Source organism: Homo sapiens, chromosome 2 (assembly GCF_000001405.40).
Source record: "Homo sapiens chromosome 2, GRCh38.p14 Primary Assembly".
Lineage (NCBI taxonomy): Eukaryota > Metazoa > Chordata > Mammalia > Primates > Hominidae > Homo > Homo sapiens.
In genome coordinates, this window is record NC_000002.12 from 128,809,979 (window position 1) to 128,863,956 (window position 53,978).

Here is a 53,978-nt window from a genome sequence, read left to right on the forward strand (position 1 = left end):
GTCAACAGAACCCTAATTCTCTCACATGGCAATGTGCTCAGCCCCAGGGAATGACTGAAGACAGATCTAAGCCAATCATAGCAATCTCATTCACCTTTGTGAGTCACTGGTCTGGACATGATCATGTGACCCAGTTTTGGCCAATGAAACTTAAGGTGATGTGTGCTGGGGGTGACCGAGGTTAAACTGCCTCTGTCCTCTACTACTTCCTGCTCAAGATGCTGTTGTATGATAGTGCGATGCCTGGAGCAGTGGCAGCTGCTTTGTAGCTGTGAAAGAGAATGTGATCTACGCAGATGATGGCAGCTAGGATAACAGAAAAAGTTTGGCTCTTGAATCATATCATCGAGTTGCCGAATTAACTCATAATTCTTCTTAAATAAAAAGTAACTACTCTTGGAGTTTAATTCATATTCAATAGGATTTTCTACTTATTGCTATCCAAAGCATCCTAAGTCATACAGAGTGATATGGTTTGGCTGTGTCTCCACTCAAATCTCATCTTGAATTGTAGCTCTCATAATTCCCATATGTTGTGGGAGGGACCCAGTGGGAGCGGGCAAGTCTTTCCTGTGCTGTTCTCATGAGAGTGAATAAGTTTTATGAGATCTGATGGTTTTATAAAGGGGAGTTCCCCTGTACATGCTTTCTTGCTTGCCACCATGTAAGATGTGCCTTTCTCCTCCTTCACCTTCTGCCATGATTTCGAGGCCTCCTGGGCCATGTAAAACTGTGAGTCCATTAAACCTCTTTTTCTTTATAAATTACCTGGTCATGAGTATGTCTTTATTAGCAGCATGAGAACAGACTAATACACAGAGGCATACCTAATCTCTGGTCCACCTACCAACTGGGTCCCTTCCTACAGTGTTGTTACTTATTTGATGCAGAGCCCTTTTTTCCTGTCTCCCTATAACAGTTATCGGCTATTTGCAACATGGGATGAGTTATTACAGAGTGGTTTTATGCACCTTAACACAACTTTCAGTGGTTCATAAAGGCATACGTGTTAGAGCCTGAGGGTCCGGGAGACCATCTCCTCCCACACTGTTTCTTTACAGATGAGGAGTTGGGGCCCTTAGAAGGATGTGACCAGCCCAAGGTCAACCAGTAAAATGAAGTCAAGACAGGATGGGAACCCAAGCCTTGTCCATCCCAGGTAAAGTTCCTTCCTGTCCTCTGAGACATGGGCCATCTGACCATACCAGGTGTGCACTGAAGTTTGCATCCACAGAAGGACCCTTTTTTACCTACAATTTTGCTTGAAATCAAAGAAACAGATGAAGGGCTTCCTTCTGTACATTATCCTGGAACTCTGGGAAATGTCAGCTGTAAAGGAGGAAATAATCAGCCTGAACCTTTCTTTACAGCTAATGTGTTTGCCAGGAAACCAATCCAAGGGCCAGAAGCAGCAATGTTCAGCATCTTAGATTCTTACCAGGTCTTCTCAGCAGAAACCCAGGAATGCATGCTGGGCAGGAGCAGTGCCTGTGTCACTGGGGGAAAGGGAACAGCTTTACTTCTGGGGTGGAGCTGCTTGTCGGCTGTGGCCTGGCCTGGGAGTGATCCTTTCCCGAGAAGGCTTTTCTTCCAGGAAAGCCGATGTCCAGGAAGCCTATCTGGTCCTCACGGCACTGCTGAGAAGGAGGCATGACCAGTGTGGGGCCCATGTTGTTGGGGTTGGCCCCAGGGCTTCTGGCTCAGCATTGTGTATAAGCCCAGGGTATAGGCATTCTCCTGAGCTGAAGGCATCCGGGAGGGGACTTAGGTGACAGCACCTGGCAGTCCTCAGTCCTTGGGCTGCCAGAGAAAGGAGAGGCTGCCTTGCTGAATAGAGATATAGTCTTTGGGGGCCATCTAGGCCACTAAAAATGCCCAACCTGGCTGACCATCAGGATTGCCCAGCAGGTTTCTGAACATTCAGATGCCTGGGCCCCATTCCAGAACCCCCGAGTCAGAATCTCAGGGTAGCATGCAGGCATCTGCACTTTCCCATCCCAGATGTCCATTTTGGACCCATTCACTTAGGCAAGTGCCCTCTCTGTGCAATGCTGTCCTCAGCCACCTCTCTGAGAGACCAGGGGCCAGCTTCCGTGGAGAACCATTCAAGACTAGGAGCTCTCAGCTGTGGGGAGCCTGGTCCACCAGGGGAGACGCACTGAGAAAACAGGGGTCCAGACACCCACCTGCCCCAAAGCCCTGCTGGTAGGCTTTGTCTCAGCGCAGACCCAAGGACACAGTCGGACTGTCCTCATGGCATCTGTCCCACATGTCAGGTTTACACCAACCACCGGCTTCTGCAAGGGCTTCCCATCCATTTGCTCATCCCTTTCCTAAGCATGAAGTGCCACTGCCCCGACGGCACTGGACCTCATCTGCTGATCCTCTTTCCCTGGGGCCCATCAGTGCCATGCCTTCTCTCCGCCCCATCACCCATGGAGGAGGAAGGGCATGAGGATGGCAGTGTGAGGTAAAGCTGCCATCATGGCCTGGCTGTCTTCTGCCCAAAAGCCCAAATGCCCAGCAGGGTACCCCGTGACCCTTTGCAATGCCTGCAGCTCCCCATTGACCAAGGCATAGCCGCCTCATGCTTGGCTGGAGTCTGGCAGTGGGCTGGCTCTGTCACTCGATTGTGATGGGGTCACAGGACACATGCTTGTTGAGACAACCCTTGTCTGTAGGAAGAAGTGGCCTGGTCAGGAGACGGTGTGGTCAGCAGATTCTTCAGACAGAGACAGGGAGGGGCTGCGTGGGACTGGAAGTGAGAGCACACTGTGGCTAGGGGAAAGCCAGCAGGGGCCACAGGAAGGCTGGAGGGAGGCTCCTGACTTCTGCTACTCCCTGGCACCCCACACAGGGCCATCCTGCAGTGTGGCCAGGGATCCCTGCACCACCGGAGGTCCCCCAGCACGTGGGACTGAGAGGGCAGGCAGAGGTCTCCAGGCGCTGGAGTGTTTATGTTCTCATGCTGGGAAGGGGCAGACCCGGGCTGCAGAAACAGGGGTGCCTATGCTGAAAGAGGGGAGTCTGGCACTGAAGTCAGCAAGGTCACCTGCTGCTGCCAAATGGGGACAATGGGGTCTGACAACCAGACTGGCTCTGGGGCTGAGACCTTGGAGCTAGGGTCACAGAGGAGACCACGGTCCCAGAACAGTCAAGGACACCCAGGTGTGGGTTGGGCCATACACAAGGGCTCCAGCAGTCAGGGAGAGCTGCCCTCCCTCCCACCTCACCCCCAGCACCTCCCTCCTGCTTCCCTCCCAACTTCCTCCCCTCCTCCCTCCTCACTATTCCCCACTGCGTTTGCCCTACCTCCTCCCACCCCTGTCAGCGCCCCAGCCCCCAACCTACCTCCTGCCCATGACCCACCTTCTGCCTGTCTCTCTGCCTACCACCTGTCAGAGTTCCTGGGGATTTACATCTCCAGCTGGGTGACCCCAACCAAGCTTCTCAGTCTCCTCAGTGACTAGGCCTCTCTCTGCTCCAGCCACTCAGAGAGGTGCCACCCAAGCCCTGTTCCCATCCCAGCCAGAGACTGCAGGTCCCCACACCTTGCCCCAGCTCATCACCCTCTCCCCTGCCCATTCCCCTTGGCTCCTGACTCCAGCAATGTCAGCACCCCACCTGATACCAGCAACCCATTCATCCACTGCCTTTCTATGACCGCACCCTCCCCATGGCGGCACCTCTTCCTACCCAGCTGAGTGCAGTCACAATTTGCTCCCTCTCACTCATTCCCGTGTCCTGCCCCTCTCCCTGCATCACACTCATTTCACAAACCCCAGCCCCGGTTATGTCCAATGCTTTTGTCTCCCTGTCTTCCTGACCCGGCTGTGGCTGCCCTCCTCCCTTCTGGGGCAGCCCAGACGTGCCAGGCACCGCCTGCCTCAGGGCCTTTCACTCACTGGCCCCACTGCAGGGAGCACAACCCTGTGGACACACATCTGGTTCCCTTCTGAACATCCACTAAGTGCCCTATTGAATGCTGCCATGTCTGTTGGCTTGTCACATTCATAGTGCTGCCTTCCCTGGCCATTCTTCATACAATACACTTCCCCCCGCCCCCCAGGCAGACCCATTGCACCTGGTTTATTACATCCAGAATGACTTACCACTACCTCACATACATATTCTAATATTTTATTTCTTTTTAAATTTTTAATTGACAAGTAATAATTGTACATATTCATGGGGTACATAGCAATGTTTCAATACATAAAATGACCAATTTTCAACAAAGATGTGAAAAACAGAAGGATAGTCCTTTCAAGGAATGGTGCTGCAGCAGGTGGGCATTCACAGGCAAATGAATAAATAAGCTTCCCCCTAAACCTCACAGCTTAGACAAAAAGTAATGCAAAATGGCTAAGATACTCAAATGTAAAATTGAAAATTATGCAACTTTTACAAAAAAATAAGAAAATCTTTGGAACCAAGATAACACCAAAAGCATGACCCATAAAAGGAAAAATTGATAAATTGGACCTTATTAAAATTAAAACTTTCACTCTGTGAAAGATCCTGTTAAGAGAATGAAAGGCTACAAAGAGGGGGAAAATATCTGCCAACCACACAATCAACAAAAGACATTGGTTAGAATATATAAAGAACTCCTAAATCTCATCAGTTAATAAACAAGTCATGTGACTTGAAAGAGGCAAGACAGGAACAGACATTTCATCAAAGAAGATATACAGATGAGAAATAAGCTAACAAAAATATGTTCATTAGTTATTAGGGAAATGCAAATGAAAAGTGACAATACAATATCACTGTGCCCCTATCAGAATGGCTAAGATAAAAATGGTGATGGCACCAGTGCTGGAGAAGATGCTGAGAAATTGGCCACACATTGCTGTTGGAATGCAAAGGGGTAAACCTCCTTGGAAAGTAGTGTGGCAGTTTCTTATCATACTTAACATGCCACATCACTGAGCAATTGTACTCACACAAAACACCACTCATGCTCATAGTAACTGTATTCTTAATAGCCAAAATTGGATACAACTCACATATCCTTAAACTGGTGAATGGTTAAACAAACTGTGGTACAGTAGGCCCTTGATGGGTTTCCCATTCGTGGATTCAACCAACTGAGGATTGAGAATATCTGGAAAAACATTCCACCAAGTTTCAAAAGGCAAAACTTAAATTTGCCGGATGCCCAGCACTGCGTTGAATTCAGGAGAATGAAATGATGTGTAGGCATTGTGTTAGGTATTGTAAGTAATCTAGAGATGATTTAAAGTATACAGGAGGATGTGCACAGGGTATATGCAAATACTGCACTATTTTACACAAGGAACTGGAGCATCCCCAGATTTTATATCCCTGGATTTGGGTTTGAGGGGCCCTGGAACCAATCCTCCATAGAAACTGAGGGACAAAGGTATAGTACCGTCAAGTGTTGCATATGACGGTGGTCCCATGAGATGCTAATGGAGCTGAAAAATTCCTACTGCCCAGTGACATCATAGCCATCATAATGATGTAGTGGAAGCATTACTCGCTTGTTTGTGGTGAAGCTGGTGTAAAGGATCCAGGAGATCAGTCAGTATTATTTATTACAGCTGTTTAGCCATCTGCAATATCTCAAAATAAAATGGGTTTTTAAAATACAGTAAATGAGAAGTAAATTGGATAATTTCACATATGTGCTTAAAAAAGGTTACAGTAAGCTAAGTTTATTTTATTATTGAAGGAAGAAAAATATTTCCTATAAATTTAGTGTAGCCTAAATGTACAGTGTTTATAAAGTATACCGTGGTGCATAGCAATGTCCTAGACCTTCACATTCACTCGCCACTGACTCACTGACTCACTCAGAGCAACTTCCAGTCCTGCAAGCTCTATCCATGGTAAATGCCCTACGCAGGTGTGCAATTTTAAAAAATCTTTTATACCATATTTTTACTGTACTTTTTCTATGTTTATTTATATTTAGATACACAAATACCATTGTGTTCCTACAATATTCAGTACAGCAACATGCTGGACAGGTTTGTAGTCTACGAGCAATAGACTATCCTATATAGCATAGGTGTGTAGTAGGCTGTACCATCTAGGTTTGTGTAAGAATGCTCTATGATGTTCACACAATGACAAAATCACCCAATGATGCGTTTCTTAGAATGTATCCCTGCGGCCAGGGACGGTGGCTCACGTCTGTAATCCCAGCCCTTTGGGAGGCTGAGGTGGGTGGATCACGAGGTCAGGAGATCGAGACCATCTTGGCGAACATGGTGAAACCCCGTCTCCACTAAAAATGCAAAAAATTAGCCAGGCGTGGAGTTATGTGCCTGTAGTCCCAGCTATTCGGAGGCCGAGGCAAGAGAATCACTTGAACCCGGGAGGCAGAGGTTGCAGTGAGCCGAGATTGCGCCACTGCACTCCAGCCTGGGTGACAGTGCAAGACTCCATTTAAAAAAAAAATTTATATATATATATAAAATCTGTATGTGTATATATATACATATAAAATCTGTATTTTATATACATATAAAATCTGTATGTATATATATATAATCTGTATATATATATATATATATAATATGTATATATATATATATATATCTGTCATTAAGTGATGCATGATTGTGCTTGTATACCATGAATTACTGCTAAGAAACACAAAGGAAGAAATTATTGATATATGCAACAATTTGGGTGAATCTTAAAGGAATTATGTTGAGTGAAAAATGTGAATTCCAACAGCTTATGCATGACTTCATTTATATAAAATCCTTGAAATCATAGTATTATATTACTGGAGAGTAGATTGATGGTTTCCAAGAGTTAGGGATGGCATTGGAGGGACAATGGGTGGGCGGTGGGTGTGGGTATAAAAAGTCAACATCAGCACCTTTGTAGCTATGGAATTGCTTTGTGTCTTGACTGGTGGTGGGTGCATGAAACTACTCATGTGATAAAATCGCATGAACTAAATATGCACATGCACACAAATAAGTAAAAGTACAACTGGAGAATCTGAGTAAGCTTGGTGAATTGTATCAACATCAGTATCCTTCTTGTGATACTGGGCTACAGTTTTGCAAGATGTTACCATTGGAAGAACTGGGTAAAGGATCCAGGGGATCAGTCCGTAATATTTATTACAGCTATTTATCAATCCGCAATATCTCAAAACGGGTTTTTAAAATACAGCAAATGAGAAGTAAATTGGATATTTTCACGTGTGCGCTTTAAATTCTTCAGTGGTCAGCTATCTACGAAAGTGCAGTTCAGATCTCCCATTGAGCAGGCTTGCTGCAGGAAGTGCCATTGTCTGACGGCCTCCAGCTGTGGTATCTTCCTGCACTGCTTCAGTTATCCAGCTGGGACCACCTGCGTTCTAGCTGTTGCCTGCCAGTGACTGAATCCTGGGGTGCTGGGATGGCTCACCATTCCTGCCACAACAGGTTCCTCCATGGGTGATGTTTGTCCTGGCCCCTGGAGGCTGGCCCAGGCTTTCTCAGAGCTGAGCTTCAGTCTGAGGCTCTTTCTACCTCCTCTGCAGCCAGGTGCCTCCTAACTTTCTCACCCACAAGTAGATTATGCTCAATAAATAGTTTACACTTGAAATTCTGTCTGGTGCTTGCTTCCTGGAGGATGACCCCATGGACACAGATTTCTCCTAATTGCTCTCAGGCTGTGCTCACGGACCACCCAGAAAACATCTGGAAGGCCATGGTTGCAACCCATGACTGCTCCAGCTTCTAGAGCCCGGTTTCTTTCTCTATTTTCTGAACTTTCTCTTGGTCCCTTGAATTTAAGCCCTTTCCGTGGTTGGGCATGCACACTTGGCATTTCCTTCTCCTGGGAAGCTCTGCTTCTCTCCTGGTGCCTTCTGTTGCTCATTCACATGAGCTCAAATGTCCCTGGGCAGACTCCTCTTTCCTGATCCCTCAGACCAGATCAGGCTCTCTGCTTTTCTCCTCCACTGGCTGTGGGTTGTCTGTGTAATTACTTGATTCATGTCTGAGTTGCCCGGTGCACCAAAAACCAAGACATCGTCTGGCTGTTTTGTTGATTGTTGAGTCCCCACCACCCATCCCAGTGTCTGGCACGTGGCCGGGACTTGGTGATGTTTATTGAATGAATGGGCACGTTGAGTTAAGCAGAAGAGGAAGGCACTGTCTTTCTGACCTGTATTTTCTTAATTTCACAAATAATTTTGTGCAACGCCTTTTATTTAGGGAAATGCTTTTATTTAGGGAAACATGTAGGGCATTAGTACCTTTGCATTTCATGTACTTATACCTTTATAGGTCTTGTCTATGCTGTAAAATGCAGTTCACTCCCAGCATTACTTGAAGCGCCTCTGTATTCCCTGGGGTCCACTTACTGCAATATCTTCAGTCTGATGCTGATTTGCTAATCAAAGGCTTCACTTCTTCCTGTAACCCTCTCTTGAAATCAAAAGGGAAAGGTCATTCCAGAAAGTTGGTTTCTCATCCTTAACAAACAATTCTCATGAAATGCTAATTAAGTGATAAATCCAGCGGACAATCTGTAAGTGGCTGACTTGCTTTTTTTAAGCTAATGAGTATTTGTAGTTGTCTTGGTTATGGAGGCCTTAATGGATTTCCTGGTACAGTGTTTGACTGCTGGGCCATAAACCTCCCATCTCTGAGAGGGGCCATTGCTCAAGCTCCATGAAAATAAACCTAGGGGTGGAATCTACATGAAATACTTTATTCTTTGAGGCTCCCAGGAACTAAACCACATGGGAGCTAAATAATAAAAGCAAATGAATAACAAATACTACACACAAATATGCACACACACAAATTATACTAGAACTGTTTATGGACAACAGAAGTCTAATGCACTCCAATAAGTGCTCATCAACAATTGATAAGTCTAATTAGAGTCTTAGGCCCTCGTTGTCATGCTGGGGCAGTCATGACCACAGCCCCATGCCTTCCTGAGCCTCTTCATGGACCAGCGCTGTGCTGGTGCTTATATCAGCCCCTCCTCAGGGATGCCCTGTTGGCTAGGAACTCCATTTATCGATAACAGGACAGAGGATCAGAAAGGCTCCGGCGTTTGCTCATAATCACAGCACGGTTAAATAGCGGAAGTGGTCCATTCTTTCTGGCACCACAAACAGCCCACAGAAATTTCTCTCAGGAGCCCAGCCCAGCCTTCTTACCCTTATTTTCCAGCCCTCGCCTGCTCAGGCCCTTGGTCTTACTAATCTTTCTGCTGGAAGCACCTCTTCCACTTGGTCCTCCTGGGAGCACCTGTCCACTGCTTGCAGAAACTCAGTCAAAGGCCATCTCTGCTGGGAAGTGTCCCTCCATGCCAGGCTGCACAGGTGCCCCTCGACTTTGCACTGATGACAGGGGCTGCCTCCCTCTGTCACTCCACGAACTTGAGCCCTCATCTCAGAACTCCCTAGGCCAGGCATTGAGCAGACACCTTGAGAGGTGGATTAGGCCCTCCATCCCCGAGCTCAGCCCTGCTCATATCCTTCCCTCTACTGCTTCCAGCATTCCCCTGTGATGTGGCCACATAAATGCTTCATCATTAGCAGAAAAAGAATTAGCCTCTGGGTTGGCATATTTTACTGAGTTGTATACTTTTTCTTACTTTTTTTTTGTCACAAAGCTTGGTCTTCAAAACAGCATTGAGGGACCCCCTCTAAGTAAGACGGCTAGAAGCAGGGCTGCTCTGCTGGGCAGCCTGGAGGATCCCTGGGCCCCTGCAACAGCATCCCAGAACCCCACATTCCAGGACTAGGTGACCTTTAGATTCCCTGGCCCTTGAGTATCCTGTACACCAGGTGCCCTGGCTTTGTGGGATTTCTGGGGTTCTGAGATTCTGAAGCTCTCACTCATTAGTCCAGAGGGCTTTCCTCCATCCTTTCAAACAAGATTCAGAAAGACTGCCCCACACAGAGGGCTGGGAATCCTAGGCAGGGTCACGAGCATTCAGGAGCCAATGCCCAAATAGAACTGGGATTCCACCAAGATTAGGGGCTTCCTAGAGTTTGCTCATACCTTGGGTTCATGCTTGGAAATAGCTGTAGATGAGTGGAAGTGAAAGGTTACAAAAGGGTGTTGAACTAAAAGGGGTAAGAATGCTAAGAGTCACCTCCCCCTAAGCTGAGTGACTCTGGTGCCTCCTGCATATTGAGAAGCAAGGACTCAGGGAAGGATTCCGAAGAAGCCGCTTCCCCTCCGGCCCCACCCGCACCCAGACTGAAGGCAAGTCACAGCTTTCAAAGTGCTCTGAAGAGAGCTAAGCATCTACATGCTTGTCATCGGGAGGGAACTGGTGGCTGGAAATGCCCCCCACTAGCCCATGGAGGACGTTCTCATAAGGAAACACTCCCAGGAACTCAACCACGAGGAAGCTAAATAAAAGCAAATGAATAACAAATACTACACACATATATGCACACAAGCAAATTATACCAGGAGTGTTTATGGACAACAGAAATTTAGTCTCATCATCAACATGATGGCATGGTAAGGCCCACTCGGAGGCTCATTCTGTGATATTTGTGTGAGTGGTCAAGGAAGCACTTTGCCTGAAATAAGTGCGTGCATTTCAGTCTTTCCTTGCTAGCTTGTTTGGGGATCCCAGGGATGTGTCTGCTGGGATGACGCATCTTTTCTTTCCAGTGGCTCTGTCGGCCTGGTGCCCAGGCTTGGCTGGAGCCTCTGCCAGAGCACCTGGTGGGCCAAGCAGAGAGCCCCAGGCCAGCCAATGGATGGATCACTCCTGGCAGCTTTAAAATATTTCTCTTCTCTGCCTTAATTTCCATGAGGGAAAACTGAAGTCATTTTATCTTAAATATCTTTTTTTAATTAAAAAGCAAATTGGTTCACTTTCAGAAAGCAGGTTCTGGTTCTCCAAAGAGTGCAGAGATGGCTGGATGACCTGCAGCCCCTGGCTCAACTCTTGGGCCACCGTCTCCTGCTGTGAAGATGCAAGGAAGCCATCGGCCTCTGTCAGCCTCAATTTCCTGGTGTTGGATTAAAATGGCTGCAAAACCCATGCTGCCCCTCCCATTGAGGGATGGCATCATCCCCTGAATCTGAACTGGCCTGGGATGACTTTCCTGGCCCATAGATTGCAGTAGAAGGGAGGTTTTGCTACTACAGAAGACACATCATTTGAAGCCCTCCAGCTTCTGCCCCAGGCTCTTGGGAGCTGTGGAAGCCCTGAGCCTCTGTATGAGGAGGCAGTCAGCTGACGGGGCCACTCCTGTGGGCACTTGGGCCTCAGCCTCAGCTGAGCCCAGCTGGCAGTCATCCCAACCAAAGTCCCAGACAGACAAGGGTGTGAAGCCACCCTGGGCCCTCCAGCCCAGTCCATCTGCCAGCTGAGTGCAGCCATGGCCTCTGTGGATGGCTCCTGCTAGGGATGGAACCAGCACTGAGCCAGGACCTGCCTGAAATCCTGACCCACAGATCATGAGCTATAATCAAGTGGTGGCTGTTTTAAGCTTCTAAGTTTTGGGGTCCTTTATCACACAGCCATGGATAACCAGGTGTCTTACCTGAATGAGGGAGTTAAAAATAATTTCCTTGCAGGGTTGTTTAGAGGATCAGCAAAAATGAAAATGAGCCTTACCAGGTAAGTGATGAGTAAAGGTAGCTAATATTTTTGTTATTAAAGTGGCAATGGGGCAATGGTACCTCGGGCTTACAGGATGGTACTGATTACATTAACCAGGACAGGGATGGAAAAGTGATGCTTTTGGGGATGGGTGGGGTCATGGCAGCAGAGGAAAGGAGATGGGGTGGGCCCACTCACATCCTTCCCATTTCCAGGTCCCTCCCCTTTGAACGAAATTGGACCATCTATGGGCTGTGCCCACATTTGGTTTTACCTCGTCAAGAAACATGCTATGCCAGCTCAGGCCAGGTGCTGCTCCAGGTTTGGAATGTGAGCACTGCAGGGCAATCTCACCATTAATGTGGGTGGGAACTGGATGGGTTGGAAGGAGAAGATGTTAGAGAAGTTCCACAAGATGATTACGCTGAGGAAATGGCTCTGAGGGCTCTGAGGAAAATGCCAGCCTTATGAGCATGCCATGTAAGCATGGGCTAGCTGTGATTTGATTTAGTGAAATGGACCAGGGAAGCGGGAAACAGGCTGGAGACATACCTCGCAGTGTGTGGAACCAAAGCAAAGGTGTTCGATCTTCATCCAAAGAGCAGCAGGAAACCACGGTGCGTTTAGACGGGCAGTACATGAGCAGGTGCCACTTTAGGAAATGCCCTAGAGGAGACCAGAGAGGTGCATGGTGGGGCAGGAAGGAGAACAGAGCAGCGCAGCCACCAAGCCAAGCTCCAGCTACTGCACAGTGGGGTCTCTCCTCTGAGTCGGCCAGAGCCCCCTCCTGGTGCTGCCAGGGGCACCTTTCTTTGTTTCATTAGGTATTTTGATAAAGTGGAGAAAGTACCCCACACATACACACAAAGCAGCTCTTTCATAGAATGGTCTGTTCTCTCCCCTGGAGGTGGCTGGTTGTTGATGGTGGAGACAGGCTGTGACAATAGGAGCACCAATCACCCTGCTGCACCCACCTCGCCCCCGACCTGGTGGGAGAGGGCAGGTGCCTGCCACTTTCTCCTCTGACCCCTCTTCCCTGAGGATGCACCCCTTCCTGCGATGCAGATAGACATCTGCACAACCCACTCAACTGGCCCTTGAGACACACCGGGCACTTCCAAATCCATTTTCCGGTGGGTTTTTACTCTCAGGATGGACACATTTTCTCAGGGTGTGGACCTGAAGTGACAATGGATGCTTCAAGTACAGCCGACTAGACACTCTAGGCCACTCTTCCACAAACAGTGTGCAGACAGGAGGGGAAGAGCTTGAGGCAGGGTTTAAGTCACATGGAAGACAGAATGAGAATGAGAAAGCTGAACTGGAATTCCAGGGGCGGAAAGAAAAAGAGGAAAAAAAGCAGCCATAAATAATGGCTGAAAATATTCTAGAAGTGAAGAAAGACACAGATCCAATAAACCCAATATACACCAAAAAAGACAACAAATCCAAAGAAAAAACCAGAACTAGACACAGAACCTACCAAACCAAGAAGCCAGAAGAAAATCTTATAGTAGCCAGAGGGCAAAAATCTTCAACTTAGTAAAGAAACAGTGGGCTCAGGGCACACTTCTGAATAGCAATAATGAACGCTCAAGACATCAGATACCAAGAAACAGTGGCTGTCAACATAACACTTTGTCATCAGCAAAACCATCTTTAAATAATGAGAAAGACATAAAAATATCTTCATATAAACAAAAACTTGGAGGAGTAAACACCAATAAATATACTCACTGGAGGGACTTCTAAAGAGTGAATTTCAGGGAGAAAAAAATTGAGGAGAATGAGGGTTTTAAATGCCTTTAAATGACTTTAAAAAAATGGGAAAGAGGGTGCGACCTGGGCAAGATGGACAAATAGGAACAGCTCTGGTCTGCAGCTCCCACTGAGATCAATGCAGAAGGCAGGTGATTTCTACATTTCCAACTGAGGTACCCGGCTCATCTCACTGGGACTGGTTAGACAATGGGTGCAGCCCACAGAGGGTGAGCAGAAGCAGGGTGGGGTGTTGCCTCACCCAGGAAGCACAAGGGATCAGGGAACTCCCTCCCCTAGCCAAGGGAAGCCACGAGGGACTGTGCTGTGAGGAACAGTGCCTTCCGGCCCAGATACTATGCTTTTCCCACGGTCTTCACAACCCACAGACTAGGAGATTTCCTCGGGTGCCTACACCACCAGAGCCCTGGGTTTCAAGCACAAAACTAGGTGGCCATTTGGGCAGACACCAAGCTAGCTGCAGGAGTTTTTTCTCATACCCCAGTGGTGCCTGGAACGCCAGCTAGACAGACCGTTTACTCCTCTGGAAAGGAGGCTGAAGCCAGGGAGCCAAGTAGTCTAGCTCAGTGGATCCCACCCTGATGGAGTCCAGCAGGCTGAGATCTACTGGCTTGAAATTCTCGCTGCCAGCACAGCAGTCTGAAGTCAATCTGGGATGCCTGAGCTTGGTGGGGGAAGCGGTGTCCACCATTACTGAGGCTTGAGTAGGTGGTTTTCCCCTCACAGTGGAAACAGAGCTGCCGGGAAGTTCAAACTGGGCAGAGCCCACTGCAGCTCGGCAAAGCCTCTGTAGCCAGACAGCCTCTCTAGATTCCTCCTGTCTGGGCAGGGCATCTCTGAAAGAAAGGCAGCAACCCCAGTCAGGGGATTATAGATAAAACTCCTATCTCCCTGATACAGAGCACCTGGGGGATGGGGCGGCTGTGGGCACAGCTTCAGCAGAATTAAACATTCCAGCCTGCCAGCTCTGAAGAGAGCAGTGGATCTCCCAGCACAGCACTTGAGCTCTGCTAAGGGACAGACTGCCTCCTCAAGTGGGTCCCTGACTCCTGTGACTCCTGACTGGGAGACATCTCCCATCAGGGGTTGACAGACACCTCATACAGTAGAGCTCCGGCTGGCATCTGGCGGGTGTTCCTCTGGTAAGAAGCTTCCAGAGGAAGGAACAGGCAACAATCTTTGCTGTTCTGCAGCTTGCACTGGTAATACCCAGGCAAACAGGGTCTGGAGTGGACCTCCAGCAAACTCCAGCCAACCTGCAGCAGAGGGGCCTGACTGTTAAAAGGAAAACCAACAAACAGAAAGGAATAGCATCAACATCAGCAAAAAGGACACCCACACAAAAACCCCATCTGAAGGTCACCAACATCAAAGACCAAAGGTAGATAAAGCCATAAAGATGAGGAGAAACCAGGACAGAAAGGGTGAAAATTCCCAAAACCAAAATGTCTCTTCTCCTCCAAAGGGTCAAAACTCCTTGCCAGGAAGGGAACAAAACTAGACAGAGAGTGAGTTTGACGAATTGACAGAAGTAGGCTTCAGAGGTAATAACAAACTACTCCGAGCTAAAGGAGCATGTTATAACCCAATGCAAGGAAGCTAAGAATCTTGAGAAAAGGTTAGAGGAATTGCTGACTAGAATAACCACTTTAGAGAAGAACACAAATGACCCGATGGAGCTGAAAAACATAGCACGAGAACATCATGAAGCATACACAAATATCAATAGCCAAATTGATCAAGCAGAAGAAAGGATGTCAGAGATTAGAGATCAACTTGATGAAATAAAGTGTGAAGACAAGACTAGAGTAAAAAGAATGTAAAGGAATGAACAAAGCTTCCAAGAAATGTGGGACTATGTGAAAAGACCAACCTACATTTGATCAGTGTACATGAAAGTGATGGGGAGAATGGAACCAAGTTGGAAAACACTCTTCAGGACATTATCCAGGATAACTTCCCCAACCTAGCAAGACAGGCCCACATTCAAGTTCAGGAAATACAGAGAATACCACAAAGATACTCCTTGAGAAGAGCAACCCCAAGACACATAATCATCAGATAAGGTTGAAATGAAAAAAAATATTTATTTTATTTTATTTTATTATTATTATACTTTTATTATAGTTTTAGGGTACATGTGCACAACATGCAGGTTTGTTACATATGTATACATGTGCCATGTTGGTGTGCTGCACCCATTAACTCGTCATTTAGCATTAGGTATATCTCCTAATGCTATCCCTCCCGCATCCCCCCACCCCACAACAGTCCCTGGTGTGTGATGTTCCCCTTCCTGTGTCCATGTGTTCTCATTGCTCAATTCCCACCTATGAGTGAGAACACGCGGTGTTTGGTTTTCTGCCCTTGCGATAGTTTGCTGAGAATGATGGTTTCCAGCTTCATCCATGTCCCTACAAAGGACATGAACTCATCCTTTTTTATGGCTGCATAGTATTCCATGGTGTATATGTGCCACATTTTCTTAATCCAGTCTATCCTTGTTGGACATTTGGGTTGGTTCCACGTCTTTGCTATTGTGAATAGTGCCACAATAAACATACATGTGCATGTGTCTTTATAGCAGCATGACTTATAATCCTTTGGGTATATACCCAGTAATGGGATGGCTGGGTCAAATGGTATTTCTAGTTCTAGATCCCTGAGGAATCACCACACTGACTTCCACAATGGTTGAACTAGTTTACAGTCCCACCAACAGTGTAAAAGTGTTCCTATTTCTCCACATCCTCTCCAGCACCTGTTGTTTCCTGACTTTTTAATGATCGCCATTCTAACTGGTGTGAGATGGTATCTCATTGTGGTTTTGATTTGCATTTCTCTGATGGCCAGTGATGACGAGCATTTTTTCATGTGTTTTTTGGCTGCATAAATGTCTTCTTTTGAGAATTGTCTGTTCAAATCCTTTGCCCACTTTTTGATGGGGTTGTTTGTTTTTTTCTTATAAATTTGTTTGAGTTCATTGTAGATTCTGGGGATTAGCCCTTTGTCAGATGAGTAGGTTGCAAAAATTTTCTCCCATTCTGTAGGTTGCCTGTTCACTCTGATGGTAGTTTCTTTTGTTGTGGAAAAAAAATATTAAGGGTCACCAGAGGGAAAGGTGGGGTTACCCACAAAGGGAAGCCCATAAGACTAAGAGCAGATCTCTCTGCAGAAACCCTACAAGCCAGAAGAGAGTGGGGGCCAATATTCAACATTCTTAAGTAAAGAATTTTCAACCCAGAATTTCATATCCAGCCAAACTAAGCTTCATAAGTGAAGGAGAAATAAAATCCTTTACAGACAAGCAAATGCTGAGAGATTTTGTCACCACCAGGCCTGCCTTACAAGAGCTCCTGAAGGAAGCACTAAACATGGAAAGGAAAAACCGGTACCAGCCACTGCAAAAACACGCCAAATTGTAAAGACCATTGACACTATGAAGAAATGGCATCAACTAACGGGCAAAATAATCAGCTAGCATCGTAATGACAGGATCGAATTCACACATAACAATATTAACCTTAAATGTAAATGGGCTAAATGCTCCAATTAAAAGACACAGACTGGCAAATTGGATAAAATCAAGACCTATCCGTGTGCTGTATTCAGGAAATCCATCTCATGTACAGAGACACACATAGGCTCAAAATAAATTGATAGAGGAATATTTACCAAGCAAATGGAAAGAAAAAAAAAAGCAGGGGTTGCAATCCTAGTCTCTGATAAAGCAGACTTTAAACCAAAAAAGATAAAAAAAGACAAAGAAGGGCATTACATAATGGTAAAGGAATCAATGCAACAAGAAGAGCTAACAACCCTAAATATATATGCACCCAACACAGGAGCACCCAGATTCATAAAGCAAGTTCCTAGAGACCTACAAAGAGACTTAGACTCCCACACAATAATAGTGGGAGAATTTAACACCCCACTATCAATATTAGACAGATCAATGAGACAGAAAATTGACAAGGATATTCAGGACTTGAACTCAGCTCTGGAGCAAGCAGACCTAATAGACACCTACAGAACTCTCCACCCCAAATTGGCAGAATATGCATTCTTCTCAGCACCACATTGCACTTATTCTAATATTGACCACATATTTGGACGTAAAACACTCTTCAGCAAATACAAAAGAATGGAAATCATAACAAACAGTCTCTCAGATCACAGTGCAATCAAATGAGAACTCAGGATTAAGAAACTCACTCAAAACCGCACAACTACATGGAAACTGAACAACCTGCTCCTGAATGACTACTGGGCAAATAACAAAATTAAGGCAGAAATAAATAAGTTCGTTGAAACCAGTGAGAACAAAGACACAACATATCAGAATCTCTGGGACACAGCTAAAGCAGTGTTTAGACAGAAATTTATAGCACTAAATGCCCACAGGAGAAAGCAGAAAGGATCTAAAATCAACACCCAACATCACAATTAAAAGAACTAGAGAAGCAAGAGAAAACAAATTGAAATGCTAGGAGAAGACAAGAAATAACTAAGATCAGAGCAGAACTGAAGAAGATAGAGACAAAAAAAAAAAAACCCTTCAAAAAAGCAATGAATCCAGGAGCTGGTTTTTTGAAAAGATTAACAAAATAGATAGACTGCTAGCCAGACTAATAAAGAAGAAAAGAGAGAAGAATCAAATAGACACAATAAAAAAGTATAAAGTAGATATCACTACCGATCCCACAGAAATACAAACTACCATCAGAGAATACTATAAACACCTCTATGCAAATAAACTAGAAAATCTACAAGAAATGGATAAATTCCTGGACACATATACCCTCCCAAGACTAAACCAGGAAGAAGTCGAATCCCTGAATAGACCAATAACAAGTTCTGAAATTGAGGCAGTAATTAATAGCCTACCAACCAAAAAAAGCCCAGGACCAGACAGATTCACCACCAAATTCTACCAGAGGTACAAAGAAGAGCTAGTACCATTCCTTCTGAAACTATTCCAAACAATAGAAAAAGAGGGACTCCTTCCTAACTCATTCTATGAGGCCAGCATCATTCTGATACCAAAACCTGGCAGAAACACAACACAAAAAGAAATTTTCAGGCCAATATCCCTGATGAACATCAACGCAAAAATTCTCAATAAAATACTGTCAAACCGAATCCAGCAGCACGTCGAAAAGCTTATCCACCATGAGCAAGTTGACTTCATCCCTGGGATTCAAGTCTGGTTCAACATACGCAAATCAATAAACATAATCCATCACATAAACAGAACCAAAGAAAGAAACCACATGATTATCTCAACAGATACAGAAAAGGCCTTCAATAAAATTCAACAACCTTCATGCTAAAAACTCTCAATAAACTAGGTATTGATGGAACGTATCTCAAATAATAAAATCTATCTATGACAAACCCACAGCCAATATCATACTGAATAGGCAAAAGCTGGAAGCATTCCTTCTGACAACCGGCACAAGACAAGGATGCAGTCTCTCACCACTCCTATTCAACATAGTATTCGAGGTTTTGGCCAGGAAAATCAGGGAAGAGAAAGAAATAAAGGGTATTCATATAGGAATAGAGGAAGTCAGATTGTCTCCATTTGCAGATGACATGATTGTATATTTAGAAAACCCCATTGTCTCAGCCCAAAATCTCCTCAAGCTGATAAGCAACTTTAGCAAAGTCTTAGGATACAAAATCAATGTGCAAAAATCAAGCATTCCTATACACCAATAATAGACAAACAGAGAGCCAAATCATGAGTGAACTTCCATTCACAATTGCTACAAAGAGAATAAAATACCTAGGAATACAGCTTACAAGGGATGTGAAGGACCTCTTCAAGGGAAACTACAAACCACTGCTCAAGGAAATAAGAGAAGACACAAACAAACGGAAAAATATTCCATGCTCATAGATAGAAAGAATCAATATTGTGAAAATGGCCATAGTGCCCAAAGTAATTTATAGATTCAATGCTATCGCCATCAAGCTACCATTGACTTTCTTCACAGAATTGGAAAAAACTACTTTAAATTTCATATGAAACCAAAAAAGAGCCTGTGTAGCCAAGACAATCCTAAGCAAAAAGAACAAAACTTGAGGCATCACACTGACTTCAAACTACACTACAAGGCTACAGTAACCAAAACAGCATTGTACTGGTACCAAAACAGATATATAGACCAATGGAACAGAACAGAGGCCTCAGAAATAATGCTGCTTATCTACAACCATGTGATCTTTGACAAACCTGACAAAAACAAGCAATGGAGAAAGGATTTCCTATTTAATACATGGTGTTGGGAAAACTGGCTAGCCATATGCAGAAAACTGAAACTGGGCCCCCTTCCTTACACCTTATACAAAAGTTAACTCAAGATAGATTAAAGACTTAAATGTAAGACCTAAAACCATAAAAACCCTAGAAGAAAACCTAGGCGATACCATTCAGGACATAGGCATGGGCAAAGACTTCATGACTAAAACACCAAAAGCAATGGCAACAAAAGCCAAAATTGACAAATGGGATCTAATTAAACTAAAGAGCTTCTGCACAGGAAAGAAACTATCAGCAGAGTGAACAGGCAACCTAAAGAATGGGAGAAAATTTTTTCAATCTATCCATCTGACAAAGGGCTAATCCAGAATCTACTAAGAACTTAAACAAATTTACAATAAATAAACAACCCCATCAAAAAGTGGACAAAGGATATGAACAGACACTTCTCCAAAGAAGACATTTATGGGGCCAAGAAACATGAAAAAAAGCTCATCATCTCTGGTCATTAGAGAAATACAAATCAAAACCACAATGAGATACCATCCCATGCCAGTAAGAATGGCGATCATTAAAAAGTCAGGAAACAACAGATCCTGGAGAGGATATGAAGAAATAGGAACACTTTTACACTATTGGTGGGAGTGTAAATTAGTCCAACCATGTGGAAGACAGTGTGGCGATTCCTCGAGGATCTAGAACCAGAAATACCATTTGACTCAGCAATCCCATTACTGGGTATATACCCAGAGGATTATAAATCATTCTACTATAAAGACACACCCACACTTATGTTTATTGCAGCAGTATTCACAATAGCAAAGACTTGCAATCAACCCAAATGCACATCAATTGTAGACTGGATAAGGAAAATGTGGCACATATATGCCATGGAATACTATGCAGCCATAAAACAGGATGAGTTCATGTCCTTTGCAGGGACATGGATGAAGCTGGACACCATCATTTTCAGCAAACTAACACAGGAACAGAAAACCAAACACCATATGTTCTCACTCATAAGTGGGAGTTGAACAATGAGAACACATGGACACAGGAAGGGAAACATCACACAGTGGGGCCTTTCTGGGGGCAGGGGGGCTAGGGGAAGGATAGCATTAGGAGAAATACCTAATGTAGATGATGGGTTGACGGGTGCAGCAAACCACCATGGCACATCTATACTTATGTAACAAACCTGCCCGTTCTGCATATGTATTCCAGAACTTAAAGTATATATATATACGTATATATATACATATATATATATATGTATATATATACGTATATATATACGTATATATATACGTATATGTATATATAGACGTATATATATACGTATATATATATATAGAGAGAGAGAGAGAGAGAGAGAAGGTTATTAAACTGATTTAATAGATTTAAAGAATAAAAAAAGTGTGAAAGAAAATTATGAATAAAATGTAAATCTAAACAAACACCATGATAAGACCAAACACCATGGAAAACAATAATCAGAAACAATGATATCTAACTTGTGGGACAAACAAATAGGTGCGAACTAAACAATAGGCCCCAAATAGCATTAAGATAAGAGAGGGTTGATCAGTTATCAGAAATTTTAGATCTTTGTATTGTTAAAAAGGAAGATTAAGATATGTGGTAATTTGTTTTTTCAGATTGTGGTGAAATATACATAACATACAGTTGACTATCTTAACCATTTTAAAAGTGTAAGCATAGTAATATTAAGTACAGTGCAGACCGGGTGCGGTGGCTCATGCCTGTAATCCCAGCACTTTGGGAGGCCAGGACGGGTAGACCACATGAGGTCAGGAGTTCAAGGTCAGCCTGGCCAACATGGTGAAACCCCATTTCTACTAAAAATACAAAAATTATTCAGGCATGGTGGTGCATGCCTGTAATCCCAGCTACTTGGGAGGCAGAAGCATGAGAATCGCTTGAACCTGGGAGGTGGAGGTTGCAGTGAGCCAAGATTGATCCACTGCACTCCAGCCTGGGTGACAGAGGGAGACTGTTTCAAAAAAAAAAAAAAATGTATAATGCATTCACATTGTTGTACAACCAATCTCCAGAACTCTTTTCATCTTGCAAATCTGAAACCCCGTGCTCATTAAACAACTCCCCAGCACCCCTCCTGTCAGCCCCGGCAGCCCCTATTCTACTTTCTGTCTCTGTGGATTTCACTTCTCTAGGTGCCTGGTATAAGTGGAATCATCAGTATTTCTCTTTTTTGTGACTGGCTAGTTTTACTCAGTATAATGTCCTCAAGGCTGATCCACATTATAGCATGTGTTAGAATTTCTATGCTTTTCAAGGCTAATGAGATTCCATTCTGTATACACCGGATTTTGTTTCTTCATTGCTCTGTCAGTGGACACATGTGCTGCTTCCATCTCCCAGCAACTGGGAATAAAGCTGCTATGAACATCGGTGCACACTTACCTGTTTGAGACCCTGTTTTCAATTCTTCTGAATATGTGGAGGGCACAGAACTCCAGTGTAGACACCACAGGGCTGACGGAGCCCAGAGAAGAGGCTTAAGTGGACCACACTGGCAGCCTGGCTGTAAAGGTACGAAGAGCAGGTGTTGGCTGCCCTGCAGAGCGGAGTGTTTTTTAAGCACCTGTGATGTGGCACATGCTGTGCTAAGTTATTTTTACGTGGATTCTCACTGAAGCCTGTCAATTTATAATATGAAAGTTGTAGCTTAGTGACAAGCAAATTTCCTGACATCTCCCAGACATGGGGAATGGGCATTTTGGGCCAGTTCCATGCAATGATCATGCTTGTGATCTCTCCTTCTCTTCCTTCCTTCCTTCCTTCCTTCCTTCCTTCCTTCCTTCCTTCCTTCCTTCCTTCCTTCCTTCCTTCCTTCCTTCTGTCCTTCCTTCTTTCCCTCCCTCCCTCCTTTTCTTTTTTCTTTTCCTTTTCTTTTCTTTATCTCTCTTTCTCTCTCTCTCTCTTTTATTTTTTGAGACAGAGTCCGGGTCTGTCACCCAGGCTGGAGTGCACTGGCGCGACCTTGGTTCACTGGAACCTCCAACTCCTGGTTGCCTCCAACTCCACTTGCCCCAGTCTGCTAAATAGCTGGGATTACAGGCGTGCATCACCATGCTACCTAATTTTTTTTTTGTAGTTTTAGTAGAGACAGGGTTTTGTCATGTTGGCCAGACTGGTCTCGAACTCCTGACCTCAGGTGATTTGCCCACCTCGGGCTCCCAAAGTACTGGGATTACAGGCATAAGCCACTGCGCCTGGCTGATTTTTCTAGTGAACCACACTAAATGCTTGTAGAGGTGGTCTGTGTGCCTGTTAAATTTGGTCAACAGAGAACATAAGGACATTTTTGGCTTTAAACATTTCTTTGTCAGCAAGAGCAGTTGGCTTAGTTTTTTTCTCCTGCAGATCAGCTGGATAATAGCCTTACCTTTCCGCTCTATTTCACTCTAAATGTAAGTCACAATAGATAAGGTTTACTGAGAGACAGAGGAAAAGAAAAAAATGTTGTCCTGGCTTTGGCTCTGCCTATTATAAATGGCATAGGTGGGGCTTTCTGAGCCATGCTCTAGCATGAGGGAGGGAGCCTGGCAGCCTGCACTCCTGCACTCTGTCCTTGCTGGCTGGCTCATGAATCCTGCTGGCTATGAAGAAGACGAGAGCAGAAACAGGTGACACTCAGCTTCCCAGAAGCTGGGAACAGCAGATATTTGCCCAACACAGACACACATTCTTGCCCAGGTAGGTGGTCCCTGAGCAGCAGCACTGGGATACCTCCATCAGAACCTCGTGGACTTGGCCTTAGTAGAAATTAATGGGGAATCACTCCTGCTGAGAAGAGTCAGGAAGCAGCCCACTGGGGGCTGGGAATCATTAAGCTGATAGAGGATACGCTGGTCCAGACGCTCTGGGAAGAGCAGAGGAAGGCGTGGGAGGAGGGCAGTGTGCTCTGAGAGGGGCCGAGGCAAGGTTCTGGGCTGCATACATGCAGGAAGCATGGCCCAAGCTTGGATGATGGAGTTGAAAGGCAGTGGGCTTCGCTTCAGCATTCTATTGGTATATAACTCTACTCCTTTGTATTTCCCAAAGTAAAAGTAATGCACATGCATCCATTTTATAATAAAACAATAAAAAAGGCATTAATTGTTGTATGGACAAGGCAAGATCTGTCAGCAGGCACGTGATTTCTAACAACGCAGCGTGAATTGACAGGCACATGTTGACCACGTGCAGGTGAGAAGCCCTCACATGTGCTTGGCAAGCAGGGAAGGTACCTGCAGATGCGCTGCAGGGCACTTATTGTCAAAAATGCAAACACAGAGAATGTGGGTACCCATGGTAGAGTATTGCCTAAGGAAATGTTGGGAACCAGACCCCCAGAACAGGGAACTGTAGAAATTCCTCCTAGGTCCGGGGGCTGTATGGAGAAGGGAGGCCACCCAGGGCCAGAAGATGCCCGCAGCCTGTGGAGCTGTGGCCAACCTGGGCCATCTTTGTGTCCAGAGAGCACTTTACCCCACATGTCCCAACACTAGACTGTAAGAAACTCATGCTGTGATTTAAACCAGAAGAGAAAGCCTTTGTCTAGATTCTCTACTTTTGGTGTCACTGAAATAGATGAGAATCATTTTTTCTTCGATGTGTTTTAAGCTGAAATGTTCCTAGGAATCCTGGTTCACTTTAGTAGATTAAAAAAAAAAAAGCCACTTAGTGCCTAGCTGACATGAGATTAATTTCCTCTCCCTCTGTTTTTCAAATCCATGACCAGGAATAGTTTTCCTGTAATGCACAGCACTGACATCTCAAAGCCTGTGCTCCCCCGGTGCACAGAGGTCGGCTATGTGCGTCATTTATACAAGCACTTTCTTCCTAGAGACCGTTTCCAGGCTCAGCCTCCCCACAGCTCAGCCCTCTATTTATACCAGGTGCTGCTTTGAGACAACACAGTCAATGTTTCTCCAGGTGATGGGCCTGGGTCGCCTGGGGAGCAGAGGTGCCTGGGATGAGGCTGTGGCTCTGGTGAGCCTTATGCCCACCATCCCATGAGCAGCCGTGTGTGTGCCCTCAGTGTGGACCACTCTGCCTGAGCCACCATTGCTTGTGAGTTCCTTAATGCAGCCTGGTGTTCCCTGCCTCTCAGGGCAGGCAGGCTGCTCCCTGTCTCAGATACATTTTCCCATGAGATACTGTTTATAAAATACATCTTATTTCTCCTTCAAAACACAGCTCACAGGTGGTGCCTCCTCCCAGCTCAGGTGCCCTTTGCGTCTGCTCCTACAGGCCCCTTGATGTCTATTTTAATCACTGTTCATTGTCTATCTGCTCCCCTCTGGGTCCCTCACCTGGCTGCCCTGTGAGTGTCTGGTGCATCTGGATGGAACGTGCAGTATCCCATCCCCAGGTCCCTGGCCATCGGCGAGCTGAGTCATGATGCCCCCTGATGTGCTGACTCATGTGCACCTGCCTGCCCACTGCTACTGGGACCCCTGACCTTGCATGCAGCTGTTCTAGGTCAGAGCTCGCCATGGTCATCTCTCCTGTGCCCTCCTCCGGCGTTCTCTCTCTCAGGAAATGGAGCTGCCCCAGCTGAACCCCGGGCATTCATCCATCTAACTCCTTATCTCCCAAGTCCCTCCACAGGCCCTTGGGACAAAGAAGCACACTTTCATCCATCCCAACAGCTCCAGGAGCTGTGCCTGTCTCTCCATCCGTCCCCTGAACCCCGGTTTTGGCTATTTTCATCTCTCTGGACTAGCAGGACAGCTCTCACTGCTGTCCTCACCTCTTCCATCCCCTTCTTCAAGCTAGAGCCAGGAGCGGCACAGTGGATGCCTAGATCTCCAGAGCCCCTCTCCTGCTGCTGCTTGGCTCTGTCCTTACAGGGCAGGAAGTCCAGGACATCTGTCCAGCAGGACATGAGATCTGGGCCTGGGGGACCAGCTGAGTGCCTGTGAGCATGTGGGCCTTGTGAAGATGACTCTGCCCTGCTGCCCAGTGGCCTTGCACATAACCACAGAGGCCACGCAGCCAAAGGCCCACACCACAGCTAATCTGAGGCTTGACAAGACGCCCCGTGGTCCTCCCGGAGAACCAGAGGGTGAAGGCCTGTGAAGAGCTGCTCCGAGCCCTCTACCCCTTGGAGGCTGTCATGGGGCAGTTTCGCATCACCTCCAAGATTCTGGTGAACTGTGGAGCTTTCAGCCTGTAATCTTCGAGCAGAGCTGCAGCTGGCGAAGCCGCTCAGCTGCAGTCTGGAACAGGCTTCTCAGGAATGGGACGTCTCCTCCCGTGCTCAGTTTACCCACCCCTTCTGCTTCTCGGTCATCCTTTTTGGTGTGAGGGACAAAGACTGGGGGAGCTGGTACCTTTGGCCACTCTTCATTGCACCATCTATGTCAATGGTAACCTACCTGAACCTAAAGTGGCCCCCGTGTCCTCGCTGGCTGGGTGGGCAGTGCTTTGGTCTTAGCTGTGCCTTGGATGGGGCTTTCCTCTATGGAGAAGTGGCCACGTCCCTTTACAGAGGCAGGTGATGTCCAGGTGCAGCTGGCTTCAGGCAGGGCAGTTTGGAGGGAGGCAGCTCCAGGTACCTTCCTTCTTTATACTACGGTGGCCAACTTCCTGAGCCAACGATTCTTAAAACACGGGATCCTCATAAGTTCCTAGGCAGCCTGCAGATGGACAAGGCCACAGGACACAGAGAAAAGATCCCCAAAGCCAGAAAGAGGAGAAAGCTCAGCCTCCTGTCAGCATCAAGGGTTGAATAGGAGCTGCTCATCAGGAGCATGAGCTGGCCCTGCTCTGACCACTGATTTTTTCCAAATGAGTGCAGAGCCTGAGATCATGTAGGGAAAGTCCCAGATAGGATTTTAATGTAACTGTGGGGCACCACTGAGCTTAACCAGACTTGTTAGGTGCTTGCTAGGCTACCTCTACCACTACGGGTAGAAGGAGTTGGACACTTGTAAGAGAAGTGTCTGGTAGGAGCCCAGCATAGACCCTTGAACATTCCTCTGTGCTGGCTGATGGGCAGTGTCAGGCAATGGTAGTGTGACAATATCTACAGGGCCAAGCAATGCTGTTGTAGGCGGTGGTATGCAGCTCAGCCCGTGTGTTATCAGGGCAGCAGCATGCAGGACCCAGGCTTTTCCTGATGCTGGTGACTGAGGGTCATTGAGCCAACTATGACCTTCAGTTGCAGTCTCCTGGGCATGTTTATAAACAAAGACACCCAGGTCACACCCCCAGGCATCCTGATGTCATGGCTCTGCCATATGGTCTGGTGCTCCCCAGGATTCCAATGGTGGCAGGGGCTGAGAAACATGGCCTCTGGAGCCATCGGCCCCTGGGGCTGTCCCCTCCTCAGTTCTTCCCACATCTGCTTTCGGCTCCTCCTGGGAGCCAGAAGCAATGTTTCTTCCTGTGCTGGGACAGAACGCCTACACCAGCTTCAGTGCCCCTCTCCTCCATTACTTGCAGTAAAGTCCAGCTCATCATGCAGGACTCACTTACTCCAAGAAGCCTTCTCTTGACCAGCACCGCGTGTTTGGTTGTTTTATTATTGACATGGTTGGTGTTTTCTAAAAAGTAGCCTACTGTGTTTGGCCCTGGCCTTTTAATACAGAACAGAGGACCAAAAATGAATGCCTGAGAGTTTATGAATTGGCTAGAGCTTGTGCTGGGGCTTATGCAGGAATGTACTGAAACTTCACTAACATTTCTAGAAGAGAACACTCATACTAAATCCTAACCCTGTGCAGTTTTCTTTGTAAACATTTATACAAATGTGTCTCCTAACGAAGTGGCATAATTTGCTAACACGTTTGTCCTTCCTAATTAAAAGCCAGCAGATGCTTTATGGTAATAAGTAAAATATGAGACTTCATTAGGGATATTCTTGCTTTTGTGTGTGTGTGTGTGTGTGTGTGTGTGTTTCATTAAAGTCTACAGTGTACCTGTTGAAATGTTAGAAGGATTATTTTGTCTTCATTATCTAGTTTCATAGGATTTTTTTTTCAATCTTTCAACACACACTAACTTTATCCTTAATATTTACTACTAGTAGTATTATCACTTATTGGTCACCTACCATAGTGAAATCAGTGTATTTGTTTTTCTCTTAAGTTTCACAACAAACACTGCGAATAAATTGTTACTTCCATTTTACCAGTGAGGATACTTAGAATCAGCAAAGTTAACCAAACATTATTCAAGATTACAGAGTCCAACCTGAGGTATGGACCCAGACATGGCTGATTCCAAAGCCTTTCTCTTTCTATCACTCTGTTTTGCCTCTGAATTTTAATTACACTGATAATAATTAGCATTTATTGCTAGGTAAAAGCACAATGCGAGGTTCTAAAGACCTTATGAGAAAAACCAAAACATGCTTTAAAGTTTATGTGGAGAATTGGTTGTACTGTCCGCCCCCCTCCCCCACCTCCTAGGAAACAGACATGAGAAAAATACTACAGAGTACGAATAGTATTCATTTCTGGGGGACAGGTTAAGAGTGACTTTTATTTTCTTCTTTATCTCTTTTCCTACTTTCCAAAGTTTATAATATAGATGTGTATTGTTTTGGTCTGAGAAACAATAAATAAAATTTGATGCAAACATCCCTTAGAGAGGAAATGGGCATGGCGTGGTTCAGGGGTTCTCCAACAGTCCACAGTTGACAGTGTGTCGTGTGTCATAGGAGCTGGGAGAAACCCAAGGTGGGACTGCGGAGCTGGAGGACAGGTGTGTTCCTAGAGGAGGTCGGTGGGTGTGGAAGAATGCGGAGGGGCAGTTAGGAGGCAGAGGGGATGTGAGGAGACAGCCAGGCAGGGGCCTGAGGGGAGGGTGTCACAGGAGGAGGAAGACTAGTGGGGAGGGAGTTCCTCTGGCCCTGATGGCCAAGCCAGGGCCCCTCAAGGCTGTATCTTGCGATACATGAATAGCTGTGTGTGTCCTTGCTGGACTTGGGTGGTCTCCTACTTGATTTACTTAATTTATTTGTCAACATTTGCTTAGTCTTTTATATTTATGGTAAAGCATCAATTCCCAACATTTTCTAGAATAAGAACCCCTGCGTGTTGGTAGCACACTTCCCTGTGGTTAGCAAAGGAATGACTAAGTGGACACTTTAGCAAATGAGAAAGTGCACCTGGCTCCACAGAAGCACCTACCTTGTGCACATTAGCATTATTGTCAACACCAGGGCCTTGCTTCTTTCATGACACCAGTCTCTCAACGGAAGAAGCCTTGAGGCAAAACCCTTGACTAGCTAGACTCTTGAGTCTGGGAACGCTTGTCTCTGCCCTAGCCAGGAGCAGGGCTCGCCTGTGGGGCCCCAGCCTGCTTGAGGTTGCATTTGGTGCCTGGCATGAAGTTTGTCCACAGTCACCAGGGAGTAGTGAAGAGAAGGGTGCAGAACGCAGGACCCTCTTCAATCAGAGATCCTGAGGCCTCCTTGCTTGTCCTCTCACTGGCAGTCTGGCTGCCAGGCTCTGCCCCTCCTTCCCTACCTGGCTTTTTGGCACTTTCAACCTCTTCTTCAACCTGAAAAATCTCCTTGGCCTTGATAATTTCCTTGTCTGACATCTCAAGACTGCCTTCTCCCATCTATCTGTATCACATTCCTGTTCCTGGGGCCTCTGGGACAGGGCTGATCGATTCCTGATCGTGCTCCTGGATGTCTTTGGAAAGAGCAGCCAAGGAGGCAGTAGGGGCAGAGCTTTGTGCATTTTTGAGGCCATGGGCATAGTGGGTAGAAAAGGGAAGAATCAGGGCTGGAGATGGAGACAGGTGGAGCCCAGGTGATCCCAGAGCTTCTGGTGTTTGGATCAGCCAGCCACAGAGCTTGACAGTCCCCATCACTGGTAATGATATAGGGATGAGGCAGGAAGGACAGGATCAGCCTTCTTGTATATGAGTGCTTTATATACACCACTCCACTTCCACATGACTTCTGGAATTCCAGCAAGAAGCAATATCTGGACCTGGGCGTGGTGGCTCATGCCTATAATCCCAGCACTTCAGGAAGCCAGATGGGAGAAGGTAGGCTTGAGGTGTCAGATGCGGAAATTATCAAGGCCAAGGAGATTTTTCAGGTTGAAGAAGAGGTTGAAAGTGCCAAAAAGTCAGGTAGAGAAGAAGGGGCAGAGCCTGGCAGCCAGACTGCCAGTGAGAGGACAAGCAAGGGGACCTCAGGATCTCTGATTGAAGGGGAGGGTCCTGCATTCTGCACCCCTCTCTTCCATATGCCCTGGTGTCCGTGGACAAGCTTCATGCCAGGCATAAAGCCTGCCTCAAGAGTCTAGCTAGTTAAGGGTTTTGTTTCAAGGCTTTTTTTCAAGGCAGGAGGATCATTTGAGGTGATCCAGTTTGAGACCAGCCTGGGCAGCCTACCAAGTCCCTGCCTCTACAAAAAATTTAAAAAAATAGTGAGGTGTTGTGGTGCACACCTGTAGTCCCAGCTACTCGGGAGGCTGAGGCAGGAGGATCACTTGAACACAGGAGGTCAAGGCTACAGCGAGCTATGATCATGCATCCCTGCCTCTGGTGACAGAGTGAGATCCCCACCCCTATCAAAAACAAACAACAAACAACAACAACAACAACAACAAAAGCAACAGAAAAGAAGAAGAATCAATACTTGTGCATGGAAAAAGAGTAAAAATGATGCAGCAAAAGTGATGGAAACACTCAACAGAATATCAGCTCAAGGTTCATGCCATTGAAATACTTGTTTTTATGGGTAGGTTTTTGAGGGATGACACCTAAATTCACATTTTGTATCATACATGTTACTCTATAGGTAAATAATTATCTACCGAATGAGTTAATGAATGAATAAATGACTGAAGGAGTTGACAAGTTGGAGGACAGATTGGTTTGGTAGCATGACTCAGTGGAAATGGGAAGCAGAAACGTTGGGACTGTCTTCACAGACATCATCTTCTTCATTATCATCATCACCACTGTTTCCTAGTCCTCTGCCATTTCCCAAGGGCTCACCTTTGGCATCACTGAGTTGACAGAAGGGGCATGGCTAGAGATCTGGTGGGCCCCTTTCGTCACCCCCTGAGCCTCACCTCCCTCAATGAGAAAAGAAGATCATGTGTTCACAGTGGTTTTCACGAGACTTGGCCCATAAAGTTCTCAATAAATACTAAACTTAAGACACCATTTTATCATTCTGGCAATCTGCTTTTTTCTGCACTTCAGAACCCTTCCCCAGTAAGCTTTTTTGGGTTAAGTTTGTACATGACCTTGAGGAAGTTAGGAAAATATCTTCTCTGGAACCCTTGGTCAAAGCTAGTAACTGGGTAGAAAAATTATCTTCCATCTCAATGTATTAGGGAAAAATTCGAAACATCATTTGAAACATGAGAAGTCTTTTGCCTGTAAAGCTCTAGAATTCTAATAAGATGTTAAATCTATTTTAAAAGACAACATTAAACATTTAAGACAAAACTCATCCTTTATAATGAAGAATGAGCAGGGGAATTCAGTCAATTCAACTTGATTCAATTTACTCTGTATTTCATGAACTTCTACTGGGAGGAGGGTGGTTCAAGGGAAGTTAAAAAAAAAAAAAAAGAAGACCTTGTTTCCTAGGAGCTTCTGTGAAGAACTGGTGAGAGGGAGGGACTTCTGAGATGCGTTGGATTTAATTCCAGCAGCTGCTGCAGTGGATGGCCGGGTCACTCACCAGGGATGTAGCTCAATCGCCTCATTTTCTAAACCCCCAGGTCTCTGGGTAAACCACTAGAGTCCCCACACAGATTCCACGCAGCAACAGTACCCACCCCTGAGATTCTGAGTAGATAGAGAAAATATGGGAAGCAAGGTATGTGTGAGGCTCACTAAGACAGAATTCATTCTCCTTTAATCATTTATTGAACACCTTCTGTTTTCTAGGCACGGGTCTAGGGTTGATATCAGGACATACAGCAGTGGACAAAACAAATCATTGTTTTCGTGGAGTTTAGAATTTACTGGGGAAGACACATAAGTAAGTAAAATACATGCCATTTTCAATATCTAAAAATGCCAAAGAGCAAACAGGGAGTGTAGGAGGGACAGGAGGTGTTTGCAGGTGTCATGAAATTCTAGAAGGGCAGACAGGGAAGTGTGGTAGGCTGGGTAATGGTCCCCAAAGATGGCTGTGTCTTAATCCCTGGACCTGTGGGTGTGTCACTTCATGCGGCCAAAAGGACTCTGGAGATTTTGAGATGGGGGAATTATCCTGGATTATCAAGGTAGGAACTAAAAGCCATCAGCAGGGTCCTTTTGTATGAGTGAGGAAAGAGGGTTAATGGGGGCAAAGGCAGTGATGTGATGTTGGAAGCAGAGACTGGAGAGAGGTGGCTGCAGGCAAAAAATGCCAGCAGCCTGCAGACGCTGGAACAGCCTCCAGAAACAGCAGCCCAGCCAACACCTTGACTTTATTCCTTTAAAACCCTTTCAACTTCTAACTTCGTGGTTTTAAGCAACAAGAGCGAATAAATTTGTGGTTTTAAGCCACAACATTTGTAAGAATTTCTTACAATAGGAACAGAAAACTCACAGGAGGGCTCACTGAGAAGGTGCAATTTGAGTAACTATCTGATGAAGCAAAAACGTGAGCTGGATAGAGGCAAAGAGCCTGAGCAAAACCATGCCTGGCGGGTGGAGGAGCAGTCCAGGAGCCAGTGTGAGGAAAAGAAGTGAGCTTGGATCTCATAGCATTGCTTCTTTATTTGCATACGTTTAAGGGGTGCAGGTGCAGTTTTATTACATGGATCCACTGTGTTGTGGTGAAGTCTGGGCTTTCAGTGCAACTATCACCTGGACAGTGTACATTGTACCCACTCAGTAATTACTCATCTCCCTCACCTTTCCAGCCTCCAGTGTTTACTATTCCATACTCTAAGTCCATGTGTACACATTATTTAGCTCCCACTTATTTTTTTTTAATTTTTAATTTTTGTTTTTGAGATGGAGTTTCTCTCTTGCTGCCCAGGCTGGAGTGTGATGGCGTGATCTCGGCTCACTGCAATCTCCGCCTCTGAGGTGCAAGTGATTCTCCTGTCTCAGCCTCCCAAGTATCTCGGATTACAGGCATGCACCACCATGCCTGGCTAATTTTTTTGTGTGTTTAGTAGAGACGGGGCTTCACCATGTTGGCCAGGCTGGTCGCAAACTCCTGACCTCAGGTGATCCACCCGCCTTGGCATCCCACAGTGCTGGGATTACAGGTGTGCGTCTCACTTATAAGTGAGACATGTGATATTTGCTTTTCTGTTTCCAAGTTATTTCACTTAAGATAATGGCCTCCAGTTCCACTTGTGTTGCTGCAAAAAACATGATTTCATTTTTTTATGGCTGAATAGTATTCCATGGTGTCTATGTATCACATTTTCTTTATCCAATCATCCATTGATGGACACTTAGATTGACTGCACATCTTTGTTAGTGTTAATAGAGCTGCAATAAACATATTAGTACAAGTGTCTTTTTGATATAATGATTTCTTTTCTTTTGGGTAGATACCCAGTAATGGGACTGCTGGATCAAATGGTAGTTCTATTTTTAGTTCTTCGAGAAATCCTCATACGGTTTTCCAAAGAGGCTGTACTCATTTACATTCCCACCAACAATATGTAAGTGTTCCTTTTTCTCCGCATCCTTGACAACATCTATGATTTTTTGTCTTTTTAATAATAGTCATTTTGACTGGTGTAAGATGATACCTCATTGTGGCTTTAATTTGCATTTCTTTGATGATTAGTGATGCTGAGCACTTGTGCTTGTTGGCTGCCTGTATATCTTCTTTTGAAAAACATCTATTCATGTCCTTTGCCCACTTTTTAATGGGGTTATTTTATTTTCTATAGAGTTGTTTGAGTTCCTTATAAATTCTGGATATCAGTCCCCTGTTGGATGATGCATAGTTTGCAAATATTTTCTCCCATTCTGCTGGTTGTCTGTTCACTCTGTTGATTATTATTATTATTTTTTGCTTGCAGAAGCTTTTCAGTTTAATTAAGTCCCATTCGTCTATTTTTGTTTTTGTTGCTTGTGCTTTTGAGGTACAGGTCTATTGGGAATGTAACTGACATCCAATACACTGAACATATGTCAGGTGTACAATTTGATTTGTTTTGACCTATGCATGCACCAGTGAAACCTTCATTGCAATCAAGAGAATGAAAACATCCAATACCCATCCCCTCCACAAGTTCCCCTGTGATTCTTGGTAATCCCGTCCATCTCTCCATGCATCCCTCTCTCTAGGCAACCACTAATCTTTTTTCTGTCACTATTGATTAGTTTGCATTTTCGACACTTTTACGTAACAGGAATATATATCATGATATGCACTCTCTTTGCATCTGGCTTCTTTAACTCAGAATAATTACTTTGAGATTCATCTAAGTTGTTGCATGTATCGTTATTCATTCCTGTTTATTGCCAAGTGATATTTCACCATATGAGTACATCTCAGTTTCTTTATCCAGTCACCTGTTCATAGGCATTTCAGTTGTTTCTAAGTTTTGGTTATTACAAATAAAACATCCATGGCAATATGTTCATAAAGACATATTCTTCTTTTCTTGGTAAGAACCTATGGATGGAATAGCTGGATCATATAGTACGTGTATGGTTAACTAAGAAACTGACAAACTTTTTTTCTGAAGAGGTTGTAGCATTTTATAAAAGTGTTAAGAGAGTTGCTCCACCTCTTGCAATTTTTTTATCCTATTATTGTTACCCACAATTTTTCATTTTCCCAAAATGAAATCCTATAAGTATTCAATAATAACTCTACATTTCTCTCTCTTCCTGGCTCGTGGCAACCACACTTTTACTTTGTGTTTCCAAGAATTTGACTGTTCTAAGGACTTCATATAGGTAGAATCATACAGGATTTATCTTTTTGCCACGGGCTTATTTCACTTAGCTTAATGTCTTCAAGATTCATCCAGGCTGTCATAAGTGTCAGGATTTCCTTCTTTTCTAAAATGTTAATGATATTCTATTGTATGTCTACACCACATTTTGTTTCTCCATTCTTCTGTCTATAGATACTTGGGTTATTATAATATTTTGTTTATTGTAGATAATGCTACTGTGAACACTGGTGCCCACGTATCTGTTTGAGGCCCTATTTTAAATTCTTTTGGTTATATACCAAGAAATGAAATTGCTGGATCACATGGTAATTCTATGTTTCACTTTTTGAGGAGCCGCCAAACTGCTTTCCATAGTGGCTGCACCATTTACATTTTTCACCAGCAATACACAAGAGTTCCCATTTCTCCGCATCCTCACCGACACTTGTTATTTTCAGTTTTGTTTTTTTTTTAAATCATCATGGGCATCCTAATGGATGCAAAGTGATATCTCATTATGATTATGATTTGCATTTCTTTAATGGCCAGTGAGGATGAGCATCTGTTCATGTGCTTATTGGCCATTTGTACATCTACTTTGGAGAAATGTTTATTAAAGTCATTACTCATTTATGAATTGTTTGTTTTGTGTTTTCATTAAAGTTAAGGAGTTCTTTGTATATTGTGACTATTAATCCCTTATCAGATATATGATCTGCAAATACTTTCTTCCATGTGTGGGTTGCTTTTTCATTTTGTAGATAGTGTCCTTTTATGCATAAAAGTTTTAAATTTTGATAAGATCCAATTTATCTATTTATTGGTTTTGTTGCCTGTGCTTTTGGTGATGTATCTATGAAATCATTGCCAAATCCAATGTCATGTAGACTTCCCCTGTTTTAGCTCTTACATTTAGGTCTTTGATCTAATTTTAGTTAAATTTCATATGTGGTACAAGGTAAGTGTCCACCTTCATTTTTTTCCATGTGGATATTCAGTTTTCTCAACACCATTTGTTGAAAAGACTGTCCTTTCCCCCATTGAATGGTCTTGTTAGAAAATTATTTGAATATATGCAAATAATTCAAAATATTGAATACATGCAAGGGTTTATTTCTGGGATCTTTATTCTATTCTATTTGTCTGTCTTTATGCCACATTATTTTGATTACTGTTGTTTTGCAGTCAGTTTTGAAATCAAGAAGTGTGAGACTCCCAACTTTGTTCTTCTTTTTCAAGGTTATTTTAGTTATTTGGGGTCCCTTGAGATTTCATATACATTTTAGGGTGGGTTTTTCTGTTTCTGTAAGGAAATGTCACTGGAATTTTGACAGAGATTATGTTGAATCTGTAGATCACTTTGGCTAGTATTGACACAACATGTTTTCATTTATTTCTGTCTTTAATTTCTTTGATTTTTTGTAGTATTCAGTATTTTATTCTTTTTGATGCTATTACAAATGGAAATGTTTTCTTAATTTTCTTTTCAGATTATTCAATGTTAGTATATAGAAATACAACTAATTTTAGTGTTGATTTTGTATCTTATAACTTTGCTGAATTTATTATTTCTAATAGCTTATTTTTGGTGGAATATATAGGTTTTTCTCCACATAAGATAATGCCATCTAAGAACAGAGATAACTTATTTCTTCCTTTCCAATTTGAAGGACTTTCATTGCTTTTCCTTCTCCAATTGCTCTAGTTTTATCAAGAAATATTGTGTTAAATAGAAGTGACAAAAGTGGAGGTCTTTTTTTTTTTTTTTTTTTTTTTTGAGACGGAGTTTCGCTCTGTCGCCCAGGCTGGAGTGCAGTGGCGCGATCTCGACTCACTGCAAGCTCCGCCTCCCGGGTTCACGCCATTCTCCTGCCTCAGCCTCCCGTGTAGCTGGGACTACAGGCGCGCGCCACCATGCCCGGCTAATTTTTGTATTTTTAGTAGAGACGGGGTTTCACCGTGTTAGCCAGGATGGTCTGGATCTCCTGACCTCGTGATCCGCCCGTCTCGGCCTCCCAAAGTGCTGGGATTAGAGGCGTGAAGCTGTGGATTTTTAATATATGGCTTTATTATGTTGTGTAAGTTAACTTGTATTACTATTTTGTTAAGTGTTTTTTTTTAATCGTGCAAGGCTGTTGAATATTATCAAATGCTTTTTCTGCATCAATTAAGATGACCATGTGTTTCTTCCCCTTCATTCTGTTCATGTGTTGTATCACATTGACTGATTTTCATATGTTGAACTGTCTTTGCATTCCAAGAATAAATCTCACTTGGCAATGGCATGAAGTCCTTTTAATATGTTCCATATCATTTTTAATTTTAGCCATTATAATAGATGTATAGTGGTATTGCATTATAGTTTTCATTTGTGTTTTCCTAATGATATCTCAGGTGAACATGTTTTCATGTGCTTATTAACCAGCCATATATCTTCTTTGGGGAATTGTCTGTTAAAATTTTTTTCCATTAAAAACATTGAGTTGTTTGTTTCTTTATTGGTGAGTATTGAGAGTTCTTTCTAGATTCTGGACCATACGCTTTGAAAATATTTGCCCCAGTCTTTGGCTTGCCTTTTTGTTTTCATAACTGCATTTTAAAGAGCAAAAATTTCCAATTTTGATGACATATATTAATCAGTTTGTTATTTTATGGGATATACTTTTGATATATCTGAGCAACATTTGCCTAGCTTAAAATTTTGAAAAAAATATTTTATGTTTTCTCTTGAATGTTTTATAATTTTAGGTTTTAAATTTAGGTTTATAACTCATTAAAATTTTTTTGTGTGTATAGTGAATGTTATGGATAAATGTTTCTTTTTGCATATGAATGCCTAGTTGTTCCAACATCATTTGTTGAAAAGACTGTCCTTTTCTCTACTAAATTTCCTTGTCAAAAATAAGTTGCTCACATATATGTGGATCTATTTCTGGATTTTATTGTTTTCCATTGATCTACTGGTGTATCTATGATATTGTGATATAATACAAATATATGCTTAGTTTCTGCCACCCAGTTCCTGGCACAGAGCTCCCCAAATCCTGGTAGATAGGGGTGCTAAAAAAACCTTTCATTTTCACATTTGACCTTTGACTCCAGTTCTCACACAGAACTCAGAAACTTTGTGATTTCCTGAGTGATAGGAGCATCTGATACACTGCTCCCAAATCCCTTGGGATTTCCTGGGTAATAGGAGCATCTTTTGTTGTAATGAGGCCACTCTCAGTATTACCCATACCCTGGGTTCTTGTAATCTCCCAGGAAATCAAGAGAGATCACCAGACATAGCTGTAAAGAGAAATTTTATTTAGCTTGTGCACAAGGGAGCCAGCACAACAAAAGAAGGGTGGGCTGCTCCCTGAAGGTAGTATGTGGGTTAGCATTATAGGGTTTTTCTACAGGGAAAGGTTTCATTAGGGCATGTGTAAGGTTTTTTGTTTTTTTTTTTTTTTTTAGTGCTTGCTCAGTGGCTCAATGTGCTTCTTTATACATTGCATGTATCCCTAGCATTTTCTATCTCCACACCTGGGTGTGATTTTTAGCATTAAAATGAGGAAAGAGTAACTATAAGTTGAAGTTTAAGTGTAATGGCACATGTGAGGCCCCAGGGAAGTCCATAGCCCCCTAAAGCAGGAACTTGTGGCTAGCAGCTTCTTGGATCTGTTGTTGCTGATTGATTGGAAGTTAGGTAAGCTACAGCTTGAGTAAGGGGCTTTGGTTCTTTTGCTTTAAAGCACATCAAAACAGGAAACCAGCCAGCCTGCCTGTATCATTGGTGGGCTCAGGATAAAGTCTAGCTGCCAGGGAAATCAACCATGTGATCAGAGGGTTAAAACTTTCAGCCCTACCCCCTGACCTCCAGGCAAGGGAGAGGGGCTGAAGTTTGAGTTGATTACCAATGGGCAATGATTTAATCAATCAGTCAATCATGCCTGTGTCACAAGGTCTCCATAAAAACCCAAAAGGACAGTTTGGAGAGCTTCCCAGCAGCTGCTGTGGGGTGGCATGCCTAGAAACGGCATGGAAGTTCTGCATCCCTTCCTCCATACCTCACCTTATGTACCTCTTCCGACTGGCTGCTCATCTGTGTCCTCTGTGATATCCTTTATAATAAATAGGAAAATGTAAGTGAAGTGTTTTTGAGTTCTGTGAGCCACTCCAGCAAATTAGGTGAACCCCAGGAGAGGTGTGCAGGAATCCCGATTGATAGCAAGTTGTCCAGAAGTACAGTCACAACTGGAGCTTACAATTGGCATCTGAAATGAGGGGTAGTCTTGTGGGACTGAACCCTCAATCTGTGGGATCCAATACTATCTACAGGTAGGTAGCATCCAAATTATATTGAATGTGAGGACACCCAGCTTGTGTCCACTGAAGACCTCCTTTGTGTGTAGGAAAAAATCCCCACATCTGGCATCAATAGATGTGAGTATGAGTGGTGTATGAGAGCAGGAAAAGCAGTTTATTTTTCTTTTCTTTTTTCTTTGTAAATTAAAAAACTGAAAGATTAGGGGAGGTTCCAAGATGGCCAAATAGGAACAGCTCCAGTCTACAGCTCCCAGCGTGAGCGACGCAGAAGACGGGTGATTTCTGCATTTCCAACTGAGGTACCGGGTTCATCTCACTGGGGCTTGTCAGACAGTGGGTGCAGTGCACCGAGCATGAGCTGAAGCAGGGCGAGGCGTCACTTCACCCAGGAAGCGCAAGAGTCCAGGGAATTCCCTTTCATAGGCAACTGAAGCTGTGACAGATGGCACCTGGAAAATCTGGTCATTTCCACCCTAATACTGCACTTTTCCAATGGTCTTAGCAAACGGCACACCAGGAGATTATATCCTGTGCTTGGCTCAGAGGGTCCTACGCCCACAGACCCTCACTCTTTGCTAGCACAGCAGTCTGAGATCGAACTGCAAGGTGGCAGTGAGGCTGGGGGAGGGGCATCCACCATTGCTGAGGCTTGAGTAGGTAAACAAAGTGGCCAGGAAGCTCGAATTGGGTGGAGCCCACGATAGCTCAAGGAGGCCTGCCTGCCTCTGTAGACTCCACCTCTGGGGGCAGGGCATAGCCAAACAAAAGGCAGCAGAAACCTCTGCAGACTTAAATGTCCCTGTCTGACAGCTTTGAAGAGAGTAGTGGTTCTCCCAGCACAGAGTTTGAGATCTGAGAATGGACAGACTGCCTCTTCAAGTGGGTCCCTGACCCCCGAGTAGCCTATCTGGGAGGCACCCCCCAGTAGGGGCAGACTGACCCCTCACACGGCCAGGTAACCCTCTGAGACGAAACCTCCAGAAGAATGATCAGACAGCAACATTTGCTGTTCAGCAATATTCACTGTTCTGCAGCCTCTGCTGCTGATACCTAGGCAAACAGGGTCTGGAGTGGACCTCCAGCAAACTCCAACAGACCTGCAGCAGAGGGTCCTGACTGTTAAAAGGAAAACTAACAAACAGAAAGGACATCCATCCCAAAACCCCATCTGTATGTCATCATCATTAAAAGACCAAAGGTAGATAAAACCACAAAGATGGGGAACAAACAGAACAGAAATACTGAATATTCTAAAAATCAGAGCACCTCTCTTCCTCCAAAGGAACACAGCTCCTCACCAGCAATGGAACAAAGCTGGATGGAGAATGACTTTGACGAGTTGAGAGAAGAAGACTTCAGACGATCAAACTTCTCCAAGCTAAAGGAGGAAGTTCGAGCCCATCGCAAAGAAGTTAAAAACCTTGAAAAAAGATTAGACAAGTGGCTAACTAGAATAACCAATGCAGAGAAGTCCTTAAAGGACCTGATGGAGCTGAAAACCATGGCATGAGAACTACGTGATGAATGCACAAGCCTCAATAGCTGATTTGATCAACTGGAAGAAAGGGTATCAGTGACTGAAGATCAAATGAATGAAATGAAGTGAGAAGATAAGTTTAGAGAAAAAAGAATAAAAAGAAATGAACAAAGCCTCCAAGAAATATGGGACTATGTGAAAAGACCAAATCTACATCTGATTGGTGTACCTGAAAGTGACGGGGAGAATGGAACCAAGTTGGAAAACACTCTGCAGTATATTATCCAGGAGAGCTTCCCCAACGTAGCAAGGCAGGACAATATTCAAATTCAGGAAATACAGAGAACACCACAAAGATACTCCTTGAGAAGAGCAACTCTAAGACACATAATTGTCAGATTCACCAAAGTTGAAATGAAGGAAAAAATGTTAAGGGCAGCCAGAGAGAAAGGTCAGGTTACCCACAAAGGGAAGCCATCAGACTAACAGCTGATTTCTTGGCAGAAACTCTACAAGCCGGAAGAGAGTGGGGACCAATATTCAACATTCTCAAAGAAAAGAAATTTCAACCCAGAATTTCATATCCAGCCAAACAAAGCCTCATAAGTGAAGGAGAAATAAAATCCTTTACAGACAAGCAAATGCTGATTTTGTCACCACAAGGCCTGCCCTACAAGAGCTCCTGAAGGAAGCACTAAACATGGAAAGGAACAACAGGTACCAGCCACTGCAAACACATGACAAATTGTGAAGACCATCGACGCTAGGAGGAAATTGAATCAACTAACGAGCAAAATAACCAGCTAACATCATAATGACAGGATCAAATTCACACATAACTATATTAACCTTAAATGTAAATGGGCTAAATGCTCCAATTAAAAGACACAGATTGGCAAATTGGATAGAGTCAAGACCCATCAGTGTGCTGTATTCAGGAGCCCCATCTCACATGCAGAGACACACATAGGCTCAAAATAAAGGGATGGAGGAAGATCTACCAAGCAAATGGAAAACAAAAAAAGGCAGGGGTTGCAATCTTAGTCTCTGATAAAGCAGATTTTAAACGAACAAAGATCAAAAGAGACAAAGAAGGCCATTACATAATGGTAAAGGGATCGATTCAACAAGAAGAGCTAACTATCCTAAAAATATATGCACCCAATACAGGAGCACCCAGATTCATAAAGCAAGTTCTTAGAGACCTACAAAGAGACTTAGGCTCCCACACAATAATAATGGGAAACTTTAACACCCCACTGTCAACATTAGACAAATCAACGAGACAGAAAGTTAACAAGGATATCCAGGAATTGAACTCAGCTCTGCACCAAGCAGACCTAATACACATCTACAGAACTCTCCACCCCAAATCAACAGAATATACATTCTTCCCAGCACCACACCACACCTATTCCAAAATTGTCCACATAGTTGGAAGTAAAGCACTCCTCAGAAAATGTGAAAGAACAGAAATTATAACAAACTGTCTCTCAGACCACAGTGCAATCAAACTAGAACTCAGGATTAAGAAACTCACTCAAAACCGCTCAACTACATGGAAAATGAACAACCGGCTCCTGAATGACTACTGGGTACATAATGAAGTGAAGGCAGAAATAAAGATGTTCTTTGATATCAATGAGAACAAAGACACAACATACCAGAATCTCTGGGATACATTCAAAGCAGTGTGTAGAGGGAAATTTATAGCACTAAATGCCCACAAGAGAAAACAGGAAAGATCTAAAATTGACACCCTAACATCACAATTAAAAGAACTAGAGAAGCAACAGCAAACACATTCAAAAGCTAGCAGAAGGCAAGAAATAACTAAGATCAGAGCAGAATTGAAGGAGATAGAGACACAAAAAACCCTTCAAAAATCGATGAATCCAGGAGCTTGTTTTTTGAGAAGATCAACAAAACTGATAGACTGTCAGCAAGACTAATAAAGAAGAAAAGAGAGAAGAATCAAATAGACGTGATAAAAAATGAAAAAGGGGATATCACCACCGATCCCACAGAAATACAAACCACCATCAGAGAATACTATAAACATCTCTATGCAAATAAACTAGAAAATCTAGAAGAAATGGATAAATTCCTGGACACATACACCCTCCCAAGACTAAACCAGGAAGAAGTTGAATCCCTGAATAGACCAATAACAGGCTCTGAAATTGAGGCAATAATTAATAGCTTACCAACCAAAAAAAGTCCAGGACCAGATGGATTCACAGCCGAATTCTACCAGAGGTACAAGGAGGAGCTGGTACCATTCCTTCTGAAACTATTCCAATCAATAGAAAAAGAAGGAATCCTCTCTAACTCATTTTATGAGGCCAGCATCATCCTGATACCAAAGCCTGGCAGAGACACAACAAAAAAGAAGAACTTTAGACCAATAGCCCTGATGAACATTGATGCAAAAATCCTCAGTAAAATACTGGCAAACCGAATCCAGCAGCACATCAAAAAGCTTATCCACCATGATCAAGTGGGCTTCATCCCTGGAATGCAAGGCTGGTTCAACATACACAAATCAATAAACGTAATCCAGCATATAAACAGAACCAAAGACAAAAACCACATGATTATCTCAATAGATGCAGAAAAGGCCTTCAACAAAATGCAACAGACTTCATGCTAAAAACTGTCAATAAATTAGGTATTGATGGGATGTATCTCCAAATAAGAAAAGCTATTTATGACAAACCCACAGCCAATATCATACTGAATGGGCCAAAACTGGAAGCATTCCCTTTGAAAACTGGCACAAGACAGGGATGCCCTGTCTCACCATTCCTATTCAACATAGTGTTGGAAGTTCTGGCCAGGGCAATCAGGCAGGAGAAAGAAATAAAGGGTATTCAAGTAAGAAAAAAGGAAGCAAAATTGTCCCTGTTTGCAGATGACATGATTGTATATCTAGAAAACCCCATCATCTCATCCAAAAATCTCCTTAAACTGATAAGCAACTTCAGCAAAGTCTCAAGATACAAAATCAATGTGCAAAAATCACAAGCATTCTTATTCACCAATACCAGACAAACACAGAGCCAAAACATGAGTGAACTCCCATTCACAATTGCTTCAAAGAGAATAAAATACCTAGGAATCCAACTTACAAGGGATGTGAAGGACCTCTTCAAGGAGAACTACAAACCACTGCTTCACGAAATAAAAGAGGACACAAACAAATGGAAGAACATTCCATGCTCATGGAGAGGAAGAATCAATATCGTGAAAATGGCCATACTGCCCAAGGTAATTTATAGATTCAATGCCATCCCCATCAAGCTACCAATGACTTTGTTCACAGAACTGGAAAAAACTACTTTAAAGTTCATATGGAACCAAAAAAGAGCCTGCATTGCCAAATCAATCCTAAACCAAAAGAACAAAGCTGGAGGCATCACGCTACCTGACTTCAAACTATACTACAAGGCTACAGTAACCAAAACAGCATGGTACTGATACCAAAACAGAGATATAGACCAATGGAACCGAACAGAGCCCTCAGAAATAATACCACACATTTACAACTATCTGATCTTTGACAAACCTGACAAAAACAAGAAATGAGGAAAGGATTCCCTACTTAACAAATGGTGCTGCGAAAACTGGCTAGCCATATGTAGAAAGCTCAAACTGGATCTCTTCCTTACAGCTTATACAAAGATTAATTCAAGATGGATTAAAGACTTAAATGTTAGACCTAAAACCATAAAAACCCTAGAAGAAAACCTAGACATTACCATTCAGGACATAGGCATGGGCAAGGACTTCATGTCTAAAACACCAAAAGCAATGGCAACAAAAGCCAAAATTGACAAATGGGATCTAATTAAACTAAAGAGCTTCTGCACAGCAAAAGAAACTACCATCAGAGTGAACAGGAAACCTACAGAATGGTAGAAAATTTTTGCAATCTACTCATCTGACAAAGGGCTAATATCCAGAATCTACAATGAACTCTGTCTTGCTTTGCTAAAAAAAAAAAAAATTTTTTTAACAATTAGCTGGGTGTGGTGGCATGTGCCCATATTTCTAGCTACTTAGGGTGCTGAGGCCAGAGGATCACTTGAGCCCAGGAGGTCAAGGCTGCTGTGAGCTGTGATTGTGCCATTGCACTCCAGCCTGACAGAGCTAGACCATATATCTGGGGAAAAAAAAAGCCAAATAGTATTCCATTGTATACATACACAACATTTTTAAAAATGCACTCATCGGCCGGGCGCGGTGGCTCACGCCTGTAATCCCAGCACTTTGGGAGGCCGAGGCGGGCGGATCACGAGGTCAGGAGATCGAGACCATCCCGGCTAAAACGGTGAAACCCCGTCTCTACTAAAAATACAAAAAATTAGCCGGGCGTAGTGGCGGGCGCCTGTAGTCCCAGCTACTTGGGAGGCTGAGGCAGGAGAATGGCATGAACCCGGGAGGCGGAGCTTGCAGTGAGCCGAGATCCCGCCACTGCACTCCAGCCTGGGCGACAGAGCGAGACTCCGTCTCAAAAAAAAAAAAAAAAAATGCACTCATCGATTGATAATTGATTAAATAACTTGGCTATTGTAAATCATGCTACAATGAACATGGGAGCACGAGCACAGAGATCTTTTTGATATACTGATTTCAAGGCTTTAAGATACATACATAGAGGTGGAATTGCTGGATCATATGTATGGAGGAAGTTCCATACAGTTTTCCATAATGAGTATTCAATTGTCCCTCAGTTTGAAAAGTTGGCTCTCTATGTATACAGGTTTCCTATACCACAAATACTGTACTTCCAATCCACGATGGGTTGGGAAAAATACACTATAAGTGGACTCATATAGTTCAAACCCATGTTTTTCGAGGGTCAACTGTACACAGCAGACAGTGTACAAGGGTACACTTTTCTCCATCTCCTCCCCAACCTTGTTAGCTTTCATTTTTTTGATAATAGCCATTCTGACAGGTGTGATATCTCATTGTGGTTCTAGTTTGTGTTTTCCTAATAATTAGCGATATTGAGCATTTTTCATATATCTTTTGCTTATTTGTATGTCTTCCTTTGAGAAATGTGTATTCAAGTCCTTTGCCCATTTTTAAATTGGGTTATTTATTTTCCTATTAAGTTGCTTGAGTTCCTTATATGCTTTTGATCTTAGAGTTTGGTATTTCTCTGTCTTTATAGTACCCATATGCCAATAGCATGCCATTTTAATACAATTACTGTAGCTCAGTAATAAATCTTGATATTGATAGTGTCATTTCTACAATGTATTTCTTCTTCTTCAAAGTCTTCTTGGCTGGTGGTTCATGCCTGTAATCCCAGCACTTTGGGAGGCTGGGATGGGAGGATCGCTTGAGCTCAGGAGTTCAAGACTAGCCTGGGCAACATAGTGGGGCCTTGTCTTTACAAAAAATAAACAAAAACTAGCTGGGCATGGTAGCACGTGCCTGTGGCCCAGCTCCTTGGGAGGCTGAGGCTAGAGGATAGCTTGAGTCTAGGAGTCTGAGGTTGCAATGAGCCGAGATAGTGCCACTGCGTTCCAGCCTGGGCAATAGTGGAGAGCCTGTCTCAGGGGGAAAACAAAAATCAAAAAACAAAAAATCAAACAAACAAACAAAAACCCAACAACAACAACAACAAAACCCCAACAGTTTTCTTGCCTATTCGAGGTATGTTGCAATACCAAATGAATTTTAGAATCAGTTTGTTCATTTATACAAAACAGGCCTGCTGGGATTATGATTTGAATTGCATTGAATTTACAGAACAAATTGGAGAGAATTGATATCTTAGCCACATTGAGTCTTCCAACCCATGACTATGGTGCGCCTGTCTATACTTTTGGTCTTCTTTAATATCTTCCAGAAATATTTTGTAGTATTCAGTATCCGTGCCTTTACTTCTTCTGCCATATTTATCCCTGAATATATTATATTTTATACTGTATTTCATCTAAGTTGTTAAAATTATAGACATTGTATTTTATAACATCCCCTTATTATCCTTATATTATCTGCAGAATCTGTAGTGTTTACATTTCTTTCATTCCTGATATTAGCAACTGGTGTCATTCTTTTTTTTTTCCTTATCAGAAGATAGAGATAGGTTTGTCAACTTCATTGATCTTAAGCAGCTTTTGGTTTTATTGATTTTTTTTCCCCATGGTTTCCTGTTTCTTTATTTAATTGATTTCCTCTGATATTTAGTATTTTTTTTTAGCTTAGTTTGTGTATTTTCTTTTTCTTTTTTGTTAGTTTCAAAAGTGAACACTGAAGTCATTAATCTGACCTTTCATCATTTCTAATATAGACATTTAGTAATATGAATTTGCTTTAGTGACATCCCACAATTTTATGTTGTATTTTTATTTATGTTTATGTCAAAATACTTTCTAATTTCCTTTTGATTTCTTTTTTAACTTATGAGTTACTGAGAAATTTGCTGTTAAGTTTGCAAATATTTGGTGGATTATCCAGATATCTTGCTGTAATTGATGTCAAATTTAATTCCACTGTGGTCAGAAAGCATATTTTATATGACTTGAATCCTTTTCAGTTTACTGAAAATTCTTTATGACCAGGGTGTTGCTTCTTCACAAGATTCTCCACGTGTACTTTCTTTATGAACAGGGTAGTGCTTCTTGACAAGTTTCTCCACGTGTGCTTGTAAAGAATGTGTATTTGGATCTGGTTGGGCGGCATATCCTCTGAAGTCAATTAGATCAAGTTGCTTTATAATGTTATTCAAGTGTACTGTATATTTGTTCATCCTCTATTTTTCTATTAATCTCTGAAAGAAAGGTGTTACAACTTTCAACTATAATTATGGATGTTTCTATTTCTTTTTATAATTCTATGTGGTTTTACTTTATGTATTTTCAAGTTGTATTTTTAGGTACATAACTATTTAGATTTACTATATACTTTGATTGGCTATTTAATCACTATGAAATTATCTTCAACTATACTTTGCCATGGAATCCACTCTGTATAATACTAAAAGAGCTACCCAAGTTTTGATTTTGGTTTTGCTTTTACCTTTAACCTATTTGTGTCTTTATATTTAAAGTGTGTTTTTTGTAATCAGATATTCAGCTTTGTAATCCAGTCTGACAGTTTCTGCTTTTAATTTGGGTTATTTGAACAATTTACATTTAGTGTCATTAGTGATATGGTTAAATTTGTCTCTCATCTTGCTGTTTGGTTTTTATTTATCCTATCTTTTCGTTTCTTCATGTTTCTTCTTTTTTGCCCCTTTAAAAATTATTTGAGTATTATTTCTGATTTTATTTGCTGGTTTATTAACTATAACTCTTCATTTTATTATTAGATTGATTGTTTTATGGTTTATTTTATACATTTTTAACTGAACAGAGCATACCTTCACATACCTACCTTTGTATTACATGTAATGGTAGGATAAATAAAAATAATTGTACCATATAATAATAGTACATAATGAAGTGTGATATAATAGCATAATAGTTCTTTAATAATGTGGTATGATAACAGTAAATCCAGTATATGAATAATAATATACATCTTTAACTTATAACTTTTGACTTAAATATGATGGAACAAATTATAGTAATATATTTCCATTTCTCTCATCTCTGCCTTTGTGATATTACTCATACTGTCCTTATACATATGTTATAAACCCCAAATGCATTGTTATTATGTTAATTTGTGTTTATGTCAATTAACTTTAAAGAGATTTAAATAAGAACAACATTTTATGTTTTTACCCATGTAGTTACCATTTCTCTCATATACCATTTTTGTTTAGATTTACATCTCCATCTCCATCTCCATCTCCATCTGGTATCATTCTCCTTTTGCCTGAAGAAATTCCTTCAACATTTCTTGTAATGTGATAAATTATTTGAATTAGTCTTAATTTTCACTTCATTTTTAATATTTTTGCTGGGTGTAGAATTGTAGGTCAACAGAGTTTTTTCAGGACTTTAAACATGTTGTTTCACTTTGTTTTTGCTTATACTGCTCCCAGTGAAAAATCAGCTGTTATCCTTAAATTTGCTCCTTTCTTCATAATGTGGTTTTTTTCTCCTCTGTCTGCTTTAAGATCTTTGTTTAATACTGGATTTGAACAATTTGATTATGGTGAGCCTTGGTGTATTTTTTTCATGTTTCTTATGCTTGGAGTTTATTGAACTTCTTAGATTTGTATATTTATATTTTTAAATAAATTTGGAAATTTTAAAACCATTATTATTTCAAATATTTTTTCTCTGCCCCCTACCCCCATTAGGGACTCCATTCAAATGCATGCTAGTTTGCTTGAAGTAGTCTCACATTTTGCAAGTGCTCCTTTTAATGTTTGTTCTCTCCGTGTTTCATTTTGGATAGTTTCTATTGCTATGTCTTAAGGTTCAGTAATTTTTTTTCTACTCTATCTAATCCATTAATCCCATTTAATGTATTTCTCAACTCACACATTTTAGTTTTCATCTCTAAAGTTTGATTTGGTTGTTTTTTGTATTCTCCATATTACTACTTACCACTTTAAATAATAATGGCTATATAAATGTCATTGCCTGAAAGTTCTTTTTGTGCTAGCTCTGGTGCAGTTTTCTTGATCCATTATTGTCTTCATTATGGATGATGTTTTCCTGCTTCTTCGTATGCCTGGAAATCTTTGTTTAGATGACAGACATTGTGCATTTTATCTTACCATGTGCCTGCTATGATTATTTTTTTATTTTTTATTTTTCTTTCTTTTTTTTTTATTATACTTTAAGTTTTAGGGTACATGTGCACATTGTGCAGGTTAGTTACATATGTATACATGTGCCATGCTGGTGCGCTGCACCCACTAACTCGTCATCTAGCATTAGGTATATCTCCCAATGCTATCCCTCCCCGCTCCCCCCACCCCACCACAGTCCCCAGAGTGTGATATTCCCCTTCATGTGTCCATGTGATCTCATTGTTCAATTCCCACCTATGAGTGAGAATATGCGGTGTTTGATTTTTTGTTCTTGCGATAGTTTACTGAGAATGATGATTTCCAATTTCATCCATGTCCCTACAAAGGACATGAACTCATCATTTTTTATGGCTGCATAGTATTCCATGGTGTATATGTGCCACATTTTCTTAATCCAGTCTATCATTGTTGGACATTTGGCTTGGTTCCAAGTCTTTGCTATTGTGAATAATGTGGCAATAAACATACGTGTGCATGTGTCTTTATAGCAGCATGATTTATAGTCATTTGGGTATATACCCAGTAATGGGATGGCTGGGTCAAATGGTATTTCTAGTTCTAGATCCCTGAGGAATCGCCACACTGACTTCCACAATGGTTGAACCAGTTTACAGTCCCACCAACAGTGTAAAAGTGTTCCTATTTCTCCACATCCTCTCCAGCACCTGTTGTTTCCTGACTTTTTAATGATTGCCATTCTAACTGGTGTGAGATGATATCTCATAGTGGTTTTGATTTGCATTTCTCTGATGGCCAGTGATGATGAGCATTTTTTCATGTGTTTTTTTGCTGCATAAATGTCTTCTTTTGAGAAGTGTCTGTTCATGTCCTTCGCCCACTTTTTGATGGGGTTGTTTGTTTTTTTCTTGTAAATTTGTTTGAGTTCATTGTAGATTCTGGATATTAGCCCTTTGTCAGATGAGTAGGTTGCAAAAATTTTCTCCCATGTTGTAGGTTGCCTGTTCACTCTGATGGTAGTTTCTTTTGCTGTGCAGAAGCTCTTTAGTTTAATTAGATCCCATTTGTCAATTTTGGCTTTTGTTGCCATTGCTTTTGGTGTTTTGGACATGAAGTCCTTGCCCATGCCTATGTCCTGAATGGTAATGCCTAGGTTTTCTTCTAGGGTTTTTATGGTTTTAGGTCTAACGTTTAAATCTTTAATCCATCTTGAATTGATTTTTGTATAAGGTGTAAGGAAGGGATCCAGTTTCAGCTTTCTACATATGGCTAGCCAGTTTTCCCAGCACCATTTATTAAATAGGGAATCCTTTCCCCATTGCTTGTTTTTCTCAGGTTTGTCAAAGATCAGATAGTTGTAGGTATGCGGCGTTATTTCTGAGGGCTCTGTTCTGTTCCATTGATCTATATCTCTGTTTTGGTACCAGTACCATGCTGTTTTGGTTCCTGTAGCCTTGTAGTATAGTTTGAAGTCAGGTAGTGTGATGCCTCCAGCTTTGTTCTTTTGGCTTAGGATTGACTTGGCGATGCGGGCTCTTTTTTGGTTCCATATGAACTTTAAAGTAGTTTTTTCCAATTCTGTGAAGAAAGTCATTGGTAGCTTGATGGGGATGGCATTGAATCTATAAATTACCTTGGGCAGTATGGCCATTTTCACGATATTGATTCTTCCTACCCATGAGCATGTAATGTTCTTCCATTTGTTTGTATCCTCTTTTATTTCCTTGAGCAGTGGTTTGTAGTTCTCCTTGAAGAGGTCCTTCTCATCCCTTGTAAGTTGGATTCCTAGGTATTTTATTCTCTTTGAAGCAATTGTGAATGGGAGTTCACTCATGATTTGGCTCTCTGTTTGTCTGTTGTTGGTGTATAAGAATGCTTGTGATTTTTGTACATTGATTTTGTATCCTGAGACTTTGCTGAAGTTGCTTATCAGCTTAAGAAGATTTTGGGCTGAGACGATGGGGTTTTCTAGATAAACAATCATGTCGTCTGCAAACAGGGACAATTTGACTTCCTCTTTTCCTAATTGAATACCCTTTATTTCCTTCTCCTGCCTGATTGCCCTGGCCAGAACTTCCAACACTATGTTGAATAGGAGTGGTGAGAGAGGGCATCCCTGTCTTGTGCCAGTTTTCAAAGGGAATGCTTCCAGTTTTTGCCCATTCAGTATGATATTGGCTGTGGGTTTGTCATAGATAGCTCTTATTATTTTGAAATACGTCCCATCAATACCTAATTTATTGAGAGTTTTTAGCATTAAGGGTTGTTGAATTTTGTCAAAGGCTTTTTCTGCATCTATTGAGATAATTATGTGGTTTTTGTCTTTGGCTCTGTTTATATGCTGGATTACATTTATTGATTTGCGTATATTGAACCAGCCTTGCATCCCAGGGATGAAGCCCACTTGATCATGGTGGATAAGCTTTTTGATGTGCTGCTGGATTCGGTTTGCCAGTATTTTATTGAGGATTTTTGCATCAATGTTCATCAAGGATATTGGTCTAAAATTCTCTTTTTTGGTTGTGTCTCTGCCCGGCTTTGGTATCAGAATGATGCTGGCCTCATAAAATGAGTTAGGGAGGATTCCCTCTTTTTCTATTGATTGGAATAGTTTCAGAAGGAATGGTACCAGTTCCTCCTTGTACCTCTGGTAGAATTCGGCTGTGAATCCATCTGGTCCTGGACTCTTTTTGGTTGGTAAACTATTGATTATTGCCCCAATTTCAGCTCCTGTTATTGGTCTATTCAGAGATTCAACTTCTTCCTGGTTTAGTCTTGGGAGAGTGTATGTGTCGAGGAATGTATCCATTTCTTCTAGATTTTCTAGTTTATTTGCGTAGAGGTGTTTGTAGTATTCTCTGATGGTAGTTTGTATTTCTGTGGGATCAGTGGTGATATCCCCTTTATCATTTTTTATTGTGTCTATTTGATTCTTCTCTCTTTTTTTCTTTATTAGTCTTGCTAGCAGTCTATCAATTTTGTTGATCCTTTCAAAAAACCAGCTCCTGGATTCATTGATTTTTTGAAGGGTTTTTTGTGTCTCTATTTCCTTCAGTTCTGCTCTGATTTTAGTTATTTCTTGCCTTCTGCTAGCTTTTGAATGTGTTTGCTCTTGCTTTTCTAGTTCTTTTAATTGTGATGTTAGGGTGTCAATTTTGGATCTTTCCTGCTTTCTCTTGTGGGCATTTAGTGCTATAAATTTCCCTCTACACACTGCTTTGAATGCGTCCCAGAGATTCTGGTATGTTGTGTCTTTGTTCTCGTTGGTTTCAAAGAACATCTTTATTTCCGCCTTCATTTCATTATGTACCCAGTAGTCATTCAGGAGCAGGTTGTTCAGTTTCCATGTAGTTGAGCGGCTTTGAGTGAGATTCTTAATCCTGAGTTCTAGTTTGATTGCACTGTGGTCTGAGAGATAGTTTGTTATAATTTCTGTTCTTTTACATTTGCTGAGGAGAGCTTTACTTCCAACTATGTGGTCAATTTTGGAATAGGTGTGGTGTGGTGCTGAAAAAAATGTATATTCTGTTGATTTGGGGTGGAGAGTTCTGTAGATGTCTATTAGGTCCGCTTGGTACAGAGCTGAGTTCAATTCCTGGGTATCCTTGTTGACTTTCTGTCTCGTTGATCTGTCTAATGTTGACAGTGGGGTGTTAAAGTCTCCCATTATTAATGTGTGGGAGTCTAAGTCTCTTTGTAGGTCACTCAGGACTTGCTTTATGAATCTGGGTGCTCCTGTATTGGGTGCATATATATTTAGGATAGTTAGCTCCTCTTGTTGAATTGATCCCTTTACCATTATGTAATGGCCTTCTTTGTCTCTTTTGATCTTTGTTGGTTTAAAGTCTGTTTTATCAGAGACTAGGATTGCAACCCCTGCTTTTTTTTGTTTTCCATTTGCTTGGTAGATCTTCCTCCATCCTTTTATTTTGAGCCTATGTGTGTCTCTGCACGTGAGATGGGTTTCCTGAATACAGCACACTGATGGGTCTTGACTCTTTATCCAACTTGCCAGTCTGTGTCTTTTAATTGGAGCATTTAGTCCATTTACATTTAAAGTTAATATTGTTATGTGTGAATTTGATCCTGTCATTATGATTTTAGCTGGTGATTTTGCTCGTTAGTTGATGCAGTTTCTTCCTAGTCTCGATGGTCTTTACATTTTGGCATGATTTTGCAGCGGCTGGTACCAGTTGTTCCTTTCCATGTTTAGCGCTTCCTTCAGGAGCTCTTTTAAGGCAGGCCTGGTGGTGACAAAATCTCTCAGCATTTGCTTGTCTGTAAAGTATTTTATTTCTCCTTCACTTATGAAGCTTAGTTTGGCTGGATATGAAATTCTGGGTTGAAAATTCTTTTCTTTAAGAATGTTGAATATTGGCCCCCACTCTCTTCTGGCTTGTACGGTTTCTGCCGAGATATCCGCTGTTAGTCTGATGGGCTTCCCTTTGAGGGTAACCCGACCTTTCTCTCTGGCTGCCCTTAACATTTTTTCCTTCATTTCAACTTTGGTGAATCTGACAATTATGTGTCTTGGAGTTGCTCTTCTCGAGGAGTATCTTTGTGGCGTTCTGTGTATTTCCTGAATCTGAATGTTGGCCTGCCTTGCTAGATTGGGGAAGTTCTCCTGGATAATATCCTGTAGAGTGTTTTCCAACTTGGTTCCATTCTCCGCATCACTTTCAGGTACACCAATCAGACGTAGATTTGGTCTTTTCACATAGTCCCATATTTCTTGGAGGCTTTGCTCATTTCTTTTTATTCTTTTTTCTCTAACCTTCCCTTCTCGGTTCATTTCATTCATTTCATCTTCCATTGCTGATACCCTTTCTTCCAGTTGATCACATCGGCTCCTGAGGCTTCTGCATTCTTCACGTAGTTCTTGAGCCTTGGTTTTCAGCTCCATCAGCTCCTTTAAGCACTTCTCTGTATTGGTTATTCTAGTTATACATTCTTCTAAATTTTTTTCAAAGTTTTCAACTTCTTTGCCTTTGGTTTGAATGTCTTCCCGTAGCTCAGAGT

General features: G+C 42.6%; 2 annotated features.

Moving 5' to 3' along the window:
* Window positions 2,232-2,732: an enhancer, noted in NCBI's record as "H3K4me1 hESC enhancer chr2:129569784-129570284 (GRCh37/hg19 assembly coordinates)". NCBI's record gives its function as "activates a minimal SCP1, AML or CMV promoter by ChIP-STARR-seq in primed H9 embryonic stem cells {active_cell/tissue: H9 hESC(primed)}" and the evidence as "EXISTENCE:reporter gene assay evidence [ECO:0000049][PMID:30033119]".
* Window positions 24,867-25,566: an enhancer, noted in NCBI's record as "H3K4me1 hESC enhancer chr2:129592419-129593118 (GRCh37/hg19 assembly coordinates)". NCBI's record gives its function as "activates a minimal SCP1, AML or CMV promoter by ChIP-STARR-seq in primed H9 embryonic stem cells {active_cell/tissue: H9 hESC(primed)}" and the evidence as "EXISTENCE:reporter gene assay evidence [ECO:0000049][PMID:30033119]".